The sequence below is a fragment of the Taudactylus pleione genome, unplaced genomic scaffold (assembly GCF_031769625.1).
Source record: "Taudactylus pleione unplaced genomic scaffold, aTauple2 ptg001084l, whole genome shotgun sequence".
Classification (NCBI taxonomy): domain Eukaryota; kingdom Metazoa; phylum Chordata; class Amphibia; order Anura; family Myobatrachidae; genus Taudactylus; species Taudactylus pleione.
Window position 1 is genome coordinate 902,244 of NW_028285485.1, and position 72,089 is coordinate 974,332.

Here is a 72,089-nt window from a genome sequence, read left to right on the forward strand (position 1 = left end):
TGGAGAACTGACTGCACAACACAGTCCAGCCAACCCCTATGGACTTTGAAGTAGTGGACACAGCCCCTATTAACAACAGCAGCACAGGACAACACAGCCAGCCCCTATGGACTTTGAAGTTGTGGACAACAACAGCACAGCGCAGCACAGCACAGCACAACACTACTCTGCACTACACTACACTACACTACACAGCCCAGCCAGCCCTAACTCCCACCCTCCCTCTTCACTGTCCACAGCCGAGTGAGAAAATGGCGCCGACGCGGGTACCTTATATAGGTTCCAAAACCCGCGAGACTCGGAAGGCGGGATGATGACGTTTTGCCTCGATTTCAGATCCGAGTCAGGCGGGAAAAGTCGAGCCTGACTCGGATCTGTCTCGGATCGGGGGGGCTCGGGGGGGTTCGGATTTCAGAAATCCGATCTCGCTCACACCTAATATATATATACACACAGTACACACATATATGTTTTTTATAACCATATCACCCTCCTAAAAATGTATTGAATTATTTTTACATATTTATACATTAGATTATTTATACATACTGAAGCTTCCACATTTTTAATGTTATGTTGTACTTCCTGAAGACAGGGTGGGGAGGGGTACGGATTGATGACTTTAAGGCAGGGGTCTTCAACCTTGGCCCTCCAGCTGCTATGGAACTACACATCCCAACATGCACTGCCACCTTTTTGATATAATAGCATGCTAAAACTATGGCACTGCATGCTGGGATGTGTAGTTCCACAGCAGCTGGAGGGCCAAGGTTGAAGACCGCTGCTTTAAGGTAATGCTAGACTCACACGGGGAGAATTTCCGCGGTGATCGCGGGCCCCCGTGTAGAGGACGGCAGTTAATGACGTGATTCTTCATTAATCGCGTCATTTAGCCTCGTCCTCTATGTAAATTTGCTGGAAAAGAGGCGGGGCTTCATGATGCAAATTGTCAGGCCCCACCCCATCGCAGCCCACCTGCTTCTCCTCCCCTGGCTTGTCTCAGGGCGGAGAAAGAAAAGATAGGCAAGTAAGTGTTACCGATATTTATGCCGGTAAGCGACGCCGTACGCAGATAAGAAGGCAGCAGTGGGCGTTCCTATGCTCGGGTGATCTTTACAATGACATCCATTAGCATATTTTCACAGCTGCATTTCGTACAATATTGCAGCTGCAATCGCAGTGGCGTCCATCTCTGAATCAGGCCCACAGTCAACAGGTTTGAATTTCCCGCAGCATGAACAGCTTACAGTACATTTCACAGGCTGCTAACACTGGCAGATAACATGGCAGATGGCTTCTGGGGCACATGTGTTCCTGCCTCAGAGGCCAAATGATTACCTTCCAGGTAGTGCTAGAGGGATGGGTACGGGATGCTGGTGCTCATGATCCTTGCGTCCAGAATCCAGACGCCGGCATCCCGACAGGGTTAGGATACCGGCACTTGGCGGTAAGTACCCTAACCCTACCACGTAACCTAACCCTCCCCCCACCACATCCTAAAACTTACCCTCCCCCCTACAGCCTAAACCTAACCCTCCCTCCCTGCAGGCTAACCCTCCCCCTAGTGCCTACCCCTACCCTAACCCTCCCTTCCAGCAGCCTAAACCTAACCCTCCCCCCACCGTATCCTAAACCTAACCCTCCCTCCCTGCAGCCTAACCCTACCCCCACCGCATCCTAAACCTAACCCTCAAGGGGCGTATCTATAATGGGTGCACACCCTGCATCCATAGCATATTTACCTCTCCGGAGTCCCATGTTGGAGGGGGGTCCAGCGTTCTAAAAACTACTTGTTTGTGCATGCGCAGTACAAGGAAAATGGCCGCCGTGGCCATTTTCCCGGTGACCTGCGCATACTCTATAGACTCTGGGCGCACTCTAGTGCTCAGAGTCTATAACTCCGCACAGCTCAGTGCTGCCGGCCGTCGGACAGAGAGGATGGGGCTCGTGTCGGAGACTGCACACAGGCCACCTCCACTCTAGAAACGCCCCTGTAACCCTCCCCCCCATAGCCTAAACCTAACCCTCCCTCTCTGTAGCCTAACCCTACCCCTAATACTTATCATCAGGATACCAGCGCCGGGATTCTGACTGATGTTGGGATTCTGGCGCCGGAATCCCGACCGTCAGGATCTCAACTACATAACGTGCTAGATATGCTCTGCTACAACATGTTACACAGGACAGGCAACTGGTAAAATAATAACCCTTTTTATAGTTAACTATCTGTATTAGTAAAAAAAGAAAAAAACAATTTTTTTTAAGGTGTATTTATATTTAGAGATGGGCGATTTGATTCGCCCAGCAGTTTGCGGTCAGTGACTGTGACTATGGGAAGTTGTGTTTGCATGCCATGCGTTGGGGCAATCTTATTGGCCGTTGTGGAGTAGGCGGACCACTGTTTCATTTTGAAGAGTGGGATTATTGCGAGATAAAGGGGTGGGGAGTTGCATTTTTAGGGGCGTTCCTTAGATATAGGTCAGGCACTTGTTTGTTTTCACCCTGCAGAAATAATTGTATTTTAGACGGGTTCTGAGATAGATTTTTAGACAGACTTTGCCCGAGCTTCACACACATAAAAATGTCACATGTAACATAGACAGCCCCTAATGTCCCTCACTCTCATCATTTATTTATGTCAAAAATGTTGCTAAACACAGCAATGTTTTATGCTGGGCATACACGGCAAGATAAAATGTCTGTCAGACCAACAGACATTTTATCTGGCCGGCTGCCAAGCGCAGATGTCCGCGGCATACACTGTGAGAGAAATCTCACAGTGTATAGCCCGACATCTGCGCTCCGCCCCTGGGGGAGGAGACATTTCCCTGTTCCTTCCGTAGGAAGGAACACAGGAAATGTCTGTCTGTCGGCCGCGCTGGGCATACACTGCCCGATGCGGCCGACAGTTACCGGGTAAATATCGCATTGGACGGGCATGCTGGACAATCCAGCATGCCCGACCGAGCAATATTTAACCCTCGGTCGCCACCCCCACGCCACAATTATCGCGGCGATCCGCCGATATCGGGCGGATCGTCCCGATAATTGCAGCGTGTATGGCCAGCATTAGGTGGAAAACTGGTGCTGGTAGAAAGTTGGACTTCAGCATGGCTTCTCTATTGCACAGTGCACATTTTTCTGCTTCACCTTAAACCAAGCAGCACTTGTAGTTTGCTGAGGCATCAGCAAGGGGATGAGGTCATTATACCGAGAGTCGTGTACCCAACCCGCCAGACCAGAAGCAGAGCACCTATTGTATTCATACTACAAGACTTGGATAGTGGATACAGGAAGATGAGGAAGGCATGATAAGAATAAGAGCAGGACTAGCACAACCAATAGTCAGTCAGAGTCTTTGGTGCTAGATTGATAACAGCAGCACAGAGTATTCACAATCGCTGAACTCACGCGTCCACGGATAAGCAAGCGTACATTTTACTTGGTCAGGCTGGTAGCAGTAGACGGAATTAGGACCTCATTCAGAGCCGCTCGCAAAATGCGAGTGCTCGCTCTGAATGAGGGCGGCCGTATCTCTTAAAAGAGCCGGACTCCTGGCCGCTCACTCAGGGAGAAGAGCCTACAGAGAGCTTTCGGCTCTATTAGAGCCGGAAGCTCACCACTGACGTCACAAGTGATGTCAGTGGGGCCGCCCCAAAAGAGCAGGCGTTCTGTCAGAAACGCCTCCATTTGTGTGGCCTCCCCCCCGCCCGCCCACAAAAGCAGGTGAACTGTCGATCACCATCGACAGCCGCCCCTTTTGTAGTGAGTCCCGGAGCGAGAGAATTTCTCTCTCAACATCGACCCGCTTGCGAGCGCTCAAGCGCTTGCGAGAGGGTCTGAATGAGACCCTTAGCGTATACGCCACGAAGCAGTGACAAATAAAACAGGAAGTGTGCACAAATGTGTTATGGGTTTACATTCATAGCCTAGCATTGCTCCATATTAAAGATTGTTCAGAGAGACATTCAAAAAGCTGCTGTTTGTATCCAGTTTTTTAATAAGACTTATTAACTTAGCATAATTAGCAGAAATACATTACATAAATAGATGTAGGCTCTTCTCCCTGACTCTTCTCAGTAATCTGCCCCTATCGTCTGCAGATACAATAGAAATTGTCACATTTACCATCGGAGATCCCCCTCACAGTCTCCCGCTCACACCTGTAATAACAAAGGTAGACAGTGTGAGACAGGTGATCCAGGTGAGTGAGACTGGTAAGTATACAATGAGCAGAGAAGCCCCTGGAAAGTTACTTTTCCCAATTCCTGAGCCTCCCTATTTAATTGCAACTGGGCCGTGGAAATAATTGGCCCTTCAAGCATTTGGAAGCAATTAGATAATTAAAGTGAAATAAACCAAAGTTCCCTGACAAGAATTTAGAAAATGATTTTCGTCTTCTCTGTTAAAAGCAATTTGCATTTGTGCCCATCAAGTATTATGACTTTTGCTATAGGATTTGGGTGTAAAAATGTGAACTGAGTCATGGTGTTCAATGAGGAAGTACATGTATCGTAATATATACGAGGTCTTTCTAAAAAGTTTGGTGAATGGTCTGATATATCTGTATGCAACGCTTGTAACAAGGTCACTCATGCGCGCTGACATGCCTGGACTTGCCCCCAGTCGGGATTTGCCCAAGGTCGCCAACGCACTGCCATTGCATTCATTTCAACAGAGTGTCCCAAGCAGTGTGCGTCGAATAGCAACACAACATTAAGTTCTGCTTCAAATTGGGTAAATCGGTGACAGAAACGCACTAAATGTTGGTGAAAGTGTACGGACAGGATACTGTGAGTAGAAAATGTGTGTACGATTGGTTTGCACGCTTTCGCCGTGGCAAGGAATCAGTGGAAGATGAACTCCATTGCTCCATTGCTGTTCGACGCACACTGCCCGGGACACTCTGTTGAAATGAATGCAATGGCACTGCGGTGGCGGCCTCGGGCAAACCCCGACTGGGAGTAGGTCCATGCATGTCAGCGGGCATGAGCGACCATGTTGCAAGCGTTGCATACAGATATATCAGACCATTCACCAAACTTTTTAGACAGACCTCGTATGTAATATACTATAATGTAATTACAAAGGGTGCTATTTGCAGGTGGAGAAACCACGTTGCAATACAAGGGGGGGGGGGGGCAAATTCCTCTTTGCGCAGCCAGGGTGCAACATTGATTTCACCCCCAACTGTAGCTTTCGAACTAGAGATGTGCGGTTCCGTTTTCAAGAAATACCAACACACCCGAACTGAAGGGTTCCAAGTCTAATCGAGTTCCAGTTCAGAACCACTTTGTGTTCTGAGCAAAACCAAGTCCCGGTTCTGTTCTGTCGTCAGTTCGGAACTCGGATTGAAAAAACTACGTGGGGTTTTGGATTGCATGTCCAGTTGTAAACAGGTCCAAATTACATGATTTTAGCTGTATTATCAACTTTTATCGTTTTTTTTAACGATTTTTAAGGAATACCAAACTGAACCAAAAACAAAGGACGATGATGAATTAGAAGCAAAACCAAAACATGCGGTTCCGCGACATCTCTATTTCAAACCATCCATTCAATATACCATATGCTTCCATTTTATTCTTAACATACTGTCATTTTAATATTAATTCCAAAACACCATTTGTATAAGAACTATATATTTTTTTTAACCAGCTTTAATCATTTATATTTTAATGAGGAATGGAGCAAACTCTTTCCAGATGTTTAAAATAAAACATTGGGAAATTGGGAATACAATAATACCTATTATAAAACCTCAGATTGGATTCACAATTCTAAAAACAAATTCTTTCCGTTCGAGAGAACTAGAAAAAAAAGGAACCAGTAACATAAAAAAGGAAGTAGTGGAATTCAAAGCAGATGACAGCATGAGTTGGGGTGAAACCGATGATTTCATCTGAAACATTACAACTGCTTAACAGTAATGAGAAAATATACAGAAAAGGGAAAAAAAAAAATTTTTTTTTGGTGCAAAAACAATTCTAGGCCAAAATGTAGGTGAATACAGAAAAACAGACAGAACTAGTCTTCTGATTGTGAAATTTCAGTTTAATGGTCACCCATATTGATGATAGTAACATAGGCCCTGATTCAGACCCACTCGCAAGCGGCTGTCCGCTCGCAAGTGGGTCGATGGTCTGCACTGAGCATGCGCACGACGGAGGGAGCTCCGTCGTGCGCATGCGCCAGACGCGACGAGCGAAGGAAAGTCCTTCGCTCGTTGTGTCTGATCAAAGGGGGCGTGCTGTCGATGTTGATTGACAGCACGCCCCCTTTGGTGGGCGTGCCGGGGGCGTGCCTCCCTGACGGGGGCGTTCCCAAGGGAACGCCTCCCGTCAGAAGCCGGCCCACTGACATCACTAGTGATGTCAGTGGGAGCGATTTTGGCTCTGATAGAGCCAAAATCACTCCGGGCCTTGCGGTTGAAAACCTCAACCGCAGGCTCCGGCTCGCAGTTTCGATGGTCGCGATGGTCACGACCATCGCGGCCATCAAACTGCACGCTCGTATAGGCTGTGGGTGGTGACCCACAGCTATACGAGCGTCCAGGAGGACGCTACATTTTTATGGAGGGCGGCCCTCATTCAGAGCGTGCGCTCTGCTCAGAGCGTACGGCTCTGAATGAGGGCCTTAATACATTGTTACATTGCCTTTATACAAACTCAGTTATGTAGGATTGTTATGTGCCTCATACCAACAATGTTCCTCACACTTAAAACACTGACTGACACATTTCACCTACTTCTAGATGAAGATAACATCAGATAAGTGCAACTACTTTATATTGTATATTTCTCATGTAAATAACACATAAATAAAATCTATTTTTGTCATAGAGATAGATGAATGAAGGACTTCATTTTGACATAACACAAGGTCATCTTATACACATCCCGCGGCACATATCCTACCCACTGCTCCATGCTCCTTCCTCACTATCTACCCCATCTGTGTTACCCCTGTCTGTCTACCCCCCCCTCCTTTAGAATGTAAGCTCTCACGAGCAGGGCCCTCATCCCTCATGTGCTTCTCCTCCCTTACTTATGCTATCATGTACTCCTAACTCCCCAATTGGTACCTAACACTTGGTTGCTCATGTCCTGCTGCTTGTGGTGCAGCAATGTGTATAAACCTTGTCCTTGTCCTGCATTGTATTGTAATATTACTGTTTTTCTTGTGTGCTTATTTATGTACTGTGTAAGGCACTGCGGAACCTTTGTGGCGCCATATAAATAAAGGATAATAATAAGCAGAAGAAGAAGGCGCTTTCCCCAAATGAGTAGTCTATAGAAGGGAAACAGCAACTGCAAGGACCACCGGACCAGGTTAATGTCACATTTTGTCCTCTTCCCAGTGGTTCTGTTATAAGAGTGAGCACTGTGCATTCCCACGTGCTATGTCAATGTTTGTGATTGGATGGTGGAGTCACAGAACTGATATTACTACTACAGTGCGCATATATGATTTGTGGGGTGTATTTATATGCAATATTACTTGCTGAGGGTTGGGTACGGGCTTCTGTCGCACGGGATCCCGTCAGTCAAAATACCCGACGTCGACAGCCTGTCAGGTTAGGATACCGACACCTGTCGGTCACTATCCTAACCCTCCCCCTCTCTCTAACCTTCCCCGCTACCTCCCCCTAGTGCCTAAACCTAACCACCACCTTCCCCCCCCGCACCCTAACTGTCAGTATAATGACCGCATCCCAGTCTATCATAGCTTTCATAAGCATAACTTTCATTAAATTGATGAAATATAGGGCCGCATTTATTAATAAACCTTAATACCAAAATACCTAAATTAGGGTTGCCTACCCTCCTGATTCGGGCGGGAGCCTCCCGATAAACGGGTGCAGCTCCTGCCCCCCCGAAAAGGCAGGCAAGCCTCCCGCCTGCCGCCGATCCCCCCTCCCCATTACCTGATAAACCCCCGCAGCGGGGGGCCGCTGACGCGATCCGCGTCATTTTGCTAAAATGACGCGATCACGTGGCCCCGCCCCCTGTCACGCCCGCAAATCGGCTCTGCTCATTTGGACCCGTCCCCTTTTGCCGGCCACGCCCCCTGTTCTGCCAATCTGGCTGCTCCCTCCCGGAAGGAGCAGCCAGATTGTCGGCAAGTATGACCTAAATATAGCATCGCAGTGATACAAATGATTATGCCGATGGTATTCATCATTACTTAACCCTCCAGCGAGGTCCAGTGATATCCTCCTTATCGGTGTGGTCCTCCGCTCACCATTTGGCAGCCTCTCACTGCCAGTGACTGTCTACTCTGTCATGTGCATAACTAATTAACACAACAGGCACCTGCATACAATGCTTGCATACAATGGGGACTGCATCGCTCACGCCAGATGGCGTGAGTGACGCAGTGGCAAACAGTGGTAATCTTAGATTACCACTGTTTGTTAAATACAGAAAGGATGACATAATCCCTTTGGCGAGGGGTTATATATCGTTGTTAAATAAGGCCCATAATTTCGTTTCGACTGATTATAATGGGTTTGCTCTTTTTTTTTTCTTTCCTCCACGCGCTGTACATGTCTCCAACGTTATATGCAAATGCTAGTATTAGCCTTCCCCTGGTGTGCTAGCCTGCGCTGGAATGTGTAAACCCTGAGATGCCACCATAAGATCTGTATTGGTTTACTGCTTTACAATACTTTAACACCTGATTAGCTTACTTAACTTAAGTTACAAATAAATAAAGACACGGACACCAGAGCTTGGCTAAAAAAGGTCACAGCTTTTTATTTATAAATTAAATTCAATCAACCTAACCAGGGTGGCCAAGAGACGCTGCAACTCAGTTCTAGCTTTCACCTTGCTCAATACTCGGAGGACGACTAAACGACCCCCCTTCAAGACGTACTAACGATGCAAGAGTCTCACTTCCCTCCTGGGCCAATCCGAGGTGCTTTCGCACAAAAACAGCACCCGGGTCCCCCCGCAAAGAGAAGGACAAATTCGCCAGGGGCAATGAGGGACAGTGCCCCCACAAAGTTGTCTTACGCCACCTAAAGCCACTGAGTTGCAGCGAACTCCCGCCATGCTGTGCCTCACCTAAATTGGAAAAAAGCAGATTAGTGAACACAACTTAAATGTGGGTGGGATGGTGGGTTCCGAAATTCCACTGCAAAAGAGGCTGAGCTGCCCTCTAACCCTTCCTTATATATCCTCCATTTAACTCCTCCTATCCCTCTGCCTATAGGATGATCTGGCCACCTGACACAAACCATTCACTCAGGCAACCAGGCTGTCATACACAAAAACACCTTGCAGAAACCATCAATCTTATCTATCCTCAATCCTATACAGATTTCGTCTACCATAAGATCTGTATTGGTTTACTGCTTTACAATACTTTAACACCTGATTAGCTTACTTAACTTAAGTTACAAATAAATAAAGACACGGACACCAGAGCTTGGCTAAAAAAGGTCACAGCTTTTTATTTATAAATTAAATTCAATCAACCTAACCAGGGTGGCCAAGAGACGCTGCAACTCAGTTCTAGCTTTCACCTTGCTCAATACTCGGAGGACGACTAAACGACCCCCCTTCAAGACGTACTAACGATGCAAGAGTCTCACTTCCCTCCTGGGCCAATCCGAGGTGCTTTCGCACAAAAACAGCACCCGGGTCCCCCCGCAAAGAGAAGGACAAATTCGCCAGGGGCAATGAGGGACAGTGCCCCCACAAAGTTGTCTTACGCCACCTAAAGCCACTGAGTTGCAGCGAACTCCCGCCAAAGCCAGGCCCTAAGGAAAGACTGGCCCGCCACCCAAAAACTACACCAAAAATGAGAATAAATCCTTCACAAACAAACTGGTCCCCACAGCATTCAAATGCACACCATCATGACGAAGGAACTTCCCAATATCACCAACCAAAAAGCCATGACTCACCAAAATTCCTCCAATTTTTTCCACATGCTTGGCAATTGCAACATTCGCTTTCTTACGTGCTCTCTCCAAAGCACCATACTTGCGCACTCCCCTCCATGTCAAACGAGGCATCATTTCAGACCATACAATCCGAATATTGGGCCACTGCAAACGTATCTCGTCCATCACTTCACGAATCCTGACAATCAGCTCCACACCTTTCAACTGGCCCACATCATTGCCACCAACATGTAAAACCAATATATTCGGAACTCCCCACTTAGCCACCGATGAAACTATCAGTGCCAACACAGATGCCACACGCAAGCCCCTTACACCAATCCAACGCACTCTAAACCTGCGAGGCCACAAAACCTGTTTTTGGGACAACACATATTTTTCCGCCCAAAAAATATATGAGTGACCAAGAAGCCACACCTGCCCCTCTTCTTCCGTCAATGCTGTGGAAAAAGAGAGAACCTAACCGTGAGAACCGCACCAAACCCAATTCCAAACGGACACAACTTTAGTAACACATAGCAACTGACTAGCAGGGATGCAGAACTGGGGAAAACAGGAACCCGAGTGAAGAAGAAAAACCAAAAAACCTGCCCGTGAACCAAATGGGTCAAATCATGGCTAACGGGAGGAAAAATTAAAAATCCCTTCACACCCCCAATTGCTCAACGCTAACCGTTGACCAATTGGCGGGTAAGCAACGTTTTCGGGTTAACGCAGGGTGCGCCCCTATACCTTATCGCATCGCACGTACTTTTTATATGCAGCTGACTTCCAGCGCCCCACCTTCTGAATGTCCTGCACAGACGCCCCTGAGAGGGCCGCACAAGTAGCAGCGCCAATACGAAAAGAATGCGTGCCATACTCTGACGGATTCAAACCCAATTCTAACAAACATTTCTTAAAAACCGCTGCAAATTGAAACTTGGTCAGAGGAGTGCCATCCGCATGAATTAGCCACTGCGCACCCCCACTAGGACGTAACCCCATAAACCTGGCAGCTAACTGAACTGGACAGATGTCTAAATCCCTATTCTTATGCAGAGTAACCCATTTCCCCCTGCCTGTTTGATCTGTTTTGGAGAAACGCAGCTTGCAAAGTATCGCTGAGTCACGAAAAACAATGTCTTTTAACAAAAGACCAGAAACTGTGGAAGTTTTATTGGTAGACACTACCTCGCTAACCCGAAACGCCCCAAAAAATGCTACCGCAAAAGCAAGCCTAAAAAGAAAAGTTTCATACAAATCAACCGCTATCCTTCCCATTGAAGTCAACAAGCCAGACAAAAGCTGCAAATCGACTGGCCGGCGAGAGTCTGAACGAGCTGGCGACCCCTTAGCCCAACCCCTCAAAGCCTTCACTAACACGAAAGCCTTGGTGGGGTCATGCAAACCTTTTAATTTGCAGAAAAAGGAGATACCAGCAAGCGCGGAACCTATAAACGCTCTAGATCTGCCCTGCTGATAACGAAACCAAACAAAAGATGAAATCAACTGTTCCGGAGACTTACCCTCCACGTCTGGGAGAGCACAATGCGTGCACCAATCCCGCCAAGCGGCTGAGTAAGCCCGGAAAGTCGATGGAGCAAGCGACTTTAACGCCAAACCTTCTAAGCCGGCCTGATAATCTGCCACACAAACGAGGGGCAGACCAAACCAACGTTAGAAGCCGACGGCACCAGCGCCCGGAAGCGATCAAATTGAAATCGGGACAGCGCGTCTGCAATGTCATTACACACCCCTGGCACATGCTTTGCCCTGAATCTAATATTAAACTCCAAGCAGCGCAAAACTAAATGTCTGAGCAAACGTAAAACAAAATGCGAAGACGAACGCTGATTGTTGATGGCATGAACCACACCCAAATTGTCGCACCAAAATACTACATGACAATTGCTCAGTCGCACGGACCAAAGTTCAACTGATACGACAATTGGAAAAAGTTCCAGCAGCAACAAGTTATCCGTCAAACCCTCTTCACGCCAAGCTATCGGCCATGGAGCCGCGCACCATTCCCCATTGAAAAAGGCCCCAAAACCAGATGATCCGGCCGCATCCGTAAAAAGTTGCAACGAACTGTTCGCTAATGGAGGCGAAGGCCAGATGCGTTCACCATTAAAGTGTATCAAAAATCTATTCCACATGCGAAGATCCTCCTTTATCTCCGCGGACAGGCGAATGTAGTGATGCGGCCGAACCACGCCAGCTGTTGCCCTCTCCAATATTCTACAAAAGACCCTACCCACAGGAATAATACGGCAAGCAAAATTTAAAGAGCCGAGGAGAGACTGAACTCTACGTAACTTTACTGAATCCTCTGCTAAGCAGACCTCAATAAGACCACGCAGCTTCTCAACCTTATCCATGGGAAGTCTACAACAGCCCTCTATCGTATCTATCTCAATTCCCAAATAAGATAAACAAACAGACGGACCCTCTGTCTTCTCGTTCGCAACGGGAACACCTAAAACTCTAAATAAGGACTGCGCAGAAAAAAGGAGGTCAGCACAAACGTCACTTCTTCCTGGACCCATAAAGAGAAAATCATCTAAATAGTGTGCTATGCCCGTTTGTCCGGTCCCGGCATGGAGACACCACTGAAGAAAGGAGCTGAATTTCTCAAAATAGGCACAGGAAACCGCGCAGCCCATAGGTAAACACTTATCTACAAAATAGCCCGAATCTAACCTAAAACCCAGAAATCTCATGGCCTCAGGATGCATTGGTAATAAACGAAAAGCTGATTCTATATCTAATTTAGCCAACAAAGCGCCATGTCCAAAACTACGAACTAAATTCAAGGTATCGTCAAATGATTGGTAAACGACCCTACGACAATTCTCTGGTATGGCATCATTAACAGAACCTCCCTGCGGGTATGAAAGATGCTGAATCAACCGAAACTTGCCCGGTACTTTTTTAGGAACTACGCCAACCGGAGAAATACAGAGATTATGTAAGGGAGGACAAGGAAAAGGACCCTCCATCCTCCCCAGCAAAACCTCCGCACACACCTTAACCCTCAATTCCCCTGGAAAATCCCTGGCAGAGCGCAAATTCTGGGATGCCCTAACAATCAACTGCCTGTCAATGGGTAAACGAAAACCTACTGAAAAACCTTTGTAAAGAAAAAGTGCATCCTCTCTACATGGGTATAAGTGTAACCATCTAATAAGAGAATCTAAACGGACTGGAGAACAAGCCTTAACTAGCACTCTTGGGGCCCTCAGCACGGTCCTGGGAAATACCTCCTGCCCCACGTCGACAGTCCTTGGCCGGATGCTCACCTCCGCAGAGACGACAGGAGTGGCGAAAACGACACCCCGACCCCCTAGTACATTTGGAGTCGTTGTAGGCAAAGCATTTTCCTCTCCCCACTCCTGCCGACCCCTGTCTGTTGGCAGCATAGCTTTTCCGAGGAGGCGCACCGTCCAACGGAGGCCGACGCTGTTGAGAGACCTCTAACCAGACTTCAACATCCTTAACCCCGAAAGGAATAACTAAAGAACCGTCATGTTTTTTTCCTAAATTGTGAATCATATTCACGCCATGCCAAGTTACGAGACCTGACGAACATGTCGAGCACTAAAAATAGATACCTGAGAATGTTAACGTGCTCCTGCGCCCTGGTCTCCAAATAACATGTCGCAAATATGAGCATGCCTTTCAACCACGTATTAAAGTTGCAAAAAGCATCTTCTCCTATGCCTCCCGATTTTTTAGCCTGCACCAAGCCCTTCCTCATGTCATCAGTGAGTGAAAACAGGTCTACAAATTTCCCTTTGCGAATTTTGCCTTTTACACTTTTTTGCAAGCCTCGTAGCACCGCAGTATTCGCGCAATGCACTGTATCTGCCCCTGCTTCCTGCGCTTTTGCCCCTGACTCATCAGATCTCCTAGACTCGCCGCCTGACTTTTTCGCCAGCCGCCGCGCAACCAGTCTAGCAATTTTACGGGGGCGAGCGGGGGAACCAGAAGAGTGGGATGAAGAAGAAGAAGAGTCAGAAGAAGACAAAGGAGTTTCATACTCACCAGAACCAGATGGAAGCGGACCCGCTTCAGCAGACTTCTCCCTTGACGGCGCCACAGCTTCAGATACCGGTGCCGAATCTTCCTGTCCCGAAGCAGGCAATGAAAGAACTGCGGACGCCTCACCACTTGGACCATCAGATACTTCAAGGCCTGGAACTAAGGAAGACGTGTAAGCCACCGCAGAAACGGACCCGGAAACCTCCGGGGTGGGAAGGGACAGGGTGACCGGCTTAGGAGGCGGAATGGCTGGCGCCCGCGGAGGAGGCGACAAACTGGGCGGGGGAAAAACAGAGGAAGTTTGGCCGGAGTGTGAGCTGAACGAGGAAACTGGGGGCAAAGGCAGAGCCGCACCCGCTGCAGGTGGGTAAACTTGCCAAGCTGGCAGGTACGGGTACTGAAACTGCGCATGCTGAAAAGCAGGAGGATATGCCGAAGGAGGGGTCGCGAAATGGGGAGAATAAAAGTGGGCAGGAGGAACAGCAACAGAAGATGACAAAATCGGAGGAGCTACGCCTGAGCTCCAAGAAGTCTGACCCCAAGAAGGGCCAGCCACAGAAAGAGGAGGTGGCACATTAAAGGATGGTGCCTGGTTGCCAGCTGGGGTGTACCATGGGGGTTGAATCGAAACCGGCACCATGTGCCCAAATGATACTCCAGCGAATGGAGTTGCGGGCAAAGTTGGGGAGCTTAACCGCTGCACTGAACCCCCCGAAAAATGTGAAAAGGTGCCGGGGAAATAGGGAGACCCCGCACCTAAAATGGCCGCCTGAGGCAAGATGGCCGCCGGGCCCGCCGCATGGGCCAGGCCGGCTGGGCCACTGGTAAGCAGAGCGGCGGAGGTCGCAGCCGCGGTGTATATACCCCCACCGGACCCCGCATAAGGCCAGGACGGGGCTGAGGTCAGGTGACCCCTGCTGACTGCATGGGGCAGACCAGCTGAGAACGCCGCGTGCACTTCCGTGACGCTGCCGAGAGCCCCCGCAGAAGCCGCGGACAAAGCCGGTATGGTAGGGGACCCCAGCGGCGCCAGAGGAGACGTGCTGCCGACCGGAGTGAGGGTGCATGGAAGGGGACGTCCGTGCGCGTCACGCGCCGGAGAAGCAGGGGCCGTGATGCTGCAAGGAGAGCTGGCGCCGGGGCGTGGTGGGGATGCAGCCGGGCCAGATACTGACGCGCCTGGGCAAAGCGTGCAGGAAGATGAGGGAGCGGACCCAGCAGCCGCTGGGGAGCCGACGGTAAGCGGGGCAGAGCCGCTCGGGGAAGACATAAATATCTGGGAAGGGGAGGATGGGGGAGATATTCGGGCTGGCACAGCGCGCAGGGGACAAGCAAATTCAGCAAGCCTGCGGGGAGGGGGGGCATCGCGACGAGGACGGGACATGGTGATAGAGACAGTTGGTGTAAATGGATAGGAATAAATATGCAAGTGATACTCAGCCTTTCCGAAATTCCACTGCAAAAGAGGCTGAGCTGCCCTCTAACCCTTCCTTATATATCCTCCATTTAACTCCTCCTATCCCTCTGCCTATAGGATGATCTGGCCACCTGACACAAACCATTCACTCAGGCAACCAGGCTGTCATACACAAAAACACCTTGCAGAAACCATCAATCTTATCTATCCTCAATCCTATACAGATTTCGTCTACCATCGGCGCACCATTGCGTGCTTTAGATGAATGCAAGTCTGCATTTCAGGCCAGATTTTCAGCAACTGGGAACACAGCTTTGAGCAACAACAGGCGGGTCAGAGCTGTATGAATCTCAGCGGCGGCTGAGTCGGTGTAACACGGCAGCAGTAGGGCGTTCGCGCGTAGGGCGTGTAGATGGAATTGAGGACTATTCGGAGGTGAGCATACACAGAGATCCATCTCAGCAAATGTGCACTATTAGTAATAACAAACTACTTTCACATGCAGATGTCTATTAGCGGTACGGCCGCAAAGATGTGGCCAACTCGGAATACAGTCAGACATTTTATCCTGAGCCCGCAAGGCGTTCGAAGAAAGCCTTGTTTCCTCTGGGTGTATTGTATAAAAAAATAACCTATTTGGCAGAGTTTGGCTGTTTACTGTAAGGCAAGAAATAGGGTGATATTGTTAGAGAGCAGTGCGCTCCGACGCTGTCTCCACTCTCTATTATACATGCAGGGCACTAAGACCCAGAGTTAGAGGGAGGCGCCACCTTCAGCTTGATGATGTCACCACTGGGCTACTTCTCATCTGCAGCTGGCGCCATCCTCACTGTGTAGAGTGTTACAGTAATGTGCGGACATCTAAATACCGCTGTTAACCCCTGCAATACCGCTATTCTGTTTTCCGCTGATACCTCTGTGTTACCACTGTTACCTGTTACCCTGCTGTTATCAATAAACTGGCATTCCAGCTAAGGGCTCTCTGTGTGACCTAAAGGTCACGTACACATTCCTTCTGACACCTACTGTGACCACTGGAATAGGTGTTCATGCTCGGTACATACTAAATGCTGTGTACCCAGCGCAAAGTCGTTAGCATTGGGACCCGACAAGGTTGCTGGCATCGGCAAGTGCATATACACTTGCTGATGCCGGCAGTGATGAAACAACGTCCGGGCCCCCGCTGACGATATCACCTGTCGGACCTGCTTGTCACTGACGGCGCACGGGAGCATACATACTGGACGATATGAACGATTTGTTTGTTTGGCCAAATCATTCATAATATCGTCTAGTGTGCACCCAGCATTAGATTTCATCCCACTTTCGAACCTTCATGAATGTCTTCTTCCATGTGTGACACTCAGCCACAGATACAACACTCAGGATTCAAAATAGTGTCACTCACAAACCAGAAAAGTGAAAAGAATACACAAGCCTACTTCAGTGCAAATGGCAGCAGAGACCCATAGTATTTATGAAATAATACAAAGATACCAACTTGCACTCACATGCAGCCAAGATTGGGTCAGCAGCCGTGGGGAGCACCCAGCTCCATAGTCAGTGCAGTAATTTCATTTTGTATTCAGAGTCTTATAGTATTTTTAAGGAAAACTGTACACCTGCATTGGTCAAAAGTGTTCGGGGGTATCAAATTTTTTTCTTCTTCCTTTAATTTTCTTAGCATTACTGTACCACAGCACTGAGGTCATGGGTTCGATTTCCCAGGATGGCCCTAACTGTGCGGTACTCCGGTTCGGGTATGCAGTCGGGATGCCGATGGTGTAAATCCCCACCGTCGGCATCCTGGCTATCTAATCCCGGCAAGGGTCTAATGACAGGCATCGAAATACCGATGCCTGTCATTTTACATACCTACACCGGGAGTCCGATGCCCGGCATCCCGATAGAAGTTAAGCCGGGCATGGACAGCGCGGGGGGGGGGGGAAGGGTTAGTTTAGGGGCTCCCAGGGGGGTTAGGCTAGGGGAAAGGGGGGTTAGGGTTAGGCACCCCTTAGGGGAGGTTAAGGTTAGCCCCCCCCCCCGGGGAGACTTAGGTTTAGATTGCGGGGAAGGGAGGGTAGGGTTTAGGCACTTAGAGGTGGTTAGGGTTAGGCACCCCTAAAGGAGAGTTAGGGTTAGGGTGGGTAATTAGGTTAGCGGTACTTACCTGATCTTCACCCCTGCTGGGCTTCCGCTGTCAGGATTTGAACCGCCGGCCGCAAATCATACTGAATCTCCGGATTGCTCCCACAGTCCAAAAATATACTAGTAGGTTAATTGTCTCCCATCAAATACCGACACCTGTCATTTTACCTACCTACGCGGGAGCACGATATCCCGTCCGAAGATAAGCCGGGTGCGGACAGGCGTAGGGGGGGAGGGATAGGTTAGGATCTACCGGGGGGACTTAAGGTTAGGCAGCCGTAAATCACCGGCCGTAAAATCTAACTGAATCCCCAGTTTCCTCCCACACTCCAAAAATATACTAGTAGGTTAATTGTCTCCCATCAAAAAAATTAACCCTAGTGTGTATGTGTGCCTGTACATGCGATAGGGAATATAGATTGTAAGCTACACTGTGGCAGGGACTGATGTGACTGGCCAAATATGCTCTGTAAATCGCTGGGGAATATGTGTGCGCTATATAAATAACTGGCAATGAAAAAAATTATAAATACATTTATTTTGCCCAGTAAAAATAATTGTGTAAAGGCTTTGAACGATGTGGGGTGCTTAATTACTAAGTTAGGGTATATTCGCTTATAACTCTACAGTAAATGCGCTCCTGTTTATATCTAGAATACACTTTCTCAAGTACAGTAAAGCCTCATTCAGTTGTGTACTCCCTGAACATGTACGTTCTCAGCACACATTGTTCCACCTAGTCTCTATAAACAGAATCCGATGGCAGACAAAGAATAATTATTTCCTCCCGTCTGTCCATCCTCTCTTCCTCTTTCTAGGTCACAACATTGTTCCTGTTCTCAAGGAGTCTGGCAGAGAAACCGTAACACATTACTTTGATTTTGTTGATTTCACTGTATTAAATGCGCACTGGCTTAATTTCTACTCTGAACAGCCCCAGCTCGCATAATAAGCACAACATTTCAGTATAATGTGATCACAAGTGTGTCATTAGAGTTCTTTTAGTTCCAATTTGTTCTATATGGGTTGGTTATGGGGAGCCCGGGGCCTGGGATCCCCCGGTCAGGATCCCAACGCCCTCATCCCAGTAGGGTTAGGATACCAACACCTGTTGGTAAGTATCCTAACCCTCCCCCTCTCCCTACCCCTAATCCTAACTCTCACCCCCGGCACCTAAGCCTAACCCTCCCCCCTAGTGCCTAAACCTAACCCTTCCCCCTAGTGCCTAAACCTAACCCTCCCCCTAGTGCCTAACCCCAACCCTAACCCCTAACCCCACTACTCACCATTGACGCCAGGATTCTGAGCATCCCAACAACCGGCATTTCAACTATATCCCGTTCTATACATAGAGCAGACACAATGGGGGCAGAGTAACATGGATTGAGCGGGTAGGATAAGAGGTGGCATGGATGCACCTGGGAGAGTGACTTTTCCGTCTCCCCATTTTAGGGTTACGGTAACATTGAATTCATGATACCAAAAACAGCTCTGCTAAATATATAAAGTAAATATATTATAAAATACTCTTACTCAAAATGTTGTTTTGTATAATGTCTGTAAAACTGTATCACTCAACCTATGCCATCCCATTTAATTCACAATACTCGTTTAAATCAGCCAGGATCACAAATAACCCTTTGGTTGCAGTTGGGAAGTAAAATAACAATGTGAATGATACATTTGTTACACCTGGCATGCAAACATTTTGCACTAGATGACCGGTGATTTCCTGTAACGCAAGATACCCCTAGACAGGGACGGACTGGTGCTCTACATCATCTTGCAAAGGGGGCGTGGTTTAGTTTCAACGGGGGGGCGTACCATGAGTCACGGGGGGGCCTGGCCTCGTGGGACACGCCCCCTCTCTTCCCGGCCCACTGCAGCCGCCCCTTTCCTCCCCCAGAGCTAGTAGCATGGGGTGGAGGGCGGAGGTACTTCTGCCATCTTCGAACCGGCCCATAGACTATCAGCCCTTCTGGCAAATGCCAGATGGCCAATCTGGCCCTGCCCCTAGAAATGACATAGAATTGTTGGCAACCCTGCAATAAAAGCCCAGAAAAGAGCTACTGTACTGTATGTCTATCGGCTCCTTTAAAAAAAGGAGTCTCAGAACAGACATAAGAGGGAAATGGAGAGTCGCCACTAGCTCCATTTCCAGCCTAATTAAAGAAAATACTATTGGTTTTATATGGTCTATTACACAGCGGATTAGCTCTGGACTGCGTTTGCGGCCACCTCCCACAAAGGTGGGGGTGTGGCCAAAGTGGCACATTCCTCCACTTATGGTTAAGCTGCGCCAAACCTATGCCATTCTGGGGTGATGACCAGAGCCCCCTGGCTTCACTCCTCCCATGTCCCCTGCTTTAAACCCCCTAAACGTCCCTCCTATGCTACCTTCTCCAAGTAAATGACCAATGCCCAACTAAGCTTGTCTCCCATGTTCTAGCAGCAACTAATTATCTGATTGCCAAATCCTGGAAACAGTGAGACCCACTCTGTGACTTCTTCCCTCTCTTCCTATATGTGGCACATCGCCATACGGGAAAAATACCTTACTACCTAAACTATAAGGAACACAAATGCATTCCTGCCTTGGCTGCCTGGCTACACCAAGAAGTCCGAAGCCATGGCTCCTTTGGAATAACTTAATCTAACCCAACTTCATAGCCTCCCCGACACCAGATGCCTCACTCCGCCCCCACACTAAATGCTCTCTTCTTACAAAAATACTCAGTATGTCAACCCCCCCATCCCCCTCTCCCCCCCCATCCTTTCCCCTCAACCTCCACTGCTTTATCTTTCAATGTCACTGTTAAAGTTCGGTCCCTGTGCGTTGACTCGTTGCTGTACTGACCTTTACACATGTGTGCGCTGTGTCCGACTGTTTTTGCAAAATAAGAGAAATAAAAAGTTTAACAGAGGGTCCAGGAAAGTTTGCTTTTCCAACGTAGTCCTCATTAAATTGTCAGTTGTTAATGCAAGAAATAAATTATTCATCGTGGCATGAAAATAGCATATATACAATGCAGGTGATGCGAGCCATATGGAGTCCAGTCAGGTTTTACGACCCATTGAATTAGTAAACTGGTTTTGCCTACAGGTAAACCGTCATGTCCTGGAGTATGTGTCTCCTGTTTAGTGTTTGCAGAGTTGTTATGATGACATCAGGCCCTGTGTACTGTACAATGTTTTACAGCTAAACGCTCAGGATCCCAATGTTGGAAAATGACTCATTGTCCTTGGGCACTTGTAGTAATTACAAACAAACCGATAACATAAAAAGTTCAACCATGTGGGGAATAGTTTAATCCTTTTTATGTTAGTGTTAAAAATTATTTTCATCATTCTAATGGCTGCAGGTTTCTGATCCAGCATGGAAAAACAATCAGACTGCGCTACAAGGCTGATCCAGCTCTGCTGTCTGGAGAAAGTAGGGAATCACCAAGGTCGGGATAAGCAGCTGCCTGAAAGTATTCACATGTCGCCTATTAGAAATATGTGGTTCGAGATTGGCTGTCTGTATTTGTTTTGAAAATTTTTTGTTTCTAAACACTATTTAAATTTTTTTATAAAAAAATAAAATAAAAATAATTATTTTTTGGAATTGAGACAGCAAACCATTTAAATGTATCAAAAACTGAGATTTGTGGTGGAATAGCTGTGCAAAGTTCCAGTGGTACAATTAATGTCGAGATGCTTGATCCAACTTGAAATTCAATCAAACTGTTCCAGTTCAAAAAACTCAAACTTTTGGACAAACCAATCTTCCAAATAGCGAAAATTTAAATTTTACTTTCAAAACCACAAATATATGACACATTTAAAACATCTCTTGATAAGTTTTTTTTGAGTTCTGCTTTTGTTGCACCATTCCGGAGTGCTACAGAAGAACATTAGGCAGTTATTGCAGGCACTATGGGGCCTATTCATCAACACTTAAAATTGTTAAGTGTTAAATTAGTTTAGAATTCGCATTGATTTTTTTTTAATTTTCGGTTGTATTCATCATGTTGAAGCTACATAAGTATCACATCCGAAAAACTGCCATTTCTGCGTAAACATTTTTCGGATAGTGACACTTTACTACTCCTAAACGCTGCCATACCTGCAGTGTGCATGCGCAGCCAGTACACTGTGACTGGCGCGGTCAGCGCCGCGGAGCGCCAGCCACAGCAAGCAGTGTGTCACTCACTGTGGCTGGCACGGTCAGCAGGAGCACTAGCCATAGCAAGCAGTCAGCGGGAGCCCCTATGCCAGGAGCAGTCAGCGGGAGCCCCTGTGTCAGGACTGGTCAGCGGGAGCGGTCGGCGGGAGCCCCTGTGCCGGGAGCGGTCGGCAGGAGCCCCTGTGCCGGGAGTGGTCGGCAGGAGCCCCTGTGCCGGGAGCAGTCGGCGGGAGACCCTGTGCCGTGCTCGATCCTGAGGCAGCAGCGGCGGAGGTTAGATTTCTCCAGCTACGGACGGAGCAGAGGGCAGACGCTGACATGAGAGAGGGAGGAGGAGAGGGCAGCTACACAAGCTGCTGTGCAGTCACAGGCAGCTTGTGAGCTCTTTCGGAGGGTGAACGCCATCTACAGATGGCACTCATTAACAACATCAAATATAAATATATCATATTTTCGGGGTTTGATGAATACAGTAATTTTCACATCCCCATATTAAAGTATGGGGAGTGTGGAAATTAACAGAGACTGACTTAGCTAGGAGATATTAGTCATATGTCCTGCGTTATTATGAATACTACTATTACATAAATATGTAAAATATTACCTAAAAAACGAAACTTTAGGTTTGATGACTAGGCCCCTATAAGTGGGTGTGGTATGTTAGGTAGACAGTTCTCATTCGACATGCATCAGGTCAACTTCCTTGGTGACCCAGTGGTCACTTCTCTGGTCTCCGCGGTAACGGCGTCTCCAGCATTGTCTTCTGTGGGGTAAACTTTACTGTGACCAGTACTGGTAAACTTCGTAGCATACCATGAAAGATTACCATAAACTAGATATAAGAATAACAGAAGGCTGTATTTAAGACTGATGGCAATTAAATCCCAAGGCTTGTGGCTTATGATGCCCCATTTTCGCGACTGTACTATGTTGCTTTAAGGTTTATGGGTTGGTGATTGACAATAATTAATGGAACCAATGGTTATTGAGGGTGGTGCTAAAGGGGTGGGCTTTAGTTGTTTATATAAATTAGGTTTCCCAACCTTAAAGGATTTTCTTCATTATATTCGGCCAAGTTTACCTCCCAACCTCCCATTTTTGTTTGCTGGTCTACAGGGCCGGCAACAGAAATCACAGGGCCCAGTACACACATTTTTTAGACCCCCCCCATTCCCGGGTCTCTGTCAGGTACGGGCCAGTCGCTTGAGAGTCTGCCTCACCTATATGTGTTTTCTCTGCAATGGGCTACCTTAGAAGAAAATGTTCCTCCCTAGGACTGCAGTCAGTATTCAGTTTTCACGAGGGAGAGCACATGGTTCGGAAGTTGCCTGTTTGCGGAGGAATATAGCCAATGTGACTGTCATATAGCGGAGGTCTGACCAGAAACAGGGGTGATATGGAGAAGCAGTGGGTGACAGGGTAAGGGTGAAAGCGAGAGGGTAACAGGGAGAGGCAGAGGGTAGCGGGAAGAGGGTGACAGGGTGAAGCACAAGGTGACAGGGAAAGGGTGACAGGAAGAGGGTAACAGGTTGAGGCAAAGGGTGACAAACAGAGGGGAATAGGGAGAAACAGAGGTTGATAGGGAGAAGCAGTGGGTGAAAGGGTCTGGGTGATGGAGAGGCAGTGGGTGACGGTAGAGGGTGAGAGGCAGTGTGTGACGGGAGAGGGTGAAGGGAAGAGGCAGTGGGTGAGGGGTAGGGGCAGGGGGTAAGTGAGGCCTCTGTAGGAGGGAGGGAGAAAACAAATAATAAAAATAAATAGTAAGGAACTCCCCTTTCACCCAGTTCTTGTGCAGATACGCTATCTACAGCATCATCTTCCCCTGGCCAACACAGCAGGGCAAAGCCAGTGCCCTATGAGTGTCGGAGGAGACCAGGACCCGCATACCCTGGGAACACAGGCCAGAATCCTCTCATCTAATTTTTGTGCAGGGGCTGGTCACTAGAGTGTGATGTCAGGCCGCCAGCAACAGCAATGTCAGGGAGGAGGAGGTAAGAGGAGGGGGGAGACGGGAGGGGAGGAGAGTGGTCGGATCACCTCCTCCTTCTTTGCTACGGCCCGTGCCAATGTACTGTAATGAGTCAGTCTGACTTATTACAGTACTGCTGTTAATGACGCTGCGGGCACCCTCATTATCGCGGGCCCCGGCTGCACCACTGGACATTACGCCACTGAGCTCGTACTTGCCTGCGGCAGAGCAGGCAGCAGGTACATCTAGGTTTGTCTCTTCGACCTCCGGGGGCCCCTAGAAGCTCGGGGCCCGGTATGGCTGTGCACCTAGCTCCCCCCTGTCGTCGGGCCTGCTGGTCTGTGTTGATTGCATAGTTTTCTGTGTGGCGACAAAGAATGGCATATTTGCTGTTATAAAATTTTTTGTGTTCTTGGGTTCACTCTCCTGAGAGGAGAGATGTACTAAGCCTTGAACAGTGATAAAATGGAGGGATATAAAGTACCAACCAATCAGCTCCCAACCATCACTGTTTGAAAAATTACAGTTAGGATTGGATGGTACTTTATCTCTCTCCACTTTATCTTAGTACATCTGCCCCAAAAAGGTGTCTCCCCACGAGGGATTTATAATGTCACCCATTAAGGGGACATCTCCCATGTAAAGTTTAAAGGAGAGTTATACAGCAACGCTTGGGCTCAAGTGACTGTGTTTCCTCTACGTTCTTTGATACATCATCATTCTTATAGAATCACAGTACAGAGAGACCTAGGGATGGCTATTGAACATCGATGATTCATAATCATCGATGGTTTATGGCCGATGTGAAATGTTTTTCCCATCGATGGGGGAGAACCAGATGGTCTCCCTCCACCGATGGAAGAACATAACCGAATGGTTTTTTCAAGGTGATGAGACACGGAGCATGGTTCCGCCCTCCGACACCCGTGAAGCCATGCCCCCCGGTCCTGATTGGCCCACGGGCCAGTCAGTCATGTTACAGGGATGACCATCGGTTGGTAAAGCCACCGATGGTCATTCATTGCATAGTTGATTACCATCGTTGCCCACTTTTTATTTTGCCGTAGATGGTAACCATACCGATGGCCATCCCTAGAGAGACCACACAGTAATACCTCAAAATACAGCGCCACCTGCTGTCCCTCCAATCTCTAGTTGGAAATCAGAAAATAGTGATGAAAATATTGGCATTTTGATGGAGTATGAGAAAGTAGAGAATGTTGGAGGATTGTAGCAAGATGAACATGTGCAAAATATTAATAAAAAGTATATTACAATGGCCAGGGACGTTAAATATACTTAAAGTCCTGATGGTCAAAGTAGTTACTTTATGCATCTATATAAAGAAAAAGTCTGATATGTTTGAATTTTTTCTATATGTGTCATGGTTGTGCCAAATAATGTCTGCACAAGGGTAAAAAAGAAAATAAAAAAACTAATGAAAACAAAAAGCAAAAACCAGCAGAGTGAAATTGATTTCCTACATAATACAGTCCAGATTGTATTTACTGTTGGCTTGTTGTTTACTTACAGAAAGGCCCAGCAAATGCCTCTAGGTATAATTTGATGCAATCGCCATTAGCAATGGTGTTCAGGAAGAGGAATAAGTGAGAACATATGGATTGTGAGTGCTCTAATAAAAGACTGCATATAGTAAATTCCTACGGAATTCTGCAAACAATAAACAAATTAGCATTATATATATATATATATATATATTACAAATTGGTTACTGCTGGGGCGCTTCAATCAAAATAAAAAAGAGAGAAAACATGAATTTCTCCTGCTATATGTTGTAGTCCTTCTGGGGCATATAGGTTCCAAATGATGCAGTTTCATCGATATTCCTAATATATACAAACACACACACACACACACACATATATATATATATATAAAATTTATTTCGCACATGGAGGAGGGGCTGCCTTACTTATAGTCAATACTAATTTATGTGGAAAGAAGGATCCAAGGTTCTTTGCTTGCATTAATTCCTTTACATCTCATGGCAACAAGTTGTCAGTCAAGACAAGCTGACAATAGGCCCAGACAATTGTTCTCTTGCTATATTTTAAACCACAGTGACATAATCTGGCGTGACCGCGTTGAGCGGAGAGCTGAGAAGAAAGAAAGATCTTCTCCAGGGGGATGGCACTTTGTCAGAGTCAGGAATATTCCACTGTCACCCTATTGTGTGGACTAAAGATAATGCAACATCTGTTTTTCGGTGATACGTCCAGTGAATAATTAAACTGTTGTTTTTAATTATTATGTCACCGTGGGGAGCTGGACTCACATCTCAAATTCCTATGGTTTTTAGAACACATCCAAAATTAAATCCTTCAACTTCAATTATAGTATGGTGGTTTTCAGTTCCAAGTATGGCTGGGAAACCAACATGTCCTTTTGTGGGGTCTCTCAATGTTCTGGTTTGAGTGCACGAATTGGCCACCTGTATGTGTGGAAGATTTCAGCCAATGGCTGTTGTTGCTTTTCAGTGCGGTAAAATGAGCCTACTTTATTAGGTGTATTTTAGTTCTGAAACATGTCTGAGAACTAGATGCAGTTTAATCCATACCTATCTTGTACAGGAAGAATTTTGGTTTTGTATTGATGAGAAAACTTGGAGCATGGTTTTCCAGATCTTTAGTTAGTTTTCGCCACACATGTGGATGGCCAGATTGTATCGACAGCACGCCCCCTTTGATCAGACACAACGAGCGAAGGAAAGTCCTTCGCTCGTCGTGTCTCGCGCATGCGCACGACGGAGCTCCCTCCATCGTGCGCATGCGCAGTGCACACCATCGACCCACTTGCGAGCGGACAGCCGCTCGCGAGTGGGTCTGAATCAGGCCCAAGGTGCCAGCCAATCAGCTCCCAAATGTCATTTTTCAAACACAGCCTGTGAGATGACAGTTGGGTGCTGATTGGCTGGCACCTTATCACTTTCTTATCACTTTTCACTCTGTGTATTAACATTGTTTAGTAAATAGACCCCTAAAAGTGAATTTCAGAAATAGTATCTTGCTGTTTAGGGGTCACACCAGCACAATTTAAGCCCATCACATCAGCATTAACTTTATCTAATCAATTATTACACTTTAATTATTGCAATGTGGATGGCAGTCGGAGATGGCTCTGTGCCCGATCTCCCACATGATCATCCTCCCACAGACAGAAAAACATTTTAAAACTTGTGAAGACAGTGGGAAATCAGAATAAACAGATAAGCCGGTTCTCCGCACCCAGGGCCACGGCGATATATTGTAGGCCAAAGTGTGGAGGGATGGGTGGCAAAACACCAGAGCATGGCAAAATATGGGGGCGTGGCCACACTGGTCGGGAAAATAAATTACTAAACTCCTATGACTGTCCCATGCCACTGCTTCCCCCCCAGACGAGCCAGGGTACCCCAGACAAGCTCGGTTCTGGGTAATCAGTAACAGGCTCCGCCCCCTGTGGCCCCTCAGGACTAATGGGGCCCATACTGTACATCAGCAATCAGCATAAAAGATTTGGCGTTGTTTTTCCCCTAATTTCACGATTCTCCAATCCAGCAAAATGCGCCCACACACTACATATAGGGCCTGATTCAGACCCGCTCGCAAGTGCTATGCACTCGCAAGTGGGTCGATTGTTAGGCAGTGTGCGCAGTGTGACACTGCGCGTGCGCGAGCCCCGGAGCGAGTGCAAAAAGCACTTGCTCTGGCAGTCGCATCCAAAAGGGTTTGGAAGGCGGGACGGGGGGGGGGGGGGTGGCTGGATAAGCGGAGGCGCTCTTGCAGGAACGCCTTGTGTTTGTGGGCGGCCCTACTGACATCACTGTCAGTAGGTGGACTTCCTGCTCTATTAGAGCAGTAAGTCCACTGGGGCTTGCGGCAACGAGACCCTAAAGCAAGGGTCTCGTCACAAGCCCGATAGTCGCAAGCCCGAACAGCACGTGGCCGCTCGCATAAGCTGTGAGTGGTAACCCACAGCTATGCGAGCAGCCAGGAGGCCGCAACTAAAAAAAAAAAGTGCCCGCCCTGATTCAGAGTGAGTGCTCGCTTTTTGCGAGCGCCTCTGAATCAGGGCCCTAGTTTTTAGTGATTTGCAGATCATTTTCAGCAAATAACAGATCTGCCAATCGGGAAAGGCCCATCATTTTACTAGTAACGGTTGACAAATCGGCTGAACCCCATGAATTGCAGATATTTTTACACGATCATCTGCAAAACAGGGAATTGCCCCAATTGATTGCTAATGGATGGGCCCCAAAAGGTGTAGATGTCTTGGAAAGAGACAAAGTAAAGAGCGATAAAGTACCAACCATTCAGCTCCTAACTGTCATTTTACTGGTTGTGTGTTTTAAAAATGACAGTTATGAGCTGATTGGTTGGTACTTTAGGGCCTATTCATCATCACTTTAACATTTTCACCTGCAATTGTAAAAATTAAGTTATTGGGCCGTTCACCAAGAAGGTAAAGCAGGAGATAGTACATATGTCTCCTACTTACCTTTCTTTTGCGGAATGGCCCGCTGTCCCCATACACTAGTATCACATATATCTCCTACTTACCTTCCTTTTGCGGAATGGCCCGCGGTCCCCATACACTAGTATCACAGATATCTCCTGCTTACCTTCCTTTGGCGGAATGGCCCGCTGTCCCCATACACTAGTATCACAGATATCTCCTGCTTACCTTCCTTTGGAGGAATGGCCCGCTGTCCCCATACACTAGTATAACAGATATCTCCTACTTACCTTCCTTTTGCGGAATGGCCCGCTGTCCCCATACACTAGTATCACATATATCTCCTACTTACCTTCCTTTTACGGAATGGCCCGCTGTCCCCATACGCTAGTATCATAGATATCTCCTTCTTACTTCCTCTGGCGGAATGGCCCGCTGTCCCCATACGCTAGTATCACAGATATCTTCTACTTACCTTCCTTTTGCGAAATGGACCGCCGTCCCCATACACTAGTATCACAGATATCTCCTTTTTACTTCCTCTTGCGGAATGGCCCGCTGTCCCCATACACTAGTATCACAGATATCTCCTACTTACCGTCCATTTGCGGAATGGCCCGCTGTCCCCATACACTAGTATCACAGATATTTCCTTCTTACTTCCTCTGGTGGAATGGCCTGCCCTCCCCATACACTAGTATCACAGATATCTCCTTCTTACTTCCTCTGGCGGAATGGCCCGCTGTCCCCATACACTAGTATCACAGATATCTCCTTCTTACCTTCCTTTGGCGGAATGGCCCGCTGTCCCCATATGCTAGTATCACAGATATCTCCTGCTTACCTTCCTTTGGCGGAATGGCCTGCTGTCCCCATACACAAGTATCACATATATCTAATACTTACCTTCCTTTTGCGAAATAGTCCGCTTTCCCCATACACTAGTATCACAGATATCTCCTACTTACCTTCCTTTGGCGGAATGGCCCGCTGTCCCCATACACTAGTATCACATATATCTCCTGCTTACCTTCCTTTTGCGGAATGGCCCGCTGCCCCCATACGCTAGTATCACAGATATCTCCTTCTTACTTCCTCTAGCGGAATGGCCCGCTGTCCCCATATGCTAGTATCACAGATATCTTCTACTTACCTTCCATTTGTGGAATGGACCGCCGTCCCCATACACTAGTATCACAGATATATCCTTCTTACTTCCTCTGGCGGAATGGCCCGCTGTCCCCATACACTAGTATCACAGATATCTCCTGCTTACCTTCCTCTCCCGGAATGGCCCGCTGTCCCCATACACTAGTATCACAGATATCTCCTACTTACCTTCCTTTTGCGGAATGGCCCGCTGTCCCCATACACTAGTATCACAGATATCCCCTACTTACCTTCCTTTTGCGGAATGGCCCGCTGTCCCCATACACTAGTATCACAGATATCTCCTTCTTACTTCCTCTGGCAGAATGGCCCGCTGTCCCCATATGCTAGTATCACAGATATCTCCTGCTTACCTTCCATTTGCGGAATGGCCCGCTGTCCCCATATGCTAGTATCACAGATATCTCCTACTTACCTTTCTCTGGCGGAATGGCCCGCTGTCCCCATACACTAGTATAACAGATATCTCCTACTTACCTTCCTCTGGCGGAATGGCCCGCTGTCCCCATTCACTAATATAACAGATATCTCCTACTTACCTTCCTCTGGCAGAATGGCCCGCTTTCCCCATACACTAGTATAACAGATATCTCCTACTTACCTTCCTCTGGCGGAATGGCCCGCTGTCCCCATACACTAGTATCACAGATATTTCCTACTTACCTTCCTCTCCTGGAATGGCCTGCTGTCCCCATACAGTAGTATCACAGATATCTCCTACTTACATTCCTCTGATGGATTGGCCCGCTGTCCCCAAACACTAGTATCACAGATATCTCCTACTTACCTTCCTCTGGCGGAATGGCCTGCTGTCCCCATACACTAATATGGAGACAGAATTCATCAAGCTCCGAAAATACAATATATATTCGGAGCTTGAGTGCGGTAGCATTCACCATCTTCAGTTGGTGAATGTGCCCGCTTGTGGATCGCAACACAATCCTTCCCTATAGGATGGAGTCCTGGGTTGCGATGAGGGATCCTTTTGGATCCCTCCGCCCCTGTCCGGCTCCTTCCGGGCCTTTTGTGCGCACTATCATCGCTGCTCTGAAAGGAGCGGTAAAGCCGCTCACGGGGACATCTGATTTCACATCAGCTATCACCGCAATGATGAATTGCTCCGGATACTGCGGCGAGTTAGAATGTTAATCATCAGGGTCCAAATGGACCTCGATAATTAACATCATGAATAGGCTCTTTATCTCCATCCACATTATCTCTCTCCAAGGCTTAGTACATGTACCCCAAAGGTTCTTTTCTAGACTCCCTAAAATTAACTTCAGTTAACCTGCTGGACATCAACTGTCACTGCAGTTGCCATCACTGTTTCTCCTTTAGTAGGGATGGGCATTGATCATCGATAGTTATCAATCATTGATGGTTAACTATAGATGACCGATGGTTTTGCCATCGAAGACAGAGATCCAATGGTTTCCCACCATTGTTGGCAGACTGGGACCATGCTAACCAGAGGCAAATGCAGCGACAGTGCAACTTCTAGAACACTGCACCCTGGGCAATGGCACCTCTCACACATCCCTTGTTACTAGAGATGTGCGGTTCGGTTCTCCAGAAGTAAATCCACGTCGTGGTTCTAACCTCCTGAGCTGATCCATGTAAATCCTGGTCGTGGTTCTAATCTCCTGAGCTGATCCATGTAAATCCTGGTCGTGGTTCTGATCTCCTGAGCTGATCCAGGTAAATCCGGGTCGTGGTTCTGATCTTTTTGCGGTTCGGAATTTGGATTTTGAATCCGAATTTCGGGTTCTGGATTGCATAAATTACATGATTTTAGCTGTTTTTAAAACTTTTATATATTTTTTATTAAAAAATCCAGATCCAAAACCAACACCAAAACACTTGAGGGTGGTTTGCAAAACCAAATCCAAAACCTTGAAGGAGATACAGATCCAAAACCAAAACACGGGGGTCAGCACACATCCCTACTAGTTACGTATACGTCCATAACCGCTGCTCTGCTTGAGCCGTCTTGTGTGTCGACTGTACTCAGCCTACGTTGGAAGGATCCTTCCCTCCCAAGTTTCTCCTCTCCCGTCTTCTCGAGTTGTAAGTGTCAGAGGCATACAGGTCTGCAAGGTGCAATCGCGCATATCTGTCTGTTTGTTTTCCGACAGAGCGAAATAAAGCAAGGTACACAAACCGGCGTGATACTCACTCTAGATCACCCTAGTCTGTATATATATTTTATAAGAGATATTGAGACATATTTCGCAAACTAATTTTGTGGGAAATAGGCTGTTTTCCGGGGATAACCGCAAAAATTATGTATCCCCAGAATGTATGTAGTGGACCGCCACGTTTGATTGCTGATACATTGTTAACGCCATTAGACTCTCAAGGGATCTCTATCGCTCTGCCGCTATCACTTTCTTCTAATTCATCATAACATAACACTCCCACAACACTCCCATGACACTCCCATAATACGCCCACAACACTCCCACGACACTCCCACAACCCTCCCATAACATACTCACAACACTCCCATATCACGCCCACAACACTCCCATATCACGCCCACAACACTCCCATAACATGCCCATGACACTCCCATAACACACCCACAACATTCCCATAACACTCCCATAACATACTCACAACACTCCCATATCACGCCCACAACACTCCCATAACATGCCCATGACACTCCCATAACACACCCACAACACTCCCATAACATGCCCACGACACTCCCACAACCCTCCCATAACATACTCACAACACTCCCATATCACGCCCACAACACTCCCATAACACACCCACAACACTCCCATGATACTCTCACAACACTCCCATAACATGCCCATGACACTCCCATAACACACCCACAACACTCCCACAACACTCCCATGATACTCCCACAACACTCCCATAACACACCCACAACACTGCCATGATACTCCCACAACACTCCCATAACACACCCACAACACTCCCACAACACTCCCATAACACACCCACAACACTCCCATAACACACCCACGTCTCCCATAATGGGCCCACGAGTTGGTTTTGTTAGCGTTCACTCCAGGCCACCAGTTCTGATACCACAGGTCCAGTACACGACAGCACCTTTGTGCGTAAACTTAAGGTAACGCATGTGCCTTAGAGGTTTTCTGAATATTTTCCGCATGCGTAGTAGCAAATAATCACTCAACTACGTAAACATCAGCACTGCGTGCACCTCTGCATCAAATTGGCAGTACTAAATGAGGGTTGTAAAAGTTTTCCTCTCCTTGGAGGAACTAGGTGGATTGGGATGTTCCTAGTTAAATTTGGGCTATGCGCTTCCATGGCCCTTTTTTTGTCGCAATGCTGATCTGATGCTTTGGACGCAGTGAATCAGAGAGCCCTCATTGGGCGTCTTTTTACACAAGACGCTACCTGTGGCATTAGCATATTTTTGCACAGCCGCTGCGTACGAACACGCAGCAGTGGTCACATTTACATCCTCCTCTGAAACAGGCTCTCTGTACTGCGTCTCTGAGCAGTGACGTGCCGTGAGGTCAATGGCTGGGCAGGCCCACATGGGGGTGGGTCTGAGTGTCCCGAGAGCCTATCTCACCCCCTATTCACTGTAACTTTTCCCTCACTACACTAAGCTTCAGTGTCTATTGATTATCCTACCTGCATCACAAACTGTGGGCCTGATTCAGACTCGAACGCTATTTGCGTCCGCTCGCTGGCTAAAAGGGGCCGACTAAATCATTTGCTCACTCGCCCTGCGTCGCGTAAAGCCGCCCACTAAGTAATAGCGAGCGGCCGCACTATAAAGACGCCCCTTTGCCACTTGCAACACACGTCATCTCCGGCAGTTGTAGGATTAATCGGGAACATCGAGAGCCATCAGAGCTGCTCGCAGCACTTGTGGTAGCTTTTTCCCACCACAACATTGCGAGCAGTTCTTGATAAAATACAACTCAGTCACGTGTGTAATGATGCTACTTTGCTAATTATGCACACCCATTAAACGCCGTTCTGACGGTCAGGCACGCCTGTGTTCGCACATCCACACCCCTGTTTTCAAGCACCTTACCTTGTTACCACCCACAAACGGCACTATCTGTCACTCAAAATAGCGGCCCGACTGCGGGCTACGAGTGAGCACTTTCCCATCGCAATGACTAGTACGCGCATGTGCATTGCGACTCATACGCATGCGCAGATTGTGAAAAATTGCTCAATGCGAGCGAGCGCAGCATAGCGTCCGGGTCTGAATCGGGCCCTGTATCCCTTCTCTTCCTCCCTCTGCTGCTGCTGACTGAGCTCCGGTGGGTTTCTGAGCAGTGCACTTCCTGGTCACATGACACATCCAAGGTGTAAATCAGTGTTCAAGGCACCCCCTCCCACACACACAGTGAGGCATGCCTCTTTTGGTTCTTTTTCAGCGCAGTATTACTGGCCCTGGTGTGGCCCTGGTCCAAGCTCTGCAAGCAGTGTCTGAGAGATAAGGCTGAGCTCTTGCTGCCTCCCCTCGCTTTTCTCCCTGCAATTCTATGAATTCCGCAGATTTGGCCAGTTTTAACTAAAAAATTATTACAATAAGCAATGAAGATGTTTATAAGTTATTCTAAGCATATCAAAACTGGAGCATGACAGGGAGTATGATAGGGGAGGGAGTATGATAGGGGAGGGAGTATGATAGGAGAGGGAGTATGATAGGGGAGGGAGTATGATAGGAGAGGGAGTATGATAGGGGAGGGAGTATGATAGGGGAGGGAGTATGATAGGAGAGGGAGTATGATAGGGGAGGGGGTATGATAGGAGAGGGAGTATGACAGGGAGTATGATAGGGGAGGGAGTATGATAGGGGAGGGAGTATGATAGAGGAGAGAGTATGATAGGGGAGGGAGTATGATAGGAGAGGGAGTATAGTATACGAAGGCGGGATAAGCGTGAGTATAACTAAGAATACTATGTTTTTTGCTGTATGGCTGTTGATAACAGCCTTGTTGCTGGGCAGATTATAAGGCTGTCTGGTCAGCTGGTTGGGTGAGCCAATGATATGGCTTGAAGGAGTGGTCAGATGATCAGTATATATTGGTCTGTGTGAACATAGACAGCCTCTTGGTTCCTGGATCTTTGAAACACTATCAGGCTGAGTAGTTCTTCCCTTTTTCTGGCACTACCTTTACATTCCAGTTCAATCCTTGCATTCCCCCCCTGGTATATATATTCCCACTGGTGCCTCCCTTTTACATTTATCCCCTTTTCAGGCTGTACTGCCCCCCCCCTGCCTTCTTTCCCTGTATAGCCCGTTCATGCCATTTCTGCCCCCCCCCACCCCTCTGTATTTGGTATTATTGAGCACATGGCACCACTCAGCCGCGGCACCATGCACCCCCCCTCCTCCACCTCCACCTCCACTTGCTCGTGTCTCCCCCGTATCTGTAGGTCTCCAGCCCTTCCCGCAGCAGACCAGCACCTCACTGCGCCAGCGGGAGCTCCCGCTTTCGCGTCTCCCGCTGGCGCTTTTTTGTTCTTCCCCTAGCCCGCTTTTCCTTCACCCCTCCTGCGGGGGTTTGCGCTCCTGCACCTTCCGCCGGCTCCCGGTAGCACAAGCACTTTTGCACCAGCGGGAGCTCCCGCTTCCGCGCCTCCCGCTGGCGTGCCGGTTACTGCCCTCCGGTCCCCATTTCACCTTCCTTCGCTTGTTACTCTCTGCGCCAGCGGGGGCTCCCGTCTCCGGCTGGCATTTCCTGGCTCCCCTCCAGCCTCCACTTCACTGGCGGGTGTCACCACTCCCGCGCCGCTCGCCGGTTTATCCGGCCACACCGCCGCGAGTGCGGCCCCGCACTCCCCTTCCTTTTTTTTTCCCCTAGCTGGCTTTGCAGCTTCAGCCCACATATGCCCACTGCCTGCCCTTGCCTTTTTACCTCTTCTTGCCCTCTGCCCCCTCTTCCCCGCACCTCCTTCCTTCGTTTTTCTGCTCCCCCATTTCCCCACCCCCGGCCGCAGGTTTATTGTTTCCCTTGCTTTACCCCCACCCCCCAATTTTTCTTATTATCTCTGCCCCTCCTCCTCTGGCTATCTTTCTTTGCCCCTTCATCCATGCCTCCTTATAATATTTTCCTAGTTTGGCTCCCCGCCTCTCCTATGTCTCTGCTTCCTGTACCCCATCTTCCTCTCTACCCATTATCCTTCCACCCCTGTGGGTCCCATGCACCCTCCCTGCCTTCACACCTGTCACCCCCTCCACCCCCGTGCTTGCACCCGCCTTCTCCTGCTCACCTTTCTCCTTTAGTTACAGGTCGGCCTGGCTCTGTTGGCTCCTCAAGTTCATGCAGCTGCTGTTCCATTGCGGTGGCTAGTGATCCCGTGCGTTTTGAGATTTTTATGTCGGTCGATATGGTGGCTCCGCCGCGTTAAAACATCGAAGATGGCGCCTCGCAGAAGCATTGTAGAGGAGGTTCTGGGTCCACCTGGTGCTGGCGAGTATGATTGTGTCACAAATTTTGTTATGACTCCATTTTTGTTTCTCATCTACCGTTTGCTCGCCCGCGTAAGATTGTCAGGAGGGTTGCGCAGCGGTTAGTCAAGGGGTTTAGGCGATAATTACAGGGTGGTTTATGACGCAGTTATAGGGGTTAGGAAACAAGGGTACTGTACATTATGTCAATTCAGCTTTTGCTGTGTGCTTTGCGCAGCAGCGAATAAGGATCCGCAGAAGTTAATTTGCTGATTTTTCTTGTTCAGAATCAGACAACATAGGCGAGTGTCAAATTTTTGTGGATATAATAGATTGGGTCATGCTCCCCTTTGCCATGGGCTATTTGGCAGACAGGGTGCATGGGTGGATTTATTATACATCGGTGTTGTAGTTACATGTATGTCTAGTCCAGAAATTTGGTATGGGGTGTTTTTTATGCCCAATGCGGGCGGAACCATGACGGTAGGGCAGTTATGCCTTTTGAGTGCAAAAGGTGTTTCAATTTGTTTATAGGTTACGTAGCAGCGTCAACCCTTCTTGGTCACTGGGCTGCCTCGCATTACCTTTTCGAAGCGGGTGTAATAATGGTTTACAAGGCATTTGTTTTGCCAGTTATGACCGCCTATGTTTTGTAGGTTGGGCTTTCGTTTGCCCTCATGCCGCACCTGCGAGGTAACGCCTATCCGGGTATAGCCTAGGTGTATAGGAGGGTTTACCTCCTAACTCAGGGGTAGCTCCAAGGGAGCTAGTTAGGCTCAGTCGCCATTTTTTGTTTGGTTGCTTTTCTCTGTGGTTATAGCCCCACGCAGGTTGTGGGTTAGTTTCGGTTTTGTGCAGCATGCATCCTATACATGGTAGTATCCTATACATTGTGTAGTTCCGTTATTCTACCATCCCCGTTAGTTCCTCATAGCAGTTTCCACATTTTATTAGTTTTTGGTTTTAGTTCGCAGTCTTGTTATGTTGACTTTCTGTTTACGTTTATTCTGGGTAAATTTTTTGGTTTGTTGTCTTGCACTCGTAGGACGGGCTATGCATGGGGTTTCAGTGGTGTTCAGTTGAATTAGCAATATTGTTTGCCTTCGGGCGGTGCGGTTTCCGAGACCTAGATTGAGAAATCCAATTTTTCTTACTTTTGTATGTTCAGGCCGGCACTGACCATGTCGGTGTAGCACATCGCCTGGACTGATTTCTCTTCATGGGTGCAGGAAGGAGTGACGTCTGTTTGGACCTCCTCTTTTGGCACAATCAACTTTTTCCGTGTTTTGGGGGTCCAGTTGCGCTTGATATGAATGTAGTTTTTGTGTCCAGTTTGTCTGTTGGTGATGGAGATAGTCACGATAGCAGGTTATGGTTGTTTGATAGGTTTTTGTAGCATAGTGGGAAATGGACCGCATATCACACTTGACATTAAGGTTTTGAGTCTCAGTAGAAACACTATATAAAAAAAATAAATAAAAATTTTTTTTTTAAATGACTGGGTTTGTAAGTTGTTTGCTTAAAGGCGGCTTGTTTATAGGTTTACGCAGTTTGAGCGGGCACTTCGTTGTTGGGTCAGGTTTCTGGTTCAATTTATCGGGGAACTAATTTTGTACTTCAGTGGCGATGAGTTTTTGCTGCAGTTTTTTACCAGTTCGGCTGGCTGGCCGGGTTTTTTGAGCTTTCAGTTAGAGGAAAATTTTTCTGGGTAGTTTATTACGATGCAGGTCTTATGAGTAATGTTACTGTTGGAGCTGTTCCCAATTTTCATGGCCATATAGGCTGGTCAGTGCGACTGAGGATTAATTATTTTCTAATCTACAGAATTGGGTGTAGCTCATGCCATCTACATCCGAAACTCGTTCTTTTTGCGTTTCCTTTGTCATTTATTTTTGTGCGTTTAGGTACAGAATATTATATTTTGTCATGTAAATTGCGCTTCGGTCTCTAGTCCCAATGATACCACAGACGTAACCGTCTGCCTGGCAATTTTTGGCGAGCTTATGGGCTAAGCCATCTACGGAGGGTGAGTTTTTTACAATATTTGCTTTACTTCATAGTTTGAAACCAATCGTAGCAGGGTGGGTCCAAAGCCTCTGCGGTGGCGGCGCCAACGGGTATCTCATCTATTAGTGAGCTTAAAGGTATATATGTACATACCCAGTCATTTATTACATGTTGGGTTAATTGGGTTCCCCGTTCGCAGCGTCTCCCGTAGGCCTTTTGATGTGCAGTTTTTGATGCGTTGCTTGTGGTTACGGGTCAGGTGGCTTCTCACGGGTGTTAGGCCTCGTTTTTACATTTTAACTTTTCAGCTGCAATTTTGTAGTGTTTTGTTTCAAGATATTGTTTTCATGAGATCAGTGGTGCTTTGCAATTTTTCATGGGGCAGTTGAGATCATACAGGGGGGGGTGGATAGTTTCCTTTTCTCGACATCCAGAGGTTAATTTGCCCGGTACGCCTTGTGGTACATTATAGATGTGGCGCCCTGCTAGTTGAGCACAAAGATGGTTTACATTCCAATCTTATCCTGCATACTACAGTTCAATTGGAATACGAGGTTGGTTTACAGGCCCAATCTTATCCTGCGTACCACATTTTAGTTCTCTGATGTTTTTGGGCAAAGTTTTGATTGGGGCAGTTTCTATGCTTCAGCTTCTAGTACTCATTTTCTTCAAATTGGCGCAGCAATTGCGGGGACATTTCCTGCAGAGTTTAGGGTGTGCAAACGGCTGCCTAGGAGACATGTGCAGTTGCGACTAGAGCTAGTTGCGCACCTGGCGCCAACCTGAAACGTTGTTTACCAACCAATCGTTGAACGGCTAGCATTCAACAATTGGGGGGTGGTGAAGGGATTTTTTTTAATTTTTCCTCCCGGGAGCCTTGATCCTGCCCAATTTGGTTCACGGGTAGGTTTTTTAGTTTTTCCCCTTCACTCGGGTTACTTGTTTTCCTCTCTTATGCATCCCTGCTAGTTAGTTGCTATGTGTTTTCTTAAAGTTGTGTCGGGATGGTTTGGGTTTGGTGTGATATTCATGGTATGGAACTTGGTTGCTCACTGGGTTTGCAGCAGTTGATAGTTTGGGTTGTGAATGATGTGCGCGGTTTAGGTGTAGAGTTTCGTGCTTGATTTTCTTGTGTCCTCGGTGACTAAATAGGATGTGCCTGACTAGGAGGTGTTGCCTGTCAGGAGCAACGATGTGCGTCAGTGGAAAGGTATGGAAAGATCGTTCGTGGTGAGAGGTTTTTGTTGGGCTTAAGGCCAAATTGGAGGATGTGTGATCTGTATGGTGCATAGTTTGACTGGAGAGTGATGTATAAGCATGATGCGTTAGACAGGACAAGGAAGAAGGTGAATGTGTCAGAAGCCTGTTATGCGGTGTCACTGGGTGGCTTGGTTGTGAGTTATAGCTTTTAGTTGGCGATTTAACTCTGTATTTTTCAATCTTGATGATGACTTGGATTCAGTTTGCTTATTAAAGAGTTCTTGTTTTGGGCTAGGTCGTGTTGGGTGGCGGGCCAGTTTCCTTTGGAGTCTGGCTTTGGCGGGAGTACGCTGCAGCTCAGTGGCTTTATGTGGCGTAAGATACGTTGTGGGGGCACTTGCCCTCAATGAACCTGGCAAATTTGTCCTGCTCCGCACGGGGGGACCCGGGCGCTTTTTGGTACGGAAGAGTCTCGGATTGGCCCAGGAGGGAAGTGGGACCCTCGCAGCGTTAGTGCGTCTAGAGGGGGAAGGTGTCAGTCGTTCCCCGAGTATTTTGAGCAAAGTAAAAGCTAGAACTGAGCCTGCAGCGTCTCTCTGCCACCCTGGTTAGGTTAATTAATTATAAATAAAAGCTGTGACCTTTTAGCCAAGCTCTTGTTGTCTGTGTCGTTATTTATTAGTTTGAGTTAAGTAAGCTATACAAGGTTGTTAAGGGTAGAAGCAATAAACCAATGTATTTCTTATGATAGAGGAGGGAGTATGATATGGGAGGGAGTATGATAGAGGAGGGAGTATGATATGGGAGGGAGTATGATAGGGGAGGGAGTATGATAGAGGAGGGAGTATGACAGGGCGTATGATAGAGGAGGGAGTATGACAGGGAGTATGATAGGGAAGGGAGTATGATAGGGGAGGGAGTATGATAGGGGAGGGAGTATGATAGAGGAGGGAGTATGATAGAGGAGGGAGTATGATAGAGGAGGGAGTATGATAGAGGAGGGAGTATGATAGAGGAGGGAGTATGACAGGACGTATGATAGAGGAGGGAGTATGACAGGGAGTATGATAGGGGAGGGAGTATGATAGGGAAGGGAGTATGATAGGGGAGGGAGTATGATAGGGAAGGGAGTATGATAGGGGAGGAGTATGATAGAGGAGGGAGTATGATAGAGGAGGGAGTATGATAGAGGAAGGAGTATGACAGGGAGTATGATAGGGGAGGGAGTATAATAGGGAAGGGAGTATGATAGGGAAGGGAGTATGATAGGGGAGGGAGTATGATAGAGGAGGGAGTATGACAGGGAGTATGATAGGGGAGGGAGTATGATAGGGGAGGGAGTATGACAGGGGAGGGAGTATGATAGGGGAGGGAGTATGATAGGAGAGTATGATAGAGGAGGGAGTATGATAGGGGAGGGAGTATGATAGAGGAGGGACTATGATAGAGGAGGGAGTATGATAGGGGAGGGAGTATGAAAGGGGAGGGAGTATGATAGGGGAGCATGATAGAGGAGGGAGTATGATAGGGGAGGGAGTATGATAGAGGAGGGAGTATGATAGGGGAGGGAGTATGATAGAGGAGGGAGTATGATAGGGGAGGGAGTATGATAGGGGAGGTAGTATGATAGAGGAGGGAGTATGATAGAGGAGGGAGTATGACAGGGAAGGGAGTATGATAGAGGAGGGAGTATGATAGAGAAAGGAGTATGATAGGGGAGGGAGTATGACAAGGGAGGGAGTATGATAGGGGAGGGAGTATGATAGAGGAGGGAGTATGACAGGGGAGGGAGTATGATAGGGGAGTATGATAGAGGAGGGAGTATGATAGAGGAAGGAGTATGATAGGGGAGGGAGTATGATAGGGGAGGGGGTATGACAAGGGAGGGAGTATGATAGGGGAGGGAGTATGATAGAGGAGGGAGTATGACAGGGGAGGGAGTATGATAGGGGAGGGAGTATAATAGAGGAGGGAGTATGATAGTATAATAGAGGAGGGAGTATGATAGAGGAGGGAGTATAATAGAGGAGGGAGTATGATAGAGGAGGGAGTATGATAGGGGAGGGAGTATGATAGGGGAGGGAGTATGATAGGGAAGGGAGTATGATAGGGGAGGGAGTATGATAGGGAAGGGAGTATGATAGGGGAGGGAGTATGATAGGGAAGGGAGTATGATAGGGGAGGGAGTATGACAGGGAGTATGATAGAGGAGGGAGTATGATAGGGGAGGAAGTATGACAGGGAGTATGATAGAGGAGGGAGTATGATAGGGAAGGGAGTATGATAGGGGAGGGAGTATGATAGGGAAGGGAGTATGATAGGGGAGGGAGTATGACAGGGAGTATGATAGGGGAGTATGATAGAGGAGGGAGTATGACAAGGGAGGGAGTATGACAGGGAGTGTGATAGGTGAGGGAGTATAATAGAGGAGAGAGTATGATAGGGGAGGGAGTATGACAGGGGAGGGAGTATGATAGAGGAGGGAGTATGATAGAGGAGGTAGTATGATAGGGGATGGAGTATGATAGAGGAGGGAGTATGACAGGGGAGGGAGTATGATAGGGGAGGGAGTATGACAGAGGAGGGAGTATAATAGAGGAGGGAGTATGATAGAGGAGGGAGTATGATAGAGGAGGGAGTATAATAGAGGAGGGAGTATGATAGAGGAGGGAGTATGATAGGGGAGGGAGTATGACAGAGGAGGGAGTATGATAGAGGAGGGAGTATGATAGGGGAGGGAGTATGACAGGGAGTATAATAGAGGAGGGAGTATGATAGAGGAGGGAGTATGATAGAGGAGGGAGTATGATAGTGGAGGGAGTATGATAGAGGAGGGAGTATGATAGAGGATGGAGTATGATAGGGGAGGGAGTATGACAGGGAGTATGATAAGGGAGGGAGTATGACAGGGAGTATAGTAGAGGAGGGAGTATGATAGGGGAGGGAGTATGACAGGGGAGGCTCTGACTGCACGTCCCTGTCTCTAAGCACTGACAATTGGGATGTATGTTCTGCGCAGACCAAACCATCGCTCTGAATCAGGGCCCTCCTACCTTTTTTTGGAGCGTCTTCATGGACGCTCGCATAGCTGTGGGTTACCACAGTGGGGCCGGCTTGAGACGGTAGGCGTTCCCATGAGAACGCCTCCGTCTGGCAGGCACGCCCCCGGCACGCTCACCAAAGGGGCGTGCTGTCAATCAACATCGACAGCACGCCCCCTTTGGTGCGAGACCCGGAGCGATTACGGGTCTCGCGGGGTCTTGCGGGTCACGCCGGGTCTCGCGCATGCGCACGATGGAGCTCCCTCCGTTGTGCGCATGTGCAGTGGGGAACATCGACCCGCTTGCGAGCGTCCTGCCGCTCGCGAGCGGGTCTGAATGACCCCCACTGTGTGTGGCTCGGAATCAGGAACACTGCGTTTTGTGTTTAATATCACTCCTGTTTTATATTTCGGGCATAAACACACTGCTAAGTGTCAGCTTGCAAAAGCCACTGCTTAGTAAATTTACCTTTAGATGTGTTTCTTTCTGTACACATAAATGAACATGAAGGAAACATTTCAGCACAACATATTACATTGGCAATCGGGTGTCATACAAAAGGTCGACAATAGAAAGGTCGGCACTAATTTGGTTGACATCAAAAGGTTGACGTTGATAAAAAGTTGACATGACAAAAGTTAGCCAGTACAGAAGGTCGACAGGTACAAAAGGTCGACGTGGAGATGGTTCACACAGAAATGGTCAGGACATGCTTTTTATTTTCTAACCCTAATCTTCATCCTAACCCTCCCCTTGGTGCCTAACCCTAACCGTCCCACTAACCTTATCTTCCGGTAAGTGCCTAACTGTCCCTCCTAGTGCCTAACCCTAACCCTCTGGTAAGTGCGTAACCGTCCCTCCTAGTGCCTAATCCTAACCTTCTGGTGAGTGCCTAACCATCCCTCCTAGTGCCTAACCCTAACCCTCTGGTAAGTGCCTAACTGTCCCTCCTAGTGCCTAACCTTAACCCTCTGGTAAGTGCCTAACCATCCCTCCTAGTGCCTAACCCTCTAGTAAGTGCCTAACTGTCCCTCTTAGTGCCTAACCCTAACCCTCTGGTAAGTGCCTAATTGTCCCTCCTAGTGCCTAACCCTAACCCTCTGGTAAGTGCGTAACCGTCGCTCCTAGTGCCTAACCCTAACCCTCTGGTAAGTGCCTAACCATCCCTCCTAGTGCCTAACCCTAACCCTCTGGTAAGTGCCTAACTGTCCCTCCTAGTGCCTAACCTTGACCCTCTGGTAAGTGCCTAACCATCCCTCCTAGTGCCTAACCCTCTAGTAAGTGCCTAACTGTCCCTCTTAGTGCCTAACCCTAACCCTCTGGTAAGTGCCTAATTGTCCCTCCTAGTGCCTAACCCTAAACTTCCAGTAAGTGCCTAACTGTCCCTCCTAGTGCCTAACCCTCTGGTAAGTGCCTAACTGTCCCTCCTAGTGCCTAACCCTAACCCTCTGGTAAATGCCTAACCATCCCTCCTAGTGCCTAACCCTAACCCTCTGGTAAATACCTAACCATCCCTCCTAGTGCCTAACCCTCTGGTAAGTGCCTAACCGTCCCAACTAGTGCCTAACCCTAACCATCTGTAAGTGCCTAACCATCCCTCCTAGTGCCTAACCCTCTGGTAATTGCCTAACCATCCCTCCTAGTGCCTAACCCTAACCCTCTGGTAAATGCCTAACCATCCCTCCTAGTGCTTAACCCTAACCCTCTGGTAAGTGCCTAACCATCCCTCCTAGTGCCTAACCCTAACCCTCTGGTAAATGCCTAACCATCCCTCCAAGTGCCTAACCCTCTGGTAAGTGCCTAACCGTCCCTCCTAGTGCCTAACCCTCTGGTAAGTGCCTAACCATCCCTCCTAGTGCCTAACCCTCTGGTAAGTGCCTAACCATCACTCCTAGTGCCTAACACTAACCCTCTGGTATGTGCCTAACCGTCCCTCCTAGTGCCTAACCCTAACCCTCTGGTACTGTAAGTGTGAAGCTTTTGTATGGAACAAAGGTAATCAATACAATTCTAATATAATAAAATTCACTCTCTCGGGATTCATTTAATACTAACATTATGCTGAAACAAGTAATTTTATACTAGAGACCAGACAATCTGTGAATGGTCCTAAAATGGCACTATGCCAGACTTTAGGTTTACTGTTTTTAAAGTTTCCACAATGGACAATTTTATGTGCACCCGCAATACCCTGACCTAAGCACGTCCCTTTTTTAAACGAGAGCAGTTCCCAAAAGAACAGTTTAGGCGCCCTTGTTGTCCCTCCTAGTGCCTAACCCTAACCATCTGTAAGTGCCTAACCATCCCTCCTAGTGCCTAACCCTCTGGTAAGTGCCTAACCATCCCTCCTAGTGCCTAACCCTAATCCTCTGGTAAATGCCTAATCATACCTCCTTAGTGCTTAACCCTAACCCTCTTGTAAGTGCCTAACCATCCCTCCTAGTGCCTAACCCTAACCCTCTGGTAAATGCCTCACCATCCCTCCAAGTGCCTAACACTCTGGTAAGTGCCTAACCGTCCCTCCTAGTTCCTAACCCTAACCCTCGGGTAAGTGCCTAACCGTCCCTCCTAGTGCCTAACCCTAACCCTCTGGTAAGTGCCTAACTGTCCCTCCTAGTGCCTAACCCTCTGGTAAGTGCCTACCCGTCCCTCCTAGTGCCTAACCCTCTGGTAAGTGCCTAACTGTCCCTCCTAGTGCCTAACCCTCTGGTAAGTGCCTAACCGTCCCTCCTAGTGCCTAACCCTAACTTTCTGGTAAGTGCCTAACCGTCCCTCCTAGTGCCTAACCCTAACCCTCTGGTAAGTGCCTAACCATCCCTCCTAGTGCCTAACCCTAACCCTCTGTTAAGTGCCTAAGCGTCCCTCCTAGTGCATAACCCTAACCCTCTGGTAAGTGCCTAACTGTCCCTCCTAGTGCCTAACCCTCTGGTAAGTGCCTAACTGTCCCTCCTAGTGCCTAACCCTCTGGTAAGTGCCTAACTGTCCCTCCTAGTGTCTAACCCTAACCCTCTGGTAAGTGCCTAACCGTCCCTCCTAGTGCCTAACCCTAACTTTCTGGTAAGTGCCTAACCGTCCCTCCTAGTGCCTAACCCTAACCCTCTGGTAAATGCCTAACCATCCCTCCTAGTGCCTAACCCTCTGGTAAGTACCTAACCATCCCTCCTAGTGCCTAACCCTAAGCCTCTGGTATGTGCCTAACTGTCCCTCCTAGTACCTAACCCTAACCCTCTGGTACTGTAAGTGTGAAGCTTTTGTATGGAACAAAGGTAATCAATACAATTCTAATATAATAAAATTCACTCTCTCGGGATTCATTTAATACTAACATTATGCTGAAACAAGTAATTTTATACTAGAGACCAGACAATCTGTGAATGGTCCTAAAATGGCACTATGCCAGACTTTAGGTTTACTGTTTTTAAAGTTTCCACAATGGACAATTTTATGTGCACCCGCAATACCCTGACCTAAGCACGTCCCTTTTCTATACGAGAGCAGTTCCCAAAAGAACAGTTTAGGCGCCCTTGTTGTCCCTCCTAGTGCCTAACCCTAACCATCTGTAAGTGCCTAACCATCCCTCCTAGTGCCTAACCCTCTGGTAAGTGCCTAACCATCCCTCCTAGTGCCTAACCCATGCCTAACCATCCCTCCTTAGTGCTTAACCCTAACCCTCTTGTAAGTGCCTAATCATCCCTCCTAGTGCCTAACCCTAACCCTCTGGTAAATGCCTAACCATCCCTCCAAGTGCCTAACCCTCTGGTAAGTGCCTAACCGTCCCTCCTAGTGCCTAACCCTAACCCTCTGGTAAGTGCCTAACCGTCCCTCCTAGTGCCTAACCCTAACCCTCTGGTAAGTGCCTAACTGTCCCTCCTAGTGCCTAACCCTCTGGTAAGTGCCTAACCGTCCCTCCTAGTGCCTAACCCTCTGGTAAGTGCCTAACTGTCCCTCCTAGTGCCTAACCCTCTGGTAAGTGCCTAACCGTCCCTCCTAGTGCCTAACCCTAACTTTCTGGTAAGTGCCTAATCATCCCTCCTAGTGCCTAACCCTAACCCTCTGGTAAGTGCCTAACCGTCCCTCCTAGTGCCTAACCCTAACCCTCTGGTAAGTGCCTAACTGTCCCTCCTAGTGCCTAACCCTCTGGTAAGTGCCTAACCGTCCCTCCTAGTGCCTAACCCTCTGGTAAGTGCCTAACTGTCCCTCCTAGTGCCTAACCCTCTGGTAAGTGCCTAACTGTCCATCCTAGTGCCTAACCCTCTGGTAAGTGCCTAACTGTCCCTCCTAGTGCCTAACCCTCTGGTAAGTGCCTAACCGTCCCTCCTAGTGCCTAACCCTAACTTTCTGGTAAGTGCCTAACTGTCCCTCCTAGTGCCTAACCCTAACCCTCTGGTAAGTGCCTAACCATCCCTCCTAGTGCCTAACCCTAACCCTCTGTTAAGTGCCTAAGCGTCCCTCCTAGTGCATAACCCTAACCCTCTGGTAAGTGCCTAACTGTCCCTCCTAGTGCCTAACCCTCTGGTAAGTGCCTAACTGTCCCTCCTAGTGCCTAACCCTCTGATAAGTGCCTAACTGTCCCTCCTAGTGTCTAACCCTAACCCTCTGGTAAGTGCCTAACCGTCCCTCCTAGTGCCTAACCCTAACTTTCTGGTAAGTGCCTAACCGTCCCTCCTAGTGCCTAACCCTAACCCTCTGGTAAATGCCTAACCATCCCTCCTAGTGCCTAACCCTCTGGTAAGTACCTAACCATCCCTCCTAGTGCCTAACCCTAAGCCTCTGGTATGTGCCTATCTGTCCCTCCTAGTGCCTAACCCTAACCCTCTGGTACTGTAAGTGTGAAGCTTTTGTATGGAACAAAGGTAATCAATACAATTCTAATATAATAAAATTCACTCTCTCGGGATTCATTTAATACTAACATTATGCTGAAACAAGTAATTTTATACTAGAGACCAGACAATCTGTGAATGGTCCTAAAATGGCACTATGCCAGACTTTAGGTTTACTGTTTTTAAAGTTTCCACAATGGACAATTTTATGTGCACCCGCAATACCCTGACCTAAGCACGTCCCTTTTCTATACGAGAGCAGTTCCCAAAAGAACAGTTTAGGCGCCCTTGTTGTCCCTCCTAGTGCCTAACCCTAACCATCTGTAAGTGCCTAACCATCCCTCCTAGTGCCTAACCCTCTGGTAAGTGCCTAACCATCCCTCCTAGTGCCTAACCCTAACCCTCTGGTAAATGCCTAACCATCCCTCCTTAGTGCTTAACCCTAACCCTCTTGTAAGTGCCTAACCATCCCTCCTAGTGCCTAACCCTAACCCTCTGGTAAATGCCTAACCATCCCTCCAAGTGCCTAACCCTCTGGTAAGTGCCTAACCGTCCCTCCTAGTGCCTAACCCTCTGGTAAGTGCCTAACCGTCCCTCCTAGTGCCTAACCCTAACCCTCTGGTAAGTGCCTAACTGTCCCTCCTAGTGCCTAACCCTCTGGTAAGTGCCTAACCGTCCCTCCTAGTACCTAACCCTCTGGTAAGTGCCTAACCGTCCCTCCTAGTGCCTAACCCTAACTTTCTGGTAAGTGCCTAACCGTCCCTCCTAGTGCCTAACCCTAACCCTCTGGTAAGTGCCTAACCATCCCTCCTAGTGCCTAACCCTAACCCTCTGGTAAGTGCCTAAGCGTCCCTCCTAGTGCATAACCCTAACCCTCTGGTAAGTGCCTAACTGTCCCTCCTAGTGCCTAACCCTCTGGTAAGTGCCTAACTGTCCCTCCTAGTGCCTAACCCTCTGGTAAGTGCCTAACTGTCCCTCCTAGTGTCTAACCCTAACTTTCTGGTAAGTGCCTAACCGTCCCTCCTAGTGCCTAACCCTAACCCTCTGGTAAATGCCTAACCATCCCTCCTAGTGCCTAACCCTAACCCTCTGGTATGTGCCTAACCGTCCCTCCTAGTGCCTAACCCTAACCCTCTGGTACTGTAAGTGTGAAGCTTTTGTATGGAACAAAGGTAATCAATACAATTCTAATATAATAAAATTCACTCTCTCGGGATTCATTTAATACCATTAATTATGCTGAAACAAGTAATTTTATACTAGAGACCAGACAATCTGTGAATGGTCCTAAAATGGCACTATGCCAGACTTTAGGTTTACTGTTTTTAAAGTTTCCACAATGGACAATTTTATGTGCACCCGCTATACCCTGACCAAAGCACGTCCCTTTTTTATACGAGAGCAGTTCCCAAAAGAACAGTTTAGGCGCCCTTGTTGTGCGCGAGGCAAAAAAAGCTGCATTTGTGCAAAACTGGCTCATAGTACATGTTCTGGGAAGTGTAATAATTGCAGGCATGGACGCAGCATAGTACATGCACACTCACATAAAAGAAAAAAAACACTGATACACATGTTTCAAAATGTTTATCATTTTATAAGTCAAGAAGACTGATCAGTAAGACACTGCTCCCTGGAACCTTGTTCTTAAATAGAAAACATGGGCCAAGTTATATCAAAGTCATGAAAAAATTATGTTATGGAATCTGGGCCACATGTGGCTTAAATAATCGCTCAAAATCTTTATTGATCAGAAGTACCCAGAAAATACCAGATGGAACTTAAAAACTTCTAACACAGTGTATTGCAGTCCCTCTAACCATTTCCTTCCTGTCCCATCACAGGCAAAGTTCATTAGCCCACAGACATGTACATTTGCATACTGCAGCAGGCCGTTAAAAAGCGACAATCCACGCTGCCTCATTAGCATTGTATAATAATCAAGCCCCTGGATTCTCCGTCTTGCACCTTCTTAAAGAAAGACGCACAGTGGGAGCTGAGGAGGTCACCACATTCTCAGGGTAATCATCTGTACTGAACTGAGTTCTGACATGACGGGGCTTCCCAAACTATTGAGGACAAGGGATCACCACCAAATAGGGAAGACAGGAAATAAGAACCGTTACCAAACATGCAATTATATATGTGAAAGGCCACGAAAGACAATAGTTTTTGTTTTTTCTATGGGCAGTTTTGAAGGAAAATTTGCAAAGCCGTGGCTAGGCCAAGCTGCCATGTTTTCTCTGGTCTTGTGGTGCTCTCCTAGCATGGTGGCATCAATCGGAGGTTACTGAAGTCAAGCAATGCTCAGTCGTGCTCATTAAACCCCTGACCTTGCCTAACTTTGCATGCTCCCAGGTCACTTGCTGCCTACAAATTATATTTGAGCAAAATGGGAGCAGCATAAATTAGTCACAGTTAGAAAAGCCTAAATGGATTCAAGTCTACTTTTTTGGGTCCACAAATCCATGAAGATTTCACTTTTTTTTTGTTGGGTCTGTCAGCACAGTGTAATTATTTTAACATTTGATTATTTTATACTCTAGAGCAATTATATCACTCAACAAACAATCCATTCAGCTGTTATGAATACTGCACTTTTCTAGCTAGACATTAAGCACTGCCATGTGACATCGCCCCAAGGGAGTTATAAGTTGAAGAGAAGTGCATGAAATATTTAGGCCAGGCTGTACTAAATGGAAAATGCAATAAAAATCCTGTTTTCAGGGTTTTACCGCATTCACCATATGTACTATTGGGTGGCCGCCGGGACTCCGACGCAGAGGGAAATGCCAGCTTTCGCGCTGGAATAAGGGATCCGATCGGATCCCTCCCAGCATGCCCCGTGGCCGCCGCCTGACTCTGCAGATGCGCAGATGGACTCCCGGGTCATAAACCCGGAAGTCCAGGGCGCAGCGCTGATCGCAAGGACAGCTCTTATCGGAAGAGCTGTCCTTTGCGGTACTGATCGCATATGTTAGTACATCCGCCTTTAGTATTTTTAAAGTGCACCCATCAACTACACATGGAGAGGAGGCAGACATTTTGCAACCTGATTCATTGTTGTTGTGATTGCATGAATCATTATCTAGGAAGGAGTGACATCACTCTGACAAATACTCATGAGGTACTGGTACTGGTTCATGACTGATATTTATGAGGTACTGGTTCTCGACTAAAACTTATGAGTTACTTGTTCACAAATAATACTCATGAGGTACTGGTTCCGAACTACTATTCATGATGTACTAGTTCCTAACTAATACGACTAATATTCATAAGGTCCTGGTTCCTGACTAATACGACTAATATTCATGAGGTCCTGGTTCCCGACTAATATTCATGAGGTCCTGGTTCCCGACTAATATTCATAAGGTCCTGGTTCCTGACTAATACGACTAATATTCATGAGGCCCTGGTTCCCGACTAATATTCATGAGGTCCTGGTTCCCGACTAATATTCATGAGGTCCTGGATCCCGATTAATATTCATGAGGGACTGGTTCACCGACTAATATTCATGAGGGTGGGTAAAATATAGTTGTTTCTCCCTCTTTTCTTCAGGAGATTGACGGTGAAGTACTGTCAATTTATTGTGTGGTGTACATCGTGTATTGAATGTATTTAGCCTGTGTGGCTGTATTCTGTTTAATCTGTGTGTTCATATATTTTTTTTCTGATCACCTTCCATTTTCTTTTCTAACCTTATATCTTTAATTTCCTTACACATCTCTACTCTACTATTTTCCCATCTTTCTCTGTTCCTGTCCATCTTTCTCATTTCCTATCCTACTCTCATGGATCACCCCCAGCGTTCTGTCGGCGTCCCTGCCCGGTACCTGCTTAATGCGGTGGCAGCGGGAGCGGGGTCCCCGAACGCGGAGCGAGGTAGGCCCGCCAGTCGCCATGTAGCGAGCAGCGTTCATGGAGAGGGCTCAGGAGCGGAAGGGGGTGGTAGGCTACGCACCGGGGTTTGTGGCAGGGCACAGCATGGGTGGCCGCGAAGAAGAAAGGGGGGTCGGGGGTCGATGGGGTCATGATCTATCATGCATGGCTGAAGAACATGTATATCTTTGCCTCTTGCTACTTAGAGACACGGCCCGATGAGCACATGTGCATTATTAGGTACATGTATCTAATTCATGACCTGCTTACCAACTCCAGGAGCGATGCATGGTGGGTTTATGACAAAGAGTTTCGTTGTAAGCAGCACAGCCGGGAGGTTATAGATTTTGGCATGAAAGATATTGAGATTTTCGTGGACGTCACACAACCACAGCAATCGCAGACGGAGGCGGTCCCCTTTCGTAAGGGTTTCGGGGGACAGGTGGCAGCACTGGGGGGGGCAGCTCGGGGGTCGAATTCCAAGTTGGGGCATGGCGAGTGCTTTGCCTTCAACAACGGGCAATGCGCATTGGGGATGCGCTGTCGTTTTCAGCACACCTGCATTCGTTGCGGAGGCCCCCACCCCATTAAGGACTGCGCGAAAGGACCAGGGGGGTGCGGCCGGGGGTAAAGGCAATAATGCTAGCAGCGGTCCCGCGGATCCCCCCCCCAAGTAGAGCCCACACATTGGGTAGAGCCCCCACACCCGTTAGGGTCGACGCCATGGCGTCATGGTTGGACGCGTACCTGCTTCGTGGCATAGCAAGGTTTTTATAGGAAGGTTTTTCGATGGGTTTTCAGCTTCCTATAGTCGGCATTGTAAAAGGGGGTTCGGGTCGGAACCTGCGTTCGGCTAGCGATATGCCGGTGGTGTTAAGAGCGAAAGTGGTCAATGAAGTAGAACTGGGTAGGATTGCAGGCCCCTTTCCAGAGCCTCCCATTCCAGGACTGGTGCTCTCACCGGTTGCTGTGGTTCCCAAAAAGGCATCGGGGAAGTTTTGCTTTATCCAGCACCTGTCGTACCCGAAGGGGCTGTCAGTAAACGATGCTATCCCGGACGAGCTATGTCGAGTGGTATATCAGTCTTTTGACGAGGCACTTGAATTGGTTCGTTCATTTGGAAAAGGGGCCTTGATGTGCAAGGTCGATATAGAATCGGCTTTACAGTTGCTTCTCCTCCACCCGCGTTTTTTTCATTTTATGGGGCTCCGACTTGACGACGGATTCTATTTTGACAAATGTTTACCCATGGGTTGTGCGATTTCGTGCGCCTATTTCGAATGGTTTAGCTCGTTTTTGCATTGGTGCTTGTCCAAGGGTTCTCGGGAGTCGGGGATAGCACATTATCTAGACGACTTCTTGTTGGTCGGCCCCCATGAATCGCTTAGGTGTGAGCGGTTGTTACGATACGGTAACACGCTTTTTGCAAAATTTGGAGTTCCCATAGCAGCGGACAAGACGGAGGGCCCAACCACTAAGATTTCGTTTTTGGGCACCGAAATCGACATGGTGGGGGGGTTTTGTGGGTTGCCGGAAGAGAAGGTGCGGTGCTTGCAGGATGAAATAGTGCTGGCCGTGTCGGTAGGTAAACTAAAAATGAGGCAGGCGCAGTCACTGCTGGGCTTGTTCAATTTTGCCTGCAGGGTGATCCCTGTCGGTAGGATTTTTTGCAGAAAATTGGAAAGATTGACGGCTAAGGCGCACAGCCCCAATAATTTTCTGCGACTATCTGGGGAGATTCGGCGGGACCTGGATATTTGGGATTCCTTTTTGATTAATTTCAACGGAGTTCGCATTTGGCCAGCCCCACCGGTCTCTAACTAGACTTTACAACTATTCACGGACACGGCAGGGTCGGTAGGGTTTGGCGCCTTGCTCGGGAGGTGTTGGTGTGCTGCTCATTGGCTCTCCAGCTGGGTGAAAGAGGGACTGACCAGGAACATGCTTTTATTAGAGCTCTTCCCTATCATGGTTGCGCTGGAACTTTGGGGTGGGCAGTTGCAGGATAGGGCAATCATATTCTGGTGCGATAACATGGGTGTGGTGGAGGAGCTTAATCGACAGAAAGCTGCTGGGTTGCACGCCATTCGAGTGATTGCACAGATAATATCGCGCTGCCTGCAATTTAATATTGGATTTAGCGGTAGGCATGTTCCTGGGGTTAATAATGAGGTTGCCGATGCGCTTTCGCGCTTTGAGTGGGCAAGGTTTAAGAGACTTGCCCCTTGGGCGAACAATGTCGGTGACTCATGTCCCGATTATGTGTGGTAGGTGGTTCATCCAGCGTGGAGGCACTAGCACACCGGTCCCTGGGACCTACAGGGCGTACCTCGCTTCTTGGGAGCCGTGGAGCGAATTCCTCTTGAGGGAGAGGTCTCGAGGTAAGATCTTTTTTTATGATTCTCACTTGGGAACAAGCAACTTGGGCCGCGAGGCTCGGCCTGCGTTGTTTCCATTACAGAAGGGATGGTAAGGTGGGAGCTTGGTTTCCATCGGATGCCGGCCCTACACTTCCTTAACTGACCTCTTTGGTTAGGACTCTGTGGGCAGGTGCAATGCAGCAAAGTCCCCCACCCCCTTTTTTGCCCAGGGCGGGTGCGCTTGGAATTCTAACCGGGGGGGGTCACATACAAGTTTTGGCAGCCTCTCGGAGGTGGTTCTTGGCATCCTCCTTCGCCCACTGGCAGGGGGTAATGGGGGGTTGCACCTGCTTGCTGGGTCGTCGTCTAGTCATGCACGGGATCAGAAGAACCAGTGTTATGATGAGGGACATGGTCGATGGTCTGCGCTGCGGGGGTTCGGAGCTGGGTGTTGTTACCTTATGTTACGCCTGGCTTCGGGCCTTTGCTCATCCCAACTTGGGGACTAGCTACTCGCCCTAGGTGGGGGTCTTGAGGAATTTTTGTTTGACCACTGGTTTTAACTTTGGCTTCTGCCAGCCGGTGGAGTGTTTGTGTTTTTGCCTCAAGTCAAGTTGGGATCCCTTCCCTGCCCAAACATCCCTCATGCCAGGTGTTAGAAATAGGTGCAAATAGGCCTAGTATTAGCGTGATACACATCCCTTAGATACTAATGTTACCAGTTTTGCATATGAAGCGCATTTTATACGATATATTAATCTATTTTCCCTTAATTTTTTTCCCTGCCAGGATGTCATCTAGATGAGTCCTTTATTTGGATAATAAGGCATTTTTTTATATTTTGGCTCTCTAGGGTAGACGTGGTTCTGTCTGCTAGGGAGCTCCTAGAGTTAGCACATGTCCGGTGGATGGGGCACCGGGGCATGCCTTGGACTCAACTGGAAGAGGTCCTTAGGGACACAGTGGCCAGGTTCGGGTACCCCGGTTTCCTGGTCATCCATCTGGGAGGGAATGACCTGACGGACAGGACATGCTTGGATTTGCGCATGTCCATTCGGAGGGAGTTGCTGGCGCTGATCCGGGAGTGGCCTTTCTGTTGGGTCATTTGGCCGGAAATAGTTGCGAGGCTGTTTTGGAGAGGGGCTGAGCGCCTGGGGGCTATTGAGCTCTCTAGAAGGAGAATTAACTCTGTGGTGGGTAGAGCCATTACAGGTAGTGGCGATGCCATAGTGCGGCACGCAAACATATCAGTTGTGGACAGGCAACTTTATAGGCCCGATCGCGTGCACCTGTCTAGGGGCGGGTTAGAGATTTCCTCTAGGAATTTGTTTCGTGCCCTAAGGAATTTGGATGCTTTGGGTTAGTTGGAGTTGAGAGTTAGTAATGGTGGCGGCGGCGGACCTTGTCCTCGTTTGGCAGGTCTTGTATGGCCTTTTCATTAAGTTTAGCAGTGTTGGTCTTTCTTACTTGAGGGCGCAGTGAGCACCACTGGTCCAGGTGGCTACGGTCCCCCTCGGATGCACGGTGGCTCCCCAAGTTGTAATCCCCGCAAGGCAGGGCACGAGGCCTGGACACTTTGCGAGTTGCAGGGAGAAAGGGGGCAGTTGGTCCCGATGTTCCATTTTGCGGCAGGCTGTTCAGGCCCACAGTTTTATTATTTTTCTGATTGTATTGATAAGCATGTTTCTTCTGTTAGGCCATTCAAGTCCCCGCTACCATTTTGCTTTAGAAATTTTTAAGTTAGAAATTATGCTAAATAGTTAAATTGTGCATAAAATAGGTTCTATTAAATAGGTTTCTAGTTTGATATTAATAAAAAGCTGACCCATTTTTCACCCGCTAGGTCTCTGTCTTGTTATTTTTAGATAAGGCATGGTGTGTTTTGTGTGGCATGAGTGTGCGGAGTGATCTGACCATAAAGCGTTTATGACAAATACTTATGAGTTACTGGTTCACAAATTATGCTCATGAGATACATGTTCCCGACTAATACTCATGAGGTACTTGTTCATTACTAATATTCATGAGGTACTGGTTCCTAACTAATACGGGATGTAGCCCGGACCCTGACTATCAGCAGTGCCGGATTATGGTCTGTGGGGACCCCTGGGCAACAAACATGTTGGGGCTCCTATCAATTAAAGTTTTTTTTATATATAAAGCACTTATCCACGGCACTCACAATTCCTAGATTTGGGATGCAACATGATATGTGACCACATTGTTAAAATAGAAATCACAGGGGCTCTGCACTCACCATAATAACTAACAATAATAATAATAAACATAATAAACAGTGGGGTTTTGGTTCATGAATTGATCAATGCATTTAAGCTTGCAGCCCCCGTCACGGGACCCCACTTTCCTGCATGTCCCTACTCTATTGCTCAGAATTATAACATGGAACTAGCCATCACATTAGTGTTAAACTCAGGGTATGCTATCAAGGTTTAAAGCTCACAGCAACTTTGCTTTTAAACGTGAGACAGTCAACAAAGCACACCTGTTGCAAAGCACCTAGGAAAACAGCTGACACAAGTTAGATTAAACAGGTTAAAAGTAGGGATGTGCGCCGGACCATTTTTGCCGGATTTGGATTTGGTTCTAATTCGTCGTCCGGCTTTGGATTTGGATTTGCCAAACTGCAGTGACTGGCTTTGGATTTGGATTTGGATTTTTTTACAAAAATTGACAAAAAAAGCTAAAATCACATAAATTGGTCTTTTTTTTCTTCCTAGAGTATTATTAACCTCAATAACATTAATTTCCAGTCAATTTAGACCATATCACAGCTTATAATATTGTTTTCAACATTATTGGCCAAAGGTTGCAGTGAGCTGACTGGTTACTAAGCGACAAAGCAGCGGCACAACGACACAGACACCACAGTATAAAGCACATCTATGACACATTGCCACACAGCAGTGACAGAAATGAAAAGTAGTGCACCCACCCAGTGGGGTACGGCCAGCAGAGTCACAGTACTTGTTTACAAAGTGGGCTACGGCCCTAGGAGTCACAGTGCACAATCTTATTAGCATTACACCGCACATAGGGCCTGATTCACATTACACCATAAAGTAGTGTCTCTTATTTATGTTACGACACACAGTAGTGCCCCTTTTACACAATGCCCACAGTAGTGACCCTTTTACACAATGCCCACAGTAGCGGTGTCCCTTGCACAATGTCCCCCAGCAGTGGTGCCCCCTATGCAGTCCCCTTAGTAGTAGGGTCTACTATGCAGTGCCCCCAGTAGAATGCCCTCCAGTAGTATGCCCCCCATTAGCAGGCCCCCCCAGTAGTATGCCCCCCATTAGCATGCCACCCAGCAGTATGCCCCCCATTAGCAGGCCCCCCCAGTAGTATGCCCCCCATTAGCATGCCACCCAGTAGTATGCCCCCCCAGTAGTATGGCCCCCCCAGTAGTATGGCCCCCCCAGTAGTAGGCTGCCCCAGTAGCAGGCCCCCCCCAGTAGTAGGCTGCCCCAGTAGTAGCCCCCCCTGTAGTATGCCCCCCCCTGTAGTATGGCCCCCCCTGTAGTAGGCTGCCCCAGTAGCAGCCCCCCCCAGTAGTAGTAAGCCCCCCCAGTAGTATGGCCCCCCCCAGTAGCAGGCCCCTCAGTAGTATGGCCCCCCCAGTAGCAGACCCCCCCAGTAGTATAGCCCCCCCAGTAGCAGGCCCCTCTGTAGTATGGCCCCCCCAGTAGCAGACCCCCCCCAGTAGTGCAGACCCCCCAGTAGTATAGCCCCCCCCCAGTAGCAGGCCCCTCTGTAGTATGGCCCCCCAGTAGTATAGCCCCCCCCAGTAGCAGACCCCCCCAGTAGTGCAGATCCCCCCCAGTAGCAGACCCCCCCCAGTAGTATAGCCCCCCCAGTAGCAGGCCCCTCTGTAGTATGGCCCCCCAGTAGTATAGCCCCCCCCAGTAGCAGACCCCCCCAGTAGTGCAGACCCCCCCAGTAGTGCAGACCCCCCCCAGTAGTATAGCCCCCCCCAGTAGCAGGCCCCTCTGTAGTATGGCCCCCCCAGTAGTATAGCCCCCCCAGTAGCAGACCCCCCCCCAGTAGTGCAGACCCCCCCCCCAGTAGTGCCCCCGGCCCTTGCACAAATAAAAAAATTAAAACTTACCTGTATCTATGCTCCCGCGCCGTCCGCTCTGTCACACGCTGAGGAGGGAGCCGGAAGACGGAGCTCACGGCTCCCTCCGTGCAGCAGCCAATGAGAGTCTGTGTGACTCTCATTGGCTGCTGTAACAAACACACAGCTGCCGCTGGCGGCTGTGTCTGTGTAGGGCAGAGCGCTATCACTGCGCTCTGCCCTACACGCGAGGAGACCTGATGTCGGATTCTCTAGTGAGAATCCGACATCAGGCGGCCGCCGTTCGGCCCCGAACGGGGATCCGAGTCAGGCGGTGAACACCCGAACAGGGTTCTGGTGGACTCGGATCCCCAATGTTCGGAGCGGTTCGGATTCCACAGAATCCGAACCGCTCATCTCTAGTTAAAAGGGGTGCATGAGAAAAATGTGATCACAAAATGATTAATTATAAAAATGTATCAAATAAACAAAAAGCACTAATCCACGGCACTCTCCAATCCTAGATTTGGGGTGCAACATGGTATGTGACCACATTGTTTAAATAGAAATCACAGGGGCTCTGCACTCACCATAATAACCAACAATAATAATAAGCTTAAATGCATTGATCAATTCATGAACCAAAACCCCACTTCCCCACACCTAAGCCCCTTCCTCCTGGCAGTCCAGGAAAAGAGCAAGTGCAGTGAGCCTATATGAGACATTGGGCCTGACCCAGAGGTGCATGCAGACGGGGTTGCGGCTGCTTCTTTTGCCGCAGCTGTGTCGGCATCTTTATGCTAATGCCGTGACTGAATCTGAGCACACTGAGATGCCCACATGCAGTGGCAATAATCCATCACGTTGCAACTTTAGACACACTTTTAGTGCACCATCAGTGCACCATCAGTAGCATCATCGAAGCTTGTACCAGCCCCATGGTAGGTGCAATTTTACTGTCGGAACATGTCGTCCTGCCACACGTCTGCGTATGGCTAGCCACTCCCGTTTCCTCCCAGGATTGCCCATTGAAATCCACAGCTTTTGCATCCAAATTCGTTCTGCGTCTCCATGCGGTAACCATCAGTACACATACGCAGTAGGACTCAGGCGTATACGAGGTACTTTCAACATCAGCCAACTGCGTGCATATCGGCAATACGTGCAATTAGTCTGCAACTCTGAATCAGGCATATTGTGCCTGAAGAAAAAATAGAAACGGCGCATATAGGTCTAACCGGACCCAGAAGACACACTGATAATAAAGAATAAATTGTTTATTATAACATACAAGTGTAGATAATGAATAGTAGATATGGAGATGGATAGAAAGGTCAATGACCACAATAAATGACTGCAGAAATTTATACATAATAAAAAGGAAAAACCTCAAACCTTTTAATAGAGGTGCATTTATTAACAGCACTTTAATATAACACATGTGATTGGAGTACACAGCTGGTGCTCTAATCTTCACTAATACATGTGAGGTTTTTCCTTTTTATTATGTATAAATTTCTGCAGTAATTTATTGTGGTCATTGACCTTTCTATCCATCTCCATATCTACTATTCATTATCTACACTTGTATGTTATAATAAACAATTTATTCTTTATTATCAGTGTGTCTTCTGGGTCCGGTTAGACCTATATGCGCCGTTTCTATTTTTTCTACTGTTTATTCCTTGGAATAGGGAACCGGAGGACCCTTGGGACGGCTGCTGGTCGTGATAGATTACAGGGAGGTGGGCGCTACAAACCCTTCCATTATATTGTGCCTGAAACCAGAATAAAAGTTTCACATACATTTTGATACACTTTGTGAGTTGTTATACTGCTGTGGATGTACAGTGCATTACGCTATTGCAGAAAAATCAATTTACAGACTGAACTAATATTCAGTATAGCAAGTAACCAGGTACCAAGTGCTTCAGGGTTATCACCAGGTCATATTAATGCCTGGCGAGGTGCTGCACCCCATGCTCGGTCTACTTGTTGGAAATGTGTGTACAACTTGGTGCTTTTAGAAGAGTTGTGTACATACCAGCGTATATATATAAAAGAATTAGGAGACTAGTCCAGTGGAAGTTAACCAGGATATGTGGTTTATTGAGTATAGCTGTATTCACTGGTTCTCAGGGTATGAAGCACAGCATGTAGCGGAGCGGGGTTAGGAAGATCACCAGCCGGTGACTGTCTTAAGTATTGTGGCCTTAGTGCAGGTGCTGGAACAGCGGTCATTTATGTGTAAATGTCTCAAGTCTCAGGAGCTAAGGGGAGGACAGCCATCCTCCACTGTCTCACTCATACAGAGTAAAAACAAGATGGTGCCGCTTGCACAGTTACAGTATCAGCGGCCATTTTTGTAAGAGAACAGAAGTGTCCCTTGAGGAGCCATTTTGTTGGAAACTGTGCAGTAGCGCATTCCACTTCTAACGCTACTAGCACCCTGTGAGAGAATTTTTGGAGTGCCCCCCTTCCCCCTACATCAAGCTATGTTTATCAATAATACTTTAATTATTAGCAGAAAAAAAATTACTGGTTTTTCAAAAATAAATTTATTTCACAAAAGAGGAACAAAGAAATACAAATGGTTCATATATCCCAACACAGCAGAGCCCCATATGTCCCCACAGTAGAGACCCATATACTCCCACAGCATTTCCCCATATGTCCCTACAGCATTACTCCGTATGTCCACAGAGCAGTGCCAATATGTTCCCACAGCAGTGCCCCATATGTACTTACAGCAGTACCCCATATGTCCTCACAGCAGTGCCCCATATGTCCTTGCAGCAGTGCCCCATATGTTCTCAGAGCAGTGCCCCATATGTCCTCACAGTAGTCCCCCATATGTCCTCACAACAGTGCCCAATTTGTCCCCATAGCAATGCCCCATATGTCCACACAGCAGTACCCCATATGTCCTCAGAGCAGTGGCCCATATATCCCCACAGCAGTGCCCCTTATATCTTCACAGTAGAGCCTCATAAGTCCCCACAGCAGTGCCCCATATGTCCTTACAACAGTGCTACATATGTCATCAGAGCAGTGCCCCATATGTCCCCACAGCACTGCCCCATATGTCCCCACAGTAGAGCCCCATATGTCCTGTCACTTCCAGCCTCATGACCCCAATACCACTTCCAGCCTCATGCCTCCTGTGTCACTTCCAACCTCATGCCCCAATGTCACCTCCAGTCTTATGCCTCCTGCATCATTTCCAGCCTCATGCCTCCTGTGTCACTTCCAGCTTGATGCCCCCATGTCACTTCCGGCCTCATTCCCTGTGTCACTTCCAGCCTCGTGCCCCTCATATCACTTCCAGCCCCGTGTCACTTCCAGTCTCATGCCCCCTGTGTCACTTCCATATCATGTCCTCTTTATTAGTTTCAGCCTCATGTCCCCTGTGTCACTTCCATCCTCATGCCCCTCATATCACTTCCAGCCCGTGTCACTTCCAGTCTCATGCCCCCTGTGTCACTTTGTTTCATGCCCCATGTGTCACTACTAGTCTCATGCCCCATGTGTCACATCCAGCTTCATGCCTCATGTGTCACTACTAGTATCATCAGGGGCGGAACTATGGGAGACAATGGAGGCACCTGCCGCCGGGCTCCAGCTCTGAAGGGGCACCTCCTCCATTGTCCACAACATATTTACCCCACTTAGGGCTGTAACTATGTACCCGGAGTGTACCGTCACGGTCGTCCAATACATGGCACCCCTTCTGGTACCTGAGAAGCCACCATACACTAGTGGAGAGCTCCATGTCAGACCATCAGCTGCTGCCTTCGTCTATCTATAGCCTGTCTGCATGCAAGATGCTAAACTACAGTGTCAGCGGCTGTGACGCGGGGGGGGGGGCACCAAATTATAACTTGCCTCTGGGCGTCTGGGATGAACTTACACCACTGAGTCTCATGCCCCATGTGTCACAACTAGTCTCATGCCCCATGTGTCACTACTAGTCTCATGCCCCATGTGTCACTACTAGTCTCATGCCCCATGTGTCACAACTAGTCTCATGCCCCATGTGTCACATCCAGCTTCATGCCTCATGTGTCACTACTTGTCTCATGCCCCATGTGTCACATCCAGCTTCATGCCCCATGTGTCACTACTAGTCTCATGCCCCATGTGTCACTACTAGTCTCATGCCCCATGTGTCACATCCAGCTTCATGCCTCATGTGTCACTACTAGTCTCATGCCCCATGTGTCACTACTAGTCTCATGCCCCATGTGTCACTACTAGTCTCATGCCCCATGTGTCACATCCAGCTTCATGCCTCATGTGTCACTACTTGTCTCATGCCCCATGTGTCACATCCAGCTTCATGCCCCATGTGTCACTACTAGTCTCATGCCCCATGTGTCACATCCAGCTTCATGCCTCATGTGTCACTACCTGTCTCATGCCCCATGTGTCACATCCAGCTTCATGCCTCATGTGTCAATTCCAGCCTTTTGCTTCCTGTGTCACTCCCAGCCTTAGGTCCCCTGTATTACTTCTAGTCTCATGCCTCCTGTATCATTTCAAGCCTCATGTTCCCATGTCACTTCCAGCTTCATGCCCCCCTTGTCACTTCCAGCCTCATGCCCCTTGTATCACTTCCAGTATCATGCCCCCTGTGTCACTCCAAAGAACCCCTCTCCTCCGGTGTCTCTCCAGTACCCCTCAGCCCCTCTTACTTACATTCTTGCCTTCTCGCTGCCCAGTGACTGCCTGCAACTCTTTGCAGCTTCACTTCATTCAAGATGGCCATTTACAATTGATGGTTAGCAATGGCCAATGATTTTTGCCATTGATCACAGAGATCTGATGGTTTTCTGCCATCGATTGCAGAATGGCTGCCAATGTTTTTTTCTCCCCTATCACAGGGGTATGAAGAGTGTTTGCATCACCACACCCCCTTCCCTGATTGGTTTGTAGCCCATGTATCCCACCTGCCAGCCGATGCCTATTCTGTGATCAGTATGATTGTGATGGTTATTGATGGTGCAAACCATCGATAGTTTACCATTGATGGTTTTCCAGCCATCAATGTAAAACATTAGTGATAATGTAAAACATTGATGACACACTTTAATATCCATTCCTGATCTTCACTTCAGTGGTGCAACGCGAGAAAAAGAATACAGGGACTTGGATGTTATAGGCCAGCCGAGGGGTTGGTGGCCATGGCCTGACAGATAGCAGCACCACTGTTGTCCTGGGTGGCACACAACAGGAACTTTAACCCAGGCCTATAGTGTCAGAGTCTGCCTAGCCATGACACCCCCTACGTCTTGGTGTCCCCTTTGCCCATACTGCTAAAACATGCCTGGAGCTGGCCCTGCCTTCTGCTATTGATGCGATCTTCTGTGTAATATTTTTGGAAGATAATGCATGCATACAGTAACAATGGCTCTGGCACATCAAGGAAGTTGAATAGGGGGGACCAGCTACAGGCACAACCTGGGGTCTATTCTTAGTCCAGGGACCCTCTTGATCCAGGTGCAACCATTATAGAAGATACATCAATCACTAATGAATTCCTTGTAAACATTACCAGTTTCAACTGAAGTTTGAGTTCTACATTAATTAGGGTTGAGTTCTTGAACATTGGTTCAGCCTATGTAATGGCAGCCATGGACATTAGTATACCATACTGTGTTTGTTCATTAAACAAGTCTCAATGGAAATAAACCATACTTATCGGTCATAAAGGTACTTCCAGGCGTTTACACTTTACAGCGCTTCTCCTTTTTGTACAAAGTATTGTGGACGGGACCATTATTATTCAGTTACAACACCTTCAAAATAAATGGCCTGTGGCAAAGAGATGCAACAGACCAGTAGTTAACCCGCCATAATGAACATCTCCTTGTGAGGAATTACATCCTAATTGCTTCTCTTCATGGTCTTTTGTTTACCATTTAAATTGGATGAGATTACCGCTTTGTATGGGAGGAGACAAAGGGCCACGGTGGAAAAGCAAGAGAGAGGAAATCGAGTTTGGATGAAAGAAAGGTGCTCCCCCCAGGGAGAGAGAAAAACCTCCCTGTGAAATACCCCCATTTATTAGAGGCCTCTTGAAATAGGTACTATACTCGGTGCTTTGGTAATTCTTGTGTGCGTTTGATAGCCTTCAGTCTCGAAGGGAATTACCCTCCATTGTTCGTGAGACAAAACATTCTATATCAAGCTTAGAGGTGTTGCCGAACAGCTGCCGTCTACTTCCACAGAGAGAGGGAGAGAGAGAGCGAGAGAGCATATTTCAAGAAGTTTATAGAAAGAGCTGATGAAAGAGGGCCCTCATTGTGCCCCACATGTCTTTTAAGGCCAAGGAATAAATTAAATCTTGAACTGGAACTCCCCATAAAATGCAAGGGCCTAAGAATACACAGTACGCCTCTTGTGTTCACGAGCAGTTACATTGTACCCAACGGATAAAAAGGTCAAACATATTTTATGTATTCTATTCTATATTTTTTAAATACTGTGCCGGGCCGTGTTCAGTGCTGCTGTAAGACAAAATTCTTGTGCTACTATTGGAACAGGGCAGTAACGGTACATTTCATTTTATTTAGCTCTCTACAGGAATTTTTTGTTTTTGTTTGTTTGTTTCTGCTGGTTTACTTTGTAAAGTTGAATTTCTATATAACTCTGACAGCCATGCATACATGACTACACCACAGTTAAGCATTATTTATGTTATTTACTATTATCATTTATTTATAAGTGGCCACAAGCTTTTGCAAAATGTACATTGATTAGAAGAAATATAACGGTTGATGGGGTTTTTGCAGTTTGGTTGCGAATAAAAATAATAATAATAATTATTAATAATAATAATAATAATAATAATAATTAGTGTTTATGAAAATCTATCTATAATTAAATAAACACTATAACAGACGTCATATACACAATGCACTGCCTTATCCATATAACTGTGCATCGTTAATAAACATCAGAAGCCTGAACTGTACAAATGAAGATACAGTAAGTTAATTTATTATCAATTAATTTAGTACGGTCTGTGGGCGTCATTCAGACCCGCTCGCGAGCGCAGGACGCTCAGAAGCGGGTCGATGTTCCCCCACTGCGCATGCGCACGACGGAGGGAGCTCCATCGTGCGCATGCACGAGACCCGGCGAGCGACGGGCTCTCCATCGCTCCGGGTCTTGCACCAAAGGGGGCGTGCTGTCGATGTTGATTGACAGCACCCCCCATTTGGTGGGCGTGCCGGGGGCGTGCCTGCCAGACGGAGGCGTTCCCATGGGAACGCCTACCGTCTGAAGCCGGCCCCACTGACATTACTAGTGATGTCAGTGGGAGTGATTTTGGCTCTGATAGAGCCAAAATCACTCCAGGGCTTGCAACAGCGAGACCCTACCGCAGGGTCTCCGTCGCTAGCCCTGTGGGTGGTCACACACAGCTATGCGAGCGGCCAGGAGGCCGCTCCATTTTCATGGAGGAGGGCACTGATTCAGAGCAAGCGCTCTGGTCAGAGCGTTCGGCTCTGAATCAGGCCCTGTATGCAATGAACACATCAGTCACATATTAAATCAAGATGAGCGGGTTCGGATCTCAGAGATCCAAACCCACCCGAATTTTGCAGATCCAAGCCGGCTCGGGTTTTCCCGCCTGACTCGGATCTCAAAGCGAGGCAAAATGTCATCGTCCCGCTGTCGGATTCTCGTGGGTTTTGGATTGTATAAAAGGTTCCGCGCTCGCCGCCATTTTCATTCCGGCTGTGAAGAGTGAAGAGGAAGCAAGAGAGGGGCTGTGCTCTTGTTGTCCATAGCGGCTGTACTGTGCTGTTTCTGACTTGCTGTGCATAGGTGCTGGCTGCTGTTGTCACTTGTCATAGGGGCTGGCTGCATTCCATAGGGGCTGGCTGCATTCCATAGGGGCTGGCTGCATTCCATAGGTGCTGGCTGCTGTTGTCACTTGTCATAGGGGCTGGCTGCATTCCATAGGGGCTGGCTGGCTGTTGTCCATAAGGGCTATCTTGTTGTCCACTCTATAGGAGCTGTGCTGCAGACAGAAGAGGGGGGCGGCTTCAGTGGCTCCTGTGTCACTGCAGTCCATAAAGGGGTGCTGCTGTGTTGTCCAGGGGGTGCTCTGTCCATCGGGGGTGCTCTCCCCCCCCGTGTAAAAAAAACCCCAATAAATTAATCAAAGTGTTTTTCTTTCTGTGTGCGCTATAGCCGTACTTAACAACGTAGCTGACTGTATCAATTATCAAGGAGCTGCTGCCTCGTTCAGGGGTGCTCTCCCCAGTGTAAAATAAATAAATTAATTAATCAAGTGGTTTTTTTTCTGTGTGTGTGTGTGTGTGCGAGTTAGCTACACTTATCAACAATGCAGCGCAGGGGTGCTGCCAGTGGCTGCCCCAATTATCAAGTGTCAACTATTCTTCTGTCTTGGTTTGGTCATTGCAGATGGGGGAATATAATACGTAACCTCTGATTTTGAAAAACAGTTGAGTTTCCAGTGTTATTCAAATAGCTGTGTGCGCAATATAATGGAACTAGACGCCGCAAAGTTGCCAGAAACCTGCCAAAATAAATCTCGGGTGAAGTACATTTAGGTTGAAACTTGCAGTGACACAAGTTTCTAAGATAATTGGTGTTTCTATCATTAATAATTGTATTATTTTTGGGGGGACCCATAATTTAGTGCTAATTAATTAGTAATGCGGAATCGGTATGAATTACCGCCGGCCCTCTGGCCGATAGTTCGAATCCCGGCAGCGGCAGGCCCACAGAAGCAGAGATCCCGGCAGTGGAAGCCCGACAGTGCTGGAAATCCCAATCGTCCCTAGGAAAGTAAAAACTAACCTAACCTAACCCCCTAACCCTAACTCTCCTTAGGGGTGCCTAGCCCTAACACGTTAGCTCATAGCTCGGGGCACTTATCCCGATATCTATGAGTTAACGCACGTTAGCCGTCGACTTACCTTGCCAGGAAAAGGACTTGTCATTTAATCGCCTCGGCGTAAAAGCCAGAGGCTACTAGCATTTTCCTCAAGCGGGAATCTCAGAAACTTTTTTTTACATCCCCCCCTATCATCTTTGTCCCTTTAATGAAATGAGCCTGGTTAGAATACACAAGCTCCCAAGTCAGTGTATCGCCTACAGACAGTTTTAAGGAGATGATTCAATATGTTGAGTTGAATCAAATATAATTGAGTGACTTCAGTGTATAATTGAGCTGTGTATAGTCCGTCATCTTACAGCAATCTGGAGCAGGAACTGAGCCAGCAAAAGGGAAAACAAATACATTCCGACACCCTTGTTATTCTGTTTCAGTTTTCCTTTTTCCTTTTTTAAATTAGGGAGAATTTAGGCAGTGAGCTTACTGTAGCTCTGACAACATAGAGGTGCCTTAGTACACTCGGGGTCCTGAGAATGCAGCACGTGTATGTTTATTTTATATATTTATGTTACAGGGGGAAGGAGAAAGGCAATAAAGTAAGAGAATAAAATAAGGGCAAAAAAATAGAGCATTACTAACAGATCAAAAAGATCTCTGTGTTGGGGATTTCCCGGCTGATATGATCTAATGCTACATGCTGTGACATGCTAAAATAAGACTTTTGTTTTTCAATACGGTAATGGCTTTTAATTAATTTACAGGACTGCTTCAAATTTAATGACCCATTATCCTAAGGTTTTCATCTATGCCTTCCACATAGATAAATTGCCAAAACCTCACCTCCGTGTTTTGTTTTCGTGTTTTGGTTTTGGATCTGGATTTTTTCTTTAAAAATCATAAAAACAGCTAAAATCACATAAAATGGGCCTGTTTTTGTTCCTACAGTATAATTACCCTCAATAACATTTATTTCCAGTAATTTCCAATCAATTTTGACTACCTCACAATATTATTTGCTTCATCTAGTTAAGGCCAAAAGGTTGCATCCACGCTAGCTGACTGACTAAGCTAAGTGACACAGTGGGCGGCACTAACATGTGGCAGTTCAATTTCTAATTTCCTATACGGATACAGTGTGTTATACAGTGTGGGTTGGATAGACCAATAGTGCACTTACTGTGACAGCAGTGTCGGCAGAGCGGGGTTGCTGACGGTGTCCTCAGTACATGGAATGGCAGTGCTGGCAGTGTTCTCAGTGAAGGGTACCGGTGGTGTCGGCAGACCGGGGCTGCCAGCGGTGTCCTCATTGCAGGTTTGCTGACTGTGTCGGCACTGCAGGGGTGTTCTCAATGCAGGGTGCCGGCGGTGTCGGCAGAGTGGGGTTGTCAGCGGTGTCCTCAGTGCAGGTTTGCAGGGGTGTTCTCAATGCAGGGTGCCGGCGGTGTCGGCAGAGTGGGGGTGCCAGCGGTGTCCTCAGTGCAGGTTTGCTGACTGTGTTGGCAGTGCAGGGGTGTTCTCAATGCAGGGTGCCGGCGGTGTCGGCAGAGTGGGGTTGTCAGCGGTGTCCTCAGTGCAGGTTTGCAGGGGTGTTCTCAATGCAGGGTGCCGGAGGTGTCGGCAGAGCGGGGGTGTCAGTGGTGTCCTCAGTGCAGGTTTGCAGGGTGTTCTCAATGCAGGGTGCCGGCGGTGTCGGCAGAGTGGGGTTGTCAGCGGTGTCCTCAGTGCAGGTTTGCAGGGGTGTTCTCAATGCAGGGTGCCGGCGGTGTCGGCAGAGTGGGGGTGCCAGCGGTGTCCTCAGTGCAGGTTTGCTGACTGTGTTGGCAGTGCAGGGGTGTTCTCAATGCAGGGTGCCGGCGGTGTCGGCAGAGTGGGGTTGTCAGCGGTGTCCTCAGTGCAGGTTTGCAGGGGTGTTCTCAATGCAGGGTGCCGGAGGTGTCGGCAGAGCGGGGGTGTCAGTGGTGTCCTCAGTGCAGGTTTGCAGGGTGTTCTCAATGCAGGGTGCCGGCGGTGCCGGCAGAGTGGGGGTGCCAGCGGTGTCCTCAGTGCAGGTTTGCTGACTGTGTTGGCAGTGCAGGGGTGTTCTCAATGCAGGGTGCTGGCGGTGTCGGCAGAGCGGGGGTGGCAGGGGTGTCCTCAGTGCAGGTTTGTAGGGTGTTCTCAATGCAGGGTGCCGGCGGTGCCGGCAGAGTGGGGGTGCCAGCGGTGTCCTCAGTGCAGGTTTGCTGACTGTGTCGGCAGTGCAGGGGTGCTGGTGGTGTCCTCACTGTGGGAGTGTCGGCAGTGTGGGGATCGCTGACAGTGTATTCAAGTCCTAAACAAGCGATGACGGAAGGCGGCGAATGCAGAACAGATGGAAAGTACTGTCAGAAGTGGGGAAATCAGTCTGTACCCCCGAATAAGATGCACTAACATAGGGAACCAATGTAGATGTGTACTAATAGCCCTAATAAAAGTGTTTGGGGTACTTAAGTTGTTTAAATTGCTTCTTATTAGCGTCTATGCAAAAGTGGTGAAGAATGGCATAAAGCTGTATTTTTGGGTGAAAATAAGTAGCCCAGTCAAATTTGGGATACTTGAATATGGGTGCTAGCATATTTTTATGTCTGTAAAGTGACCTTTTAAAAAATTTGAAAAACCAACCTCATACATGCTCCTGCAATCCCAAAAACATTTGGCGCCTCCTTACAGCACCACGAGAAGTCTATTTCGCTAGTTTTTATAGTTGTCCCCCCACCTTTCACTTTTTCGCCCCGAAAACGAAAGTACTTTTTCTGGGGTGTACTGAGGTAACTTTTTAATTTTATTTTGTTGTTTTGTCCTTTGGGGGCTACCCCAAAGATTCTGAGTCATTTCCCCACATTTGCACCCCAAAATAACGATTTTGCACTTTTTTTCACCTACTATTCATAGGAGATACTTTCCGCCTATCTGGGCTGGCTCTAGACATGTTCCACCTGAGCGGCCGCACAAGGGCGCCACCTACAGTGGGTGCGCCGATTTTCTGCTGTCATTTTCCCTGGCCGGCCCTGTCACTGTCTGGCTGTGCTGTCACTATGTGTAAGAATTCCAGCCAGGCTGCCCACCCACCCCACGGCCAGCGTGTCTGCAGTGAGCACTGGGTGGATGCTGGGCCTGTGGTGGGGTGCGGCAGCCGGGTATGGTAGAAGCAGAAGAGGAGCGAGCTAGTCACTCACAGACAGTGATCAGGCGGCGGTGCTGACAGATGGGGAGCGGTGGGAGTGTGAGACAGTGTGGAGGTGGTTGCGGTACTGGTCTCAGTGGTCTGGTATGGTAGAACTTAGAAGAGGAGCGAGCTAGTCACTCAGCTCAACAGCATACACACAGTGAACACGCAGGTGGCGGTGCTGCTGCTGAGAGATCATGGGTTGGGATGGGGTGGGGGTGAATCCGGGATGAATGAACAGTGTGGTAGAGCCAGAGCAGAGGTGGTAATAATAACTAAGCAAGGACTGGAGAGAGCAGTATGTAGTAAGAGTTGCAGCAGGTGCTCAGTCTGAGGTGGGGGGGGGGGGGGGCTAGCTAAGGAGCTGTGCCTCTGACAGAGATACTGACTTAAGTGCAAGTGCATTTGCTGAGCTGTTGGTGGTGGGGACTCAACAGTGGCTGTAGGGGGGGAGGGGGGACTGAGTTCTGGCTGAGGAGGAGCACTGTGTATAAATGACTTCACACTTCAGTGGTCATTTGCTGAACTGAGTGGGGGTGGCTGAAGGGGGTGTAGTCAGCACCTCGGCATGCAGGATTCTGATGGCTGAAATCCCGACAGCGTCAGGATCCCGTCACCAGAATCCTGACCACCAGCAAGTTAAGTATTGGGCGTTAGGGTTAGGGGTTAGGCATTAGGGTAGAGGGTTAGGTTTATGGTGCAGGGAGGGGTATGATAGGTTTAGACACTCAGGGTAGGGTGGGGGGAAGGGGGCTCCAAGATTTCTTGCACAGGGTCATGGCCAGACTGGGACTAGAAATAGGCCCTGGCATTTAAAGAGCGCACAGGCCCAACTCGCGACAACATCTGGCTCCTGGCATAGACTCCTCCCCTTACTATTCCTGGCCCCTCCCACTTCTTAGTCTATGCTCTTACAATTATAATTAATATTAGAACAACATACAAGTCCACATTATTCTCTGTATTAAAAATGTGATACCTACAACAGAGCTCATCCTGCAGGGGATTGAAACATGTGCCATAGTCAGACATTACTGGTATAGGTCACATACAAAGAAATGGGAAGGCATTTTCCCAAATGACCAATCCCTAGCTTAGTAGTTGTACAGGATTAGATAGTGTTCACTGCAGGAATTTTTTAAGGCAGGGGTGCTGAACGCAGAGGTCACATCTGTGCACACCAAAGCACAGCTGTATAACTACACATTTTAACAAAAGAGCGATTGTGCTGCAAACCAAAGGTGAAGCACGGAGAGCGCGTGCGGAAGTCACATGCAAAAAAATCCAGGTAGTACTCCCAATTCCAATTATGCCATACAGTAGTGCCTCTTAGTCACATTATTATTATCCTCTATTTTTATGGTGCAATAAGTGTTCCGCAGCACCTTACAAAGTACATTAACAAATAAGTGCCAGTGTCTTACAGTACAATACAATACAGGGCAAGTATATGCGGCATTAGCGATCATAGCGCTCAAAATAAGCAGCAGGGAGTCAGCAATCAATTGCTAGAGCTATTTTGATGAGTAATGGTGCGTACACACTGGGCGATTAAAGTGGACGACTGAACGATAACGATATCGTTATCGTTCAGTCGTCCACTTTATCGTCCATTTTTAACACAAAAAAGATGAACGATGACGACGACGCGCGTTCCCGCGGGTCGTTCGTCATCCTCGTTCATCGTGCTGACATGCAGGCCAACCTGACGACCTCGTCAGGTTGCTGCATGTCAGGGAATGGGTGAGAGAGCCCGGCGCTGAACGATATCGCTAATGATATCGTTCAGCGGCTGTGCTCAATGTCATGAACGACATTGAGCACAGCCTGCCGGGGACACACTAGACGATATCGCTCAGGGAGCATATCGTCTAGTGTGTACGCACCATTAGAAGTAAAAGAGAAGCACATGAGGGAAGAGGGCCCTGCCTGTGAGAGCTTGCAATCTAAAGAAATTATTACGCCGCACAGTAGTGTCCCTTATTCACATTAAGTCACACAGAAGTGCCCCTTTTTCACATTACGTCACACAGTAGCAGGGCCGGATTTACCGCTGCCCATCCTAGGCGGCCGCTTAGGGCCCGGCGGGACCCAAGGGGCCCGTGGCTAAGATGTATAGAGTGACCGCGCTCCCCCCACCCTGGCGGCCGCGCCTGGCACCACCTCCCCCCCAAAAGTAAAATAAGGTGGCCCCGTTACCGTGTCCGTAGTGCTGAGCGCTGCCAGTGTCGCTCGCGTCATGACGTCAATGTGCATGACGCTGCGCGGCCCTTTCCCTCTGACCCTCTTGCCTCTGTCCCTGGTCTGACGCTGCGTGATGTGCCACGTGATCCTCCGAGGAGCAGCTGCAGCAGGGAAGGAGGGAGGAAATGGAGCCGACCTACATATATATATATATATATATATATATATATATAATGTGTGTGTATATATGTTTATATATGAGTGTATGTGTGTGTATATATATACATATATGTGTGTGTGTGTGTGTGTGTATATGTTTATATGTGAGTGTGTAGATAGATATATATATATATATATAATGTGTGTGTGTGTGTATATGTTTATATGTGAGTGTGTGTGTATATATGTATATATATATATATATATATATATATATAATAATGTGTGTGTATGTATATACCCCAGCTGGGGTAAATATATAAAATAAAAATCCCTGAAGTGCTGTAAATTACTTGCCTATCATTAGGGGTATTTCACATGGGATTGTCCATGTTATGGCAAAGGCACTTGGGTGGATGTACTTGGACTTATACGAGTGCCAAAACATTTGCTTTGTGTGTGTGTGTGTGTGCGTGTGTATATATATATATAATATATATATATATATATATATATACACACACACACACACACTACTTTGATATAGATGCAGGAGGGATTTGTTGGTTGAGGGGGGCCCCAGAAATATCAGTGTAAGGG